The 71,534-nt window shown below is 36.5% G+C and overlaps 5 protein-coding genes and 2 long non-coding RNA genes across 7 annotated transcripts; 6 read left to right on the top strand and 1 right to left on the bottom strand.

Annotated features, from left to right (window-relative positions):
• Positions 1 to 12,708: 12,708 nt before the first annotated feature.
• On the top strand, positions 12,709 to 16,266 carry LOC130718937 (alpha-(1,4)-fucosyltransferase). Its single transcript, XM_057569589.1, has 3 exons — positions 12,709 to 13,336; positions 15,114 to 15,287; positions 15,368 to 16,266. The coding sequence occupies exons 1-3, from the start codon at positions 12,845 to 12,847 to the stop codon at positions 15,932 to 15,934; spliced, it is 1,233 nt and encodes a 410-aa protein (XP_057425572.1). The 5' UTR covers positions 12,709 to 12,844; the 3' UTR covers positions 15,935 to 16,266.
• Positions 16,267 to 19,776: 3,510 nt separating this feature from the next.
• Positions 19,777 to 29,642, top strand: LOC130720259 (tRNA nucleotidyltransferase cca2-like). The gene is made up of 15 exons (XM_057570887.1): positions 19,777 to 20,109; positions 20,186 to 20,322; positions 21,030 to 21,147; positions 21,448 to 21,503; positions 22,071 to 22,120; positions 22,202 to 22,300; positions 22,414 to 22,523; positions 22,671 to 22,798; positions 24,957 to 25,035; positions 26,286 to 26,369; positions 27,087 to 27,149; positions 27,269 to 27,413; positions 28,078 to 28,236; positions 28,941 to 29,035; positions 29,136 to 29,642. Exons 1-15 carry the CDS (start codon positions 19,807 to 19,809, stop codon positions 29,238 to 29,240), a joined length of 1,731 nt encoding a protein of 576 aa, XP_057426870.1. The 5' UTR covers positions 19,777 to 19,806; the 3' UTR covers positions 29,241 to 29,642.
• Positions 29,643 to 31,058: 1,416 nt separating this feature from the next.
• On the top strand, positions 31,059 to 36,260 carry LOC130718416 (protein disulfide-isomerase 5-2). The gene is made up of 5 exons (XM_057569000.1): positions 31,059 to 31,376; positions 32,058 to 32,161; positions 32,259 to 32,629; positions 33,673 to 33,974; positions 35,671 to 36,260. Exons 1-5 carry the CDS (start codon positions 31,074 to 31,076, stop codon positions 35,995 to 35,997), a joined length of 1,407 nt encoding a protein of 468 aa, XP_057424983.1. The 5' UTR covers positions 31,059 to 31,073; the 3' UTR covers positions 35,998 to 36,260.
• Positions 36,261 to 40,456: 4,196 nt separating this feature from the next.
• Positions 40,457 to 45,198, top strand: LOC130717423 (receptor homology region, transmembrane domain- and RING domain-containing protein 2-like). The gene is made up of 4 exons (XM_057567641.1): positions 40,457 to 40,777; positions 41,633 to 41,863; positions 42,977 to 43,381; positions 44,075 to 45,198. The coding sequence occupies exons 1-4, from the start codon at positions 40,651 to 40,653 to the stop codon at positions 44,686 to 44,688; spliced, it is 1,377 nt and encodes a 458-aa protein (XP_057423624.1). The 5' UTR covers positions 40,457 to 40,650; the 3' UTR covers positions 44,689 to 45,198.
• An 8,905-nt stretch (positions 45,199 to 54,103) lies between these two features.
• LOC130720243 (uncharacterized) lies at positions 54,104 to 55,772 on the bottom strand. The gene has a single exon (XM_057570869.1). The coding sequence runs from the start codon at positions 55,699 to 55,701 to the stop codon at positions 55,072 to 55,074; it is 630 nt and encodes a 209-aa protein (XP_057426852.1). The 5' UTR covers positions 55,702 to 55,772; the 3' UTR covers positions 54,104 to 55,071.
• A 2,823-nt stretch (positions 55,773 to 58,595) lies between these two features.
• Positions 58,596 to 60,351, top strand: LOC130719201 (uncharacterized). The gene is made up of 2 exons (XR_009012902.1): positions 58,596 to 59,081; positions 60,079 to 60,351. It is a non-coding gene; the product is annotated as an uncharacterized LOC130719201 (long non-coding RNA).
• A 5,255-nt stretch (positions 60,352 to 65,606) lies between these two features.
• On the top strand, positions 65,607 to 67,512 carry LOC130720059 (uncharacterized). Its single transcript, XR_009012915.1, has 2 exons — positions 65,607 to 66,242; positions 67,240 to 67,512. It is a non-coding gene; the product is annotated as an uncharacterized LOC130720059 (long non-coding RNA).
• Positions 67,513 to 71,534: the final 4,022 nt, after the last annotated feature.

Here is a 71,534-nt window from a genome sequence, read left to right as displayed (position 1 = left end):
TAATAATTTATATTAAAAGGATTCCAATTATTTTTCGGTATCATATTTTCGAATTTGGGATATTTTATAAAAATTAGTTCAAGTGAAGTTTATATTTTAACATCTTCTAATTAAAAAATAATATTTTTTTAAAAAACTATTGTTGTGAAATAAAATGAAATATTATTTTCTTGAAAAAACTAATAATTTCGTAACCACTCCATGGTTTTAGATAAAAAAATATTATTTACTTGAAATTATTTTTAAAAATATTTCCAAAAATAGAAGAAGAAAAATCAGTAAATGAAAACATTTAATATTTATTTTGACTACAATTAATATCGAACGTTAACTGAAATCGGTGAATATTTCCTATTTTAGACCCAATGACCAAATAATCAAATATACTTATATACATTCTCTTTTCAAGCTACAAAATCAAACTAAAATTTTAAATTTTGTATAAGTTGGTCTCATTGTTGGTTGACCTTCATATTGTAGCTTTCTTCCCCACCAAGTGTGTCTCTTTTCTTCATCCATTTCTCTATTCCTCATTTTTATATGGTCCTAATTAACCTATTTTCCCAACTATTATTGCCTCTAGCACTGTCTTTGGCTTCCATGAAGGTACTCTTCTTATAGGGAGCAACTATTTTATTGCTTTGTGAGAAGCAATAAAATATACGAAGCAACTATTTACGTGTGGGTTCCTTCGTGAGAAGTTGTTGTGTGGTGTGGTGGATCCCACATGGAGAAAGGCCTTACACTTGGTATAGAATCGTGAGTGTTGGTTCGATTTTGATTTCATCTCTCTTTTTTTTTATAATTTCATTTGTACATAATAAAGTAGAGGAGTTATGCAGGTGTCCTCCACTGATTTTCGTGTGATTGCTTTCAAATTGGTTGCCTCTCAAATTTAACAAAAGAAAATCGTTCAAAAACAAATTTAACAAAAAATTCAAAATCGAATTCAAAATTATATATAATTTGTAATTTCTAGAGAAATCTCAACAATCATGAATCTTCAATTCTACATGTCTTTTGAAATATAAATTCATTCATTTGCAACACAGATTCATTTCCCCAGGTCTACTTCTCTAGAGAAAGCAAAAATTTGTGCAAGTGCATTTTTCTTCTCTTCTCTCTTCCGTAATATAATTAATTGTGCTCTCTTTGCTCCATGATTTCATCTGATCTTCCCCCGTTATGATTTTTTTTCATCCAGGTTTTCTACTTCTCCCGAGAACGTACTCATCATTTGCGCATGCATGTGTGTGTGTTTCTTCTTTTTCACTTTTTCGTGATATATATAGATCGGGTGCTATATTTTTCTTCATGATTCATTTTCCCATTTTCTTATTTATTAACACGCCATGCACAATATACAGGGGCGCGCACTCAGTCAAATGTTGCGAGATATTGATGATGAGCATGTAGTGAGACAAGTTCATAGCATGAGGATGTTTTATTTTAACAAAGGTGTGATGAGTTAGGCCAATGACAAACATATTAAGGGATAATGTTCGAGAGCTCCAAGATAGAAAGACATACACAAAATGAATATGAAATGTGATCCAAATTTGTGTGATTTTTTTTTTTTGGTTGAAAAAAATGGTAGAACAGAGAGAAAGCACCTCCAGACTACTGGGCAGGGCGCCAGTGGCATGTTAGAGAGTGTGTGATTTTTTTTTTTTGGTTGTATTGGAAATTAAAATTTGTGTGAATTAAACACAAGAAGCATCTCCTTCAATCAAGAATCATAACATGTTGCCAACAAATGTACCAAACATGAACCATGAACACTCATATTTACAATTTTTTGTTAATTATGTTTGTTTTTTATGAATCTTACTTGTGAATTATTGTTCAAACACACATGACAAGATTCATGGTGTCCTACGCCGGTTACAGTTGATGATGGTGAATTCTACTCTGTGATCTTCGACGAGGGCTCAAAGCAAGCTTTTTTAAAATGGCGATGCTCGTGGTGGAGGTTCAATTGGACTTTAAAACCACATACCCTCAACCATGGGGTCTTGAACATCAGATTGCTTGATGTTGGGCCGCAAGATGCTTAAAACTTGGGGGATCATCACATTGGGCTAACATGAGCAAATCACAAGTAGATTGGACACGATATATTTAACTCAAAACCTGAAGGCATTAGGTGTATGGATTCTCTAACTTATAAAGTGCTCATTCTCCCCTAATCTTCCAATGTGAGACTTCTTACTCACACTTGACATGCCAACAATCTCCCCCTTAATTGTGAGTCTATCTCAAGCGGAAATCTCCAAATACTTGCACCGTCGTTGGATCTCCATCAACGGGACACACCGCCTAGCCACCATTACTAGGAAGACTTTCGATACAAGAAGTCGTCACCATGGTCGCACTAACCATCGACTTGATACCACTGTTGGGCCGCAAGATGATAAACTGGGGGATCATCTCATTAGGCTTATGAGCACACAACAAGTGGAATGAACACCACATCTATCACAAAAAACCTTAAGACAATGGGTGTATTGGCCCTCTCACTTATAAAGTGGTCATCACTTCTTTAATCATCCAATGTGGGCTTTCTTTACTCACACTTGACATCACAACACTTCAAAGGATGAACCATGGAGAAATTAAGAAGAAAAAAAATGAAGGGTTGGAGGAATATAGAGGGAGATGAAAAAACAAATTGATGTAAGAACTGAATGATTCAGGTTTTTATATTGAAGGACACGAGATTGGAAGATGAAAAGTAAAGTTTTTGGAGATTTTCAATGCGAGAGAGTAAAAAAAACATTACAAATTGAATGTAGGTGGCTTTTAAATTTACTAAATCTTAATATTTTATCTATTTAAATAAGTAAAAATTTATGGTGAATTAATACACAAGGTGAACATATTAAAGAAATGACATAATCTGGACAAACTCGATAAAAATATCAATTATGCATATATATTTCAAACAATTATTTTGATACACTAGCTAGCAAATTACAAAAATAAAATACTACACAAAATTGAGATTGCATATAACAAAAGTCACCCGTGCAAATGCACGTATATTCCAAAAATGACGTGGATAATGACATGTCAGCTTTGACCTGCCACTCAACAACCTCATCGGAGCTACGCTCTCCGACGAGGACTAAAATCAAAACTTCTACAATCGTGAGGATGGAAACCAAATTATTTTTCGGCGACACACTAAACTCAAATTAGCTTACAAACACAAAGACTAATTTGATGATTAACCCAATAAATAATATATATACAAACTATTTATATATTTGTGCAATTAAAAATTGTACAAAGTTGCATAGATATAATATTACACGAATGGTAAATATTATATAGTAAAAGTAACCCGTGCATTGCACGGGTGATTTCGCTAGTAATAATATGAAAGCATTTTTCTAGCCCTCACCCAATAGCTTAAGTTTTGGGTACAATTAGTTGTTTGACAGATATAATCATAAAAACATATTAATTTTTTCTCTCATTTAATATTTTTTGGTTAGTTTCGTGATATATCTTTACATAAACCATTAAATTTTATAGGCAATTTGAAGCTCAACAAAAGTGATGAATATATGTTTCTCAAGCATAATAACAAATTTTTATATTTTTTTCGCGCTGATTAAGATATAATTAGTGCATTTGTTCACCACCTAATTTGTTGGTGGATGTAAAATTACAATATATTATAACAAAACTAAAATTTGTCAATTTAAGTTTATGTGTATATTTTATATATTTTAGCTCATAGATACTTAAGATCTCTATACTTGTTCTTAGAGAGAGAAATTTTATTGAAATTCACTAAACATTGAGGGCACCATCTTCAAGTAGGTTACATAAATAAGATCTCATTACTTAACACAACAACAATGCACATCCTTCCATCCGATCTGACCATAGCCTCGAACGTAGCCTTTGGAGCGGCAGAAATCGTTGCATGATCCAGGCCAGTCCTTAAAGCAGTCATCATTAGACGCAGAATTCTCATAACTCATTGCTAGTCCTGAACCAAGGACAAAGATAATTAAAAAATTTGACAACAAGAGATTCCTCGTGTGTGTTTCTCTCGAGTATGAACTCATTAAATTATAAATTTTCATTTATCTCATGAATTGTAACGTGACTTCCGCAACTAAAATTTATAAACATAAAAAATTCTTCAAAGTAATTTTTATTGAATCCTTGTTATCTAACAACACAACTTTGTATTATTTAATCAATAGACAATTTTGTTAAAAGAGTATATCATATTCAACTTTTACTTCGAAATTTTTTTATAACAATGAAACAGTAAATCAAATAAATATTTTACCTGAAACCAGAATTAAAGAAAGGCATAAAACCAAGAGATGAGGTGAATAAATGTGTGTAGCCATTTTAAAAGATTTCAACTTCTATTGTTTTTTTCGCAAGATGGGGAGGCTGATATGTATAGCTCATGATATATGATGGATCATATATAAGATGACTTTTTTATAGAGAATGTAAAAGTTAGATTTTTAAATAAATAAAATATTTTCATATATTTATTAATATACTAAAAATATATTATATTATAATATGTTAAAAATAATATATTATATTATACTTTAATATATTATAATATAATAGAATATCATAAAATTTAATATATTATATTATAATATAATATATTTTATTTTATTTTTTTGAAAATGAAAGTATTATTATTAATAAAAATCCAGCCCGAGGAAAAGCTTCTCAAAGCAAATACAAATTACAAAGACCCAAAAACTGAAGTTCCCACACAATAAGCAACCCCTCAAAAAAATTCCCCTCTAAATGGCTTCAAACGTCATCTTAAGTTTGAGCCTCATTAAAACCTTGCTAGGAAAAACTCATTGGGATAAAAACCTAGCAAGGAAAAAGAGTACCGCATCCTTAAGATAACCAATTTTGCATCCCTAATTCAATATCATAGCCATAATCCCAAATCACATAAAGCTCATTCCCTCCGTAAAGCAACAGCCCCAATTTGTAACTAACAACAGCAAACAGCAGACATGAAATAACTACAGCAACAGCAAGTTCACCACAACAGCAGCATCAATCACAACAGCAAACATCAGCAACATCAATAACAGCAGCAGCAGCAAGAGATAATATCAGTAACAGCAGCAAACAACAAATGTAGCTAACAGCACCAGAAGCAACAGATGACAACAGGGAAAAAAACAGCAGCGACAAACGACAACAAATGAGAACAGCGACAGCAGCCAAGGATAACAGCACCAGCAGCATCAGAAAAAGACAACAGCAAATGCAATACTGCAACAACAGCAAGTTCCAACGACAACAGCAGCATAACAGCAGTAAATTGCTTTACAGCAACATTTCCAACATAATCTATCAATAGCAACAACAATAATCCCCAATCACCCCCCCCCCCATCACTCAAAACATTATCATCTAAAGCTCCAAAATAAAAACGTCATTCTATCACCTTATGTGGCCCATGAATATAACCTCATCATAATGCAATTGAAAGCTAGGGATCCGGAATGTCAAATAAGATGGGGATGATTTTGACGGATTTGAGCCTCTAGTCCTCTTATCATCAAAGTTTCTGACCCCCGTGCCTTCAAACCTAACTATTTCCCAAGCAACCATGTTCTTTGTGCACGTGTCGTCACTCCATCTTCGCCTTGAACTGGCTCCAAGAAATCCACAGGTAGAGGTATAGGTTTGTTTTTACTTCCCTTGGGGCGTCCCCTTTGCGAACTCTTCCTGGAAGAGTCTGTTTTTGGTGAGGTTACCTCAACTGGCGTCAGCGGGGCAAGAGACTCATCACAAGTAGGAAGCAAGGTCTGTTGTTGTCGCTCCACCTCTGAGATAACTTGATCGCACGCATGAGAGGGTTGCAAGTCTAATGTGAACTGTTGTCGCACAATTTGATGAGGAGAAGTACGGACAAACACCGGATTGCTTTCACGTAAATGTGCATCACCCTGAAATCCGTTTTGTCCAAGCAACGAATTTGCCAAACACGTCTTCTCCTGAGAGCTGAAAAACGTGTTTTGTTGACTGTCTAGGATTGTAAAACACGTCCCTGCCTTTGTTGCCTGATTAAAATACTGTGGGCCCCAGTAATAAGAATTTGAAGGCCAATAATAATTTGTTGATAAAAACAAATCTTGGGAGTTAAGTGAGAATTCTGGAACTGCCAAATGTTTAACGTAATCTTGAGGAGAATTTGTAGCCTTTTTATTCAAAATTTGAATATCATCATCAGAGATTCCCTTTGCTTTTATTATTTTCCTTTTCCATCCCTCAATCTCCTCCACAGAGTAACCAGAGTCAAGCAGGTCCTGTAACTGCTGCACATCTGCCGTTCCTGATTTTATGACACCCTCATTCAAATTCGAAATTTCCGCTCCACATGGCTTTAACACCGGTGCCAGATCCTGTAACGATTGCACAACTTTCGTTCCTGAATTTAACGCTCCCTCCTTCAAATTCAAAATATTCGCTCCACATGGCTTAAGCACCGGCGACATCACCGGTGATGCCGCCACCACCGACGATGATAACTTGTCCTTTGGCGAAGCAGCAACAAGAACGTCAAACACGTTCAATCTGCCATCAACCTAAGCGTCATCATCTTCATCAGAAGCGACATCTACTGCAGACTCGTAATCCTTTTCCGGAAAACCGTCTTGATTTGTGACAAAAAATTTGTTCGTATCTTCATCCTCAGAACCATCCTCATCCTCTGAAACATAAATCTTCACTGGTGTTGAAGGCATCCTCTGAAATATAATAATATATTTTAAATTATTATATTATAATATATTAAAAAATAATATAATATATTTTAATCTAATATAATACTTTAAAAAATAATATAATTATAATATAATCAATATCAATCAATATATATTAGAAAAGAAGAACTTCCATAGTGACGTGTCAGCACCAGATTAATTCTTAGTGACGTGTCATCACCAGATTAATTCTCATAAAAATTATTCCACGTCTCAATTTGTTAGAGGATATAATTTTCAATTGATATATGTTTTAATTTTATATATTCTAACCTAATTAATTGATATTATTTTAGAAGATATAATTTTCAATTGATATATGTTTTGATTTTATATATTCTAAAATAATTGATTGATATTATTTTGGCCTCTGATGTTTCAAGTTTGTGCAAATTCTGCCCCTACTCTATTTTTGTCGATGTTTCTACCCCTCATGTTTTCAAACAATGCACCGACTACCCTCCGTCAGTCAGACGTTAAAAAACTAACGGAATAAGAGATTTTTTGGACTTGCCACGTGGAAATTACAAGTGAAATTGAAAAAAGGGGCATGAGAGATTCAAACTCAAGACCTGTAAGTAGCAAAACATGCATTTAACTAGTCCAGTTACATACATAACTGATATATACATCAAGAAAATTTAATTTATATCATTTCCTTGATCATCATCAACTTCATATACTCCTCTTCATCTCTCCAATCCACTCAGGAACCTCTCCTGAGAAAGCCTGATTGACGGAGAGGTAGACGGTGCACTGTTTGAAAACATGAGGGGTAGAAACGTCGACAAAAATAGAGTAGGGGCAGAATTTGCACAAACTTGAAACATCAGGGGCCAAAAATGCTTTTTAGCCTATTATTTTAAAAGATAAGATTTGGTCTTTTAATTTATTTTAAATTTATTTTTAGAATATATTGATTAATTTTTATTGAATTTTCGAATTTTTTATTAATTCGGGATTTTATGAGTTTTTATTGTGATTTGCTAGATTTTGTTAGTTTTTATCTATCTTTATTTAATACCATTTTTAATATTAGATTTGATTGGGATTTAGGTTGTTTATTTCTTAATTTTATTTTAATTTATCTTATTATTTATTTTAAATCTAGAAAATACTTTATTTTATTTTAGATTTACTTTTAGAGTATATTAATTAAATTTTCTTAAATTTTCGGATTTTTAATTAATTCAGGATTTTATGAGTTTTTATTGTGATTTGCTAGACTTGGTAGTTTTTATCTATCTTTATTTAGTACCTTTTTAAATTTTAGATTTGATTAGAATTTAGGTTGTTTATTTCTTAATTTTATCTTATTATTTATTTAATTTTACTTCCAGGAAATATTTTATTTTATTTTACATTTATTTATAGAGTATAATAATTAATTTTTATTGAATTTTCGGATTTTTAATTGATGCAGGATTTTATGAGTTTTTATTGTGATTTGCTAGATTTTGATAGTTTTTATCTATCCTTATTTATTATTTATTTAATTTTAATTTCATGAAATATTTTATTTTATTTTTGAGTTACATTTAGAGTATAAATGGATTTTTATGGTATTTTTATTGAATTTTCATATTTTTATTTAATTCAGGATTTTATGAGTTTTTTATTGTGATTTGCTAGATTTTGGTAGTTTTTATCTATTTTTATTTAGTACCTTTTTAAAGTTTAGATTTGATTAGGATTTAGGTTGTTTATTTCTTGACTTTATCTTAATTTATCTTATTATTTATTTAATGCTAATTCTAAGAAAAGGGAGTTGATTTGGTGCCGAGGGTCCACAAAGCTACCATGGACACGCCGAGATTTGATAACTGTTATTTCTACCTCTGCCACATGTCGCGATCAGGACAGAGGTATGCCGTAAGATGATGTTACGTGAAGAAGAGTTTATCATGTTGTGATTGATGGTTTGTGCCATTTCAGTTTATCCTTTGTTCGTAATTAAATCCTGGATTCTTAAATTTCACATATTTTGTGTGTTTTGATCCAAAAGTTTACAAATTTTTGCATAGACCCTTTAACAAATCATTGTTGAAGACGTAATGTTTTGATTCTGATGTAATGTTTTTTCTATTGTTCTTCTTCCGCTTTTGTATTTTTTAAAACCAGATTTTAGTATAGTTTGTAGAAATTCATGCGTGTGAAGCCATTCTAAACCAGATTTTGGTATAATTTATAGAAATTTACGAAACTTAGGATAGCCTGAATTTATATTCATTTCTCAAATTTTGCACGTTTTTATTCATCATGTTTGAGTTGTGTGTATAAGCATACTATTTGCACTGTATGTGAATGATGCACAACTTACAAATTTTTTTTTAATGATGCACAGGTCAGTCAAATTGATGAAAGCATATGAAGGGCTCACATTTAATCTTCATAAGTATGTTTAGCCCATTCTTAAGGTTGGTTCATGTTTTCCTCAAACTCATTAGTTTTGCATATACTCATGTTTTAGTATGTCAATTGAGCACTTGGTCTGATTTGGAGGGGAACCTTCGGTGGAGAATTGGTGATGGCTCATCTGTTAGATTTTGGTATGATAAATGGATGTTCTCTGGTACTGTTTTAATTAACTCTGCTACTGTAGAAGTTCCAGCAACTGAGGCCGTTAAAACTGTTGCTGATTATTACGACCATGAGCATGGAAGATGGAACACTACTCCCCTCCTCCACTGTCTTCCTGCTGCAGTGATTGCCGAGATTTTATCTATGCCTCCTCCTGCTCCTTCCATTGGTCCCGATCAGGTTTATTGGGGGCTCACGAGTGATGGTCGCTTTACCTCAAAGTCAGCGTATGAGGCCTTTGACCCTGTTGGAGTGCATAACCAGAACCTGGATTGGAGAAAATTATGGAGATGGAAAGGTCCCTTTAAGGTGACTCACTTTCTCTGGCGTCTTGCGAATGATGGCTTATGGGTTAACCATAAGCGCTGGCAGTCGAGGATGACAAGGAGTGCGATTTGCCCCCTATGCGGAGAAGGGGATGAAACAGGGGTTCACCTTTTCAGGGATTGTTCCCAAGTTAAACCTCTTTGGTTGCAAGTTGCTGATGTTAATTACTTCCCGCGTTTTTTCCAGTTGAGCTTGCAAGAATGGGTTCATGGCTTCCTTGATGCTTCGTTCACAACGTCGGGTTCTTCAGTGGTTTTGGATTTCGGGTTCTTACTCTGGGCTATCTGGAAGGCTCGGGTCGATGTGGTGTTCAACGGCGCAACCTTCAACCTTCGCCGAATTGTTGAAGCAGCGGTGCGATTTCAATTGGAGCTTAGTGCCAGCGAAAATGACATCACTCACCTGGTGCGACAACCCTCGGTGAGACAGCAGCAGCAGGGAACTACTGTTAGTTGGACCCCTCCTCCTCAGCTTTGGGTTAAATGTAATGTGGACGGCTCCGTTCGGCAGGATTCCGGGGCTGCTGGTTGTGGGGGTGCTTGCAGAGACTCGAATGGAAGGTGGCTTTTTGGATTTAGCAGGAATTTGGGTCGCTCAAATGTGTTTTGGAGTGAACTTTGGGGTATTTTTACCATCCTCCAGTTGGCTTTGGCTCGTGGAATTGGGAAAGTAATTGTGGAGAGTGATTCTCTTGCTGCTGTCACTCTAGTTAATGAGGGCTGTGAGAGGACTCACCCTTATGCTGCTCTGGTTTTGCAAATCAGGGAGATGATGTTGAAGGACTGGGAGGTTATTTGTCGCCATACACTGCGAGAGGCTAATCAAGTCGCTGCCTGTTTAGCTAATTTGGCCCACTCTTTGGACTTGGGTACTCATGTTCTTGATGTTCCTCCGCCTAGTTGTAGGAACTTGTTGTTCTTTGATGTTACGGGTGTTTCTTACCCGAGACAGTTTCGTTTGTAGTTTCTGGGCTTAGTCCCTCCCAATAACCAAAAAAAAAAAAGTATGTCAATTGAGTGACTTATCTTACTTTGCTCTATATATTTCCTTAAGTTCAATTTAAATTGATTGTTAGTATAAGTTTATTGGTGAAGTAACCACAATTATTTTTGATGGGAGAATTATTTTGTTTTTTTCTCACATATATAGATAATTTGCTGGGGTGCGCACATATGAGGCAATACACCATTTTTTGTTTCTCTTGACTGAAATGTTCCTTTGTTTTTTTGTTTCACAAGAGTTCCACCCCAAGATTCATAAATACATTAAATACAATTCTTTCACCACAGTCCTTTCAAATTGGTGAAGGAGGGTATTTTGTTCTTCAAGACTTCATTTTGGGTTTATGTTCCAATCTTCTTCATGAATTGATTTTGTTCTTCAACTAATTGTAAGATGTCATATGCTTCAAAGATTCCTGCTTTTCTCTTCTTAATCAAAAGCAAAAGGATTGAGGAAAAGAAAATCTTCTAGGGTGCAAAATATTCACTAATTGGAAAAAAAAAATAACACGTGTCATTCTCAGATTAATTCTCATAAAAAAAGACATTTTAAAATTTTAGATTTGATTAGGATTTATGTTGTTTATTTCTTGATTTTATCTTAATTTATTTTTGATTTATTTTTAGAGTATTAATTAATATATCCCAAACTTTTTTTTTAAAAAGAGTGAGTTTGAAAGCTATAGCTTAAGTTAATTTGTTAATATATTCCCAAATAATAATAATAATAATAATAATAATAATAATAATAATAACATGTGTGTGCGGATATGGGCCGGTTGGGTACTATAGTGCTCATACCCGCACCCATACCCTCTATTTTTTACGGGTAATTATCCGTACTCAACCTCATACCCATTTAGCGGTTTTTTACCCTACCCATAGTGGGTATTTTTTGCGGGTACCCTATGATTTTGAGACCCATTGTCATCTATAGATTTAGATTTTGGCAAAGATGGATAACTTCCTGTAATGACATTGAATTGTCTAAAGGTAGAGAGCTTCGAGTTGCTACTCACGTGAGTATGGAGACGGGTACATGTAATTTTTAAAAACGCGGGTATAGAGATGGTACTATAGTACCTACCCATTGTCATCCCTACTTAGTTGGAATAAACACAATAATGTTATACTTTATGATATATCTTACACAATTCTGATTTGTGCTACTATCACATTAATTTTTTTAAAGATTAATATGTTGATAATTCCTTATATCTATGATTTGTGTTATCGTCTTCATATTTACGAAGAATGTGAAATGAGTTCCTCTTGGTCTCAATCGGGCTTAGAAGAGAAGTCTTTATATCCACTTTACTCATCAATTCTGACTTTTCTATTTCATTCGTTGTTGAATATATTTTTAATAATCAAAGTATTAATTAATGTATCAAATACAATAGACATATTTCCTGTGCAACGCGCGTGTAAAAAACACTAGAATATTATATTTATATAATATATTAATATATTATAATATCTAAAACCATCTAAAAGTGGTTATAGCAGATTAAAAAAAGTGACACTCTAAAAGTGATGCATAACTTTTAGAGTGGTGAAATTTTACACTACTTACTTTTACCTGTTATAGCAAACCAACACATTATTTTTTTAAAAAAAAGTATCATAAAAAATTGGGTTAAGGGTCATATTAGTCTCTGTGTTTGTAAAAACGTTTGATTTTGGTCCCTCAGTCAAAAAACCGCCAGTAACTATATTATAAATCGCCACTAACTGTAAAAAAACTGTCACTAATCGTCATTTTTTAGCTAAGGGACCAAAATTAAACACTTTTACAAATACAGTGACTAATATGACCCTTAACCCTAAAAAATTTGTTATATATTAAATTTGTTTATAAGAAGATGGATTAACCTATTATAGCAGATTAAAAAGAGTGATGCATATTAGAGGTCACATATTCTAAATGTAATCTTAGCTGCTCCAAAGGATTAATCCCAATAAGAGTTAACTTAGAAACAAAGGATTAAGGACAAAAGCCCCTTTGAAAAGTATTATCATACTCTACCAAACTGTTTCAAACTGAAGACGAAGACAACCAACTGGTTCGGTTTCGTCTCTCACTCCACCCTCCATGTTTTCTCTCTCTACTTTCTCTCTCTAGAAGAGAGAAACCCGTTTCCTCCCTCCACCATGCTACTACCTCCTCCCAAACCCATCAACACCATCACCATCACCATCATGCTCGCCTTCACCTTCTTCCTCCTCTTCTTCTCCGGCTTCCTCCACTTCCCTTCCGTCTCCTCCCCTCTCCCACCCATCAACCACTCCCTCACGCCGCCGGAAACCGGAGCAGCCGCCGCAGTACCGTTTACCGATCTGGTGGCTGCGTTTAGGAAGTGGGACTCGAAAGTGGGTTGCGCTCGGTTCAGGGAGAAGCCAAATGGGGTTTCCCTGAATGGGTCGAAGGTTGTGTCGTTGCAAGAGATTGGCGGTGATTCGGCTTGTGGGGGGTTGACGATGAAGCATGTTAGCGTTTTGGTCAAAGGGTGGACTTGGATTCCGGATAATTTGGATAACTTGTACTCTTGCCGTTGTGGGTTGAGCTGTTTGTGGACCAAGTCGCCGGTTCTTGCAGATAAGCCTGATGCTTTGATGTTTGAGTCGACAACGCCTCCGATTCAGGTAGATTTCTGGTTGAATTGTTTCATTAGTTTGATTAGATTAGGTGGAAATGTTGTTGTTTCATTAGTTTGATTAGATTAGATGGAAATGTTAAATGGTATGCTAGTTTTTTTCATGAACTGCATTTGGATATGCTTTGATTTTTCAATGATGGTTGGTCTTCTGGAGTTGAAACTTGAAAGTACCATGTTTTGGAAGGACATGGATGGTGTGTTTCTCTCAGCTGTGGCAGAATCATCAAGTTGATCTTATTCTGCCACGACCGAGAGATTGATTTATGATCCCTGCTTTGTGATTGGCTTAAGTTGTCATGGCTGAATCAGTAGACAATGAGGATTTTGGACGATTATCTATTTGGATTTTGTTACTAGGCATCAATGATCTTAAGTTCCTGCTGAAGGCTTGTTCTTGGATTAGATCTAGGACATCTAGCATGCCATCATGCTAGCTGAGAAGGATATGTTCATAAATACTGACTGAACTTAACTTGTTGACTTTGCATAACTTGCATTGGGTGTCAATTCTTGTAACAAAAACTAACTCTGGTTTTTAAATATTTATGAGAAGACTTGATGAACAAAGGTTCATCCTTATCAATAGGTTATTTTATCATAACTTAACCTAGTTGTCATATATGAAATATGATGCATTGAGAGAACTTTTGGTGTACAAGGAGTGTTAGTCATTGGAAGCTGCTGACAGTACACCAACAGTTACCGAAACCCCAAGTCTAGATTTTTTTTTTCTCTTCCATTGTTTTAATTCTTGGTCAATAGCCAGGAGGTAATGTTGCTATTTGGAAGGTTGCTCCCTTGGTCATGATAGCTTGTGGGGCAGATTGTTTTTCCAACCATTCTGTTGTCAGCTTTTGCGAGGAGATATTATTTGGAACCGCACAATGATCTGTGTGTGAAGATTATGTTAATGGATCATGTATTTGATTGGACTTCCAATAACTGTGCTGGTTTATTGGACTTCCAATAAGCTAGCATTAGCATATCATGTGATACAGATATCTCAGAGCCAGGACTATTTGCTGATCCTAGGGTAGGATCCATAGATAACATTTCTTCATCATGTTTTATGGTAGTAATTATAGAAAGTTCGGCTGGCTGTGTGTGGCAGAGTGCATTTTATTTCAAATGCTTGATATAGGTAAAAACAGTAACGGATAGCAGAAGAGTCCGTTCTTTAAGAGATTTCTTCAGCCAAAGGGCCACATTTTTCATATTTGTTCCATCATGTTTATACCTCTACCACAGTACAATTCAGGGCTTCATGGCAAGATAAAGCTCTTATTTTTTACAGCTTAACCAATCACAGATGGCAAAAGGATCAGTTGGTGATGATGTCCCTTTGTTTTCTTAAAGTGTTACTGTTATTAGCTTCATTCTGATTTGGGCTTGTGGTAGGGTCCATTTTTCTTCAAACAAAACAAAGTTTGTTTGGCAATGTGAATGTTGCATATATCTGCACTACCTCATATAGCTCAAGACATGTATAAGTTTGAGACAACATCCACCGGCAATACTGAGTTTATTAGCTTGACACAATTATTTGTTCCTTCTGACATGTCTTCCTTATTTTAGAACTGTTCAAAATCTCACTATCTGCTTAATTTTGTACTCAAGGGTGCATTTATTGTCTAGTGTCTACCCTTATAAAATGCTTCTCATGCATGGTTCTTGCCAAATGCATGTTAGGCTTTCAAGACTTGGCTCGTAATTTACATTGCACTTGGGGCACTTTTTAATGGCTTTTTGTTCTTGAATTTCAGAGACGTGTGGGAGAACCGCTTCGTGCTTACATGGATCTTGAAGCGGGCCGAAAGAGATCCGGTCTAGAGGATATATATATTAGTTATCATGCTGAAGATGATGTACAGTCAACCTATGCTGGTTCTCTGTTTCACAACGGTCGAAACTATCACATCTCCAATACCAAAGACAGCGTAAGTAATTTAAGAAAATATTCAATGACTGTTTACAAAAGAGGGACTCACAGTAACCTAACCCAGTTCATCATTTATAGGATATACTTGTTTATTGGTCTTCATCACGGTGTCTTCCTCAAAGGAATGAACTTGCCAAGAAACTCCTTCGCTTGCTGCCACATCATTCATTTGGCAAGTGCCTAAATAATGTTGGTGGTCTAGACATGGCTCTTTCTCTTTATCCTGAGTGTGCAACAGATGCCAATGCTAAACCAAAGTGGTGGGATCATTTGCATTGTGCCATGTCTCACTACAAGTTCGTTCTTGCGATAGAGAACACTTTTACTGAGAGTTACGTGACGGAGAAGTTATATTATGCCTTGGATTCGGGTGCAATTCCTATCTATTTTGGTGCACCAAACGTCATGGATTTTGTTCCTCCGCATTCAATCATAGATGGTACGAAATTCAGGTCTTTGGAAGAACTGGCTTCACACGTGAAGGCCGTGGCTAATGACCCAGTGGCATATGCAGAATATCATGCTTGGAGAAGGTGTGGTGTACTTGGTAACTACGGAAAAACCAGAGCAATGAGCCTTGACACATTGCCATGCCGGTTATGTGAGGCTGTTAGCAGAAAAGGTGGAAGAAATGCTAGGAGCTAGGTTGAGTTTTTCGTTGAATTTATAGCCCTGCTTGCTTTGCAGAGAGATAAACAGATTGCATATAGGGTGCAACTTGTATAGAGGCACACTGATTGTTCCACTGAGCTAATTTGCTTTCGGTCAAGAAAGGAAACAAAATCAGAGCTTAGCTCATATGATTGAAAAGGTTAGGATCATTCCATTTTTCTTTTTCTAATTTTTTACCCTTTTTTTCTGATATAAAGTTTTTGATTGTATCTTCACTTACACTGTAGTTAATTGTTGATGATGTATAATTTTTTATAAAACACAGTGAATATGTCAACTTGCGATGACTATCCTCTCCCGCATAATGCTTAATGTTTAGTATGTGTTTGAATTTTCGTTGAATTCTAAATTGGTTTACATTTAAGTCAACTTGGTTAAATCAACTGTGTTTCCGTTTGCATCTAGACAAACGAAAGATAAACACACTTAACGTGACTAAAGATGCTCTAATTGTGATGAGGTGCTCTCCCTGTGCTTGGTAAGATGAATTATTCCTAACCAAGCGAGCAATTCATAAATTAAGAAAAATAAAGAATAAAAGAAATTTGGGATATCAAAGCTCAATTTTCTGAGTATTTTTTTTATAAGAGTCATTAAAAAAAATTATTTTAACAATCTGATCCCCAAAGCCAAGGATAGTCATTTACGTGGAAAAAAAACGTGGATTCATCTTATGAAAAGGAACGAGTTCAAAAAAAAATCTTATGAAAAGGTACATTCTATAGTATCAAGAGCTTGAACAGCTATTGGGGGTAAAGGCGGTGGAAAGCTGTGACAGATATTTGGGTTTGTCGACTATTATTGGTAAGTCAAAAACCCACATTTTCAATTTTGTCAAAGATAGAGTCTGGAAAAAATTTAAAGGCTGGAAAGAAAAAATCCTTTCGAGAGTTGGGCGTGAGGTTCTGATTAAGTCAGTAGCCCAGGCTATTCCCTGCTATGTTATGTCGTGTTTTATTTTACCTGATGCTATTTGTGCAGATATTGACAGTATGATAGCTCGATTCTATTGGGGTGGGGATCCTACTAAACGTGGCCTTCATTGGACAAAGTGGGAGAACTTGAGCAAAAGTAAAGCAGAGGGAGGCCTAGGCTTCCGAGATTTCAAATCTTTTAATATGGCCTTGGTGGCAAAAAATTGGTGGCGTATCTATACTCGCCCAGAGAGCTTGGTTGCTAGAGTATATAAAGGAGTTTATTTTAATACCTGCTCCATGCGTGAGGCTAAAAAAGGTTATCGTCCAAGCTATACATGGACGAGTATCCTGAAAACGGCTTGGATGTATGAGCGAGGAGGGATTTGGAGGATAGGTGATGGGTCCACGGTTAACATATGGACGGACAATTGGGTACCGGGAGAAGCTACCCTTGTTTGCCGCCAAGATTTGGTTGACGAGTATAATTTAATTTATGTGTCATCTCTTATTGACCCTGCCAACAATTGTTGGAAGCAAGACTTGATTGAAATGGTCTTTAACCCAAGTTCCGCGGATAGAATCTTATCAATTCCTCTAGGGATGCATGGGGGCATGGATGCCTTATGTTGGCCTGACTCCACTGATGGACAGTACACGTCCAAGGGAGGCTATAATTTCATGCGGAAGTTGATTGCTAGAGACCAAGCGACGTCCTCGTCTTCGTACAAAATGGAGCCAAGGTTTTGGAAGGATTTCTGGGCAACTAGAGCCTTGCCCCGGTGCAAAGAGACTTGTTGGCGTGCGATTTCTGGGTACTTGCCGCTGAACGAGCGTTTGTTTCATCGCCGTGTTGACGTTGATCCCAGGTGCAACTTCTGTGCTTCAGCGATGGAACATGAGGATCATCTCTTTTTGCTTTGCCCAACAGCGAAGAGAGTGTGGTTCGCGTCTCAAATTGGTGTGAGGGGGGACTCTTTTTCGTCGTTCCGAGAGTTTTGGAGGGCCGTGATTCAGCTTGGTGACGACGAGGTTGCTGCCATGGCTCAGTCGATTGTCTATGCTCTTTGGGAAGCACGGAATCAGAAATGCTTTCAGCAGCGAGAGGTGATCACGGAAGCTGTCCTTGGACGTGCGCGTGATCTCATGGAGGAGGTCCAGGTTCGCGACCAAGCTAGTGCACCAGCAGTGGCTTTCCCTGCGCGTTGGAGGAGACCTGGTCCAAGTATTATAAAATGCAATTTTGATGCATCTTTCCTTGTTGATGGTCTAGTTGGGATGGGCATGGTGGCGAGGAATAGCGAGGGAGAAGTTATGGCAGCAGCTTGCTCCTATCCTCTCTCTATTATTTCTCCCTTGCTGGCGGAGGCCGTGAGCATGAGGTGGACTATGCAATTGGCTATTGGTTTAGGATTTCGCCGGATCTTACTGGAAACTGATTGTCTACAACTTTTCAAGGCTTGGAAAGCGAGGGAGGCCGGCAGATCATATCTTAGTTCTATTATTTCAGATTGCCGTTTATTAGTTTCTGCGTTTGATTATGTTAATCTTAGTTTTGTTAGACGCACGGGTAACACTGTTGCGGACTTTTTGGCTAGGAACGCTGCAACCTATGCTGGTTTTGTATGGGTTGAAGAGGTTCCTGATGCCGCTTCCTTTCATTATTTCTGATGTAACTCTTCTGGAGCCAATTGGCATTTAATAGAATTGCAGTTTACTTTCAAAAAAAACATAACTAACTATATTTAAAATGTATTATATTATAAAAAATATTATATTATAATACATTAAAAAGTAATATAATATATTATACATAATATAATATAATATAATATAATATAATATAATATAATAGCATATATATAATATATTAAAAAATATACGAAAATATTTAATTTATTTAAAAATCTAATTTTTACCTTCTCCGTAAAAAGTCATCTTATATATGATTCCTTATATATCATGAGCAAGACATATTAGTCTCCCCATCCTATGATAAAAAACAATAGAAGTTGAAATCCTTCAAAATGGCTACGCACATTTATTCACCTCATCTCTTGGTTTTATGCCTTTCTTTGATTCTGATATCAGGTAAAATATTTATTTGATTTCATGTTTCATTGTTATAAAAAAAAAATAACGAAGTAAAAGTTGAATATGATATACTCTTTTAACGAAATTGTATATTGGTTAAATAATAAAAAGTTTAGATAACAAGGATTCAATAAAATTTTATTTTGAAGAATTTTTTATGTTTCTAAATTTTAGTTGCGGAAGTTGCCTTACAATTCACGAGATAAGTGGAAATTTATAATTTAATGAATTCATACTCACGAGAAACACACCATAAATCTCTTGTTGTCAATTTTTTTTTATTAACTTTATTCTTGGTTCAGGACTAGCGATGAGTTATGAGAAGTCACAGAATGCTGAAGTTTGCATAAAAGATAACTGGCCTGGAAAATGCAATGACTACTGCATCTCCAAAGGCTACAAGAAAGGCTATGAAAAGATCTCATTTAGTGGTGTGTATTGTTGCTGTCTTTAGTACTGAGATCTTATTTATGTAACCTACTTGAGGAGGGTGTCCTTAATATTTAGTGAATTTCAATAAAATTTCTCTCTCTAAGAAAAAAGTAAAGAGATCTTAAATATATACCGTTAATAATAATCGACTAATGCATTTTCGAAAACCTACTTAGTTAAAAGTCAAACTCAACACACTAAACCAAATCAAGTAAATATATAAACAAGACTAATGCTACTTAAATATATACAATTAATAATAATCGACTTAGAATTGAAATTATGATAATCATAAGAACCCTAAAAAAAGCTATTTAAATAACTTTTTTTAAAATAACTTTTGAGGTTTTCCCTATTGAAGATGATGTTAAGAGGTTTGAGTGTGAGTCTGGCACTTATACTATTATGAGACTTGCTTTCAAAACTCTTCTTCTAGTGCCTCCTAAACCCAAACCCAATTCCTTCGCACATACACCACGAACCCTTCTTCTTCAACCTCCCGCCAAAACCCTTGTTCTCCTACGAGCAGCCCCTACGCCGTCGTTTCGGTGCTCCGCTTGCGCACCAATGTCTACCCACCTGCACGTTCGCGACGGTATCGAACCCTCCCTCAAGGAGGAGGAAATCTTCGATCGCCTCCGCAAAACCCTCAGCCACTTCCACCTCGACACTCAGCTCCGAGTCGCCGGCGGCTGGGTTCGCGACAAGGTTTGCACTGCAGCACGAAAACCTCTGTCAGTTTAACTGCCTAGCCCTAATTCATTGTTTTTTTCATGTTTTGCAGCTTCTGGGGAAAGAATGCAAGGACATTGATATCGCTATTGACAATATGATGGGTACTGAGTTCGCGGATAAGGTTAGGGAGTACTCCTTGTCCTTCGGCAAAGAAGAAGATGTAAAGGGAGTCCATGTTATTGAGAGGTATCTTTCACCCAGCGCTTGTGCAAGTGTTTGAGAGAGCTTATTGAAAACAGCTTATGACCTACCATAAGCTGTTTTGAGCTTATTTTCATAAGCTACCCAGAATAGCTTGATAGCTTATGAAAAAGAGCTCATGCTTATATATAACTTATTTTCAATTTATTTTAATAAAAATTTTAAAATAGCTTATGAATAAGCACTTATGGTCGCTTATGGTCATAAGCGCTTAATTAAGCTGTTTTCCCAAACGGGCCCCTAGTATATAGTTGAGCTCCTTAAGCATCTAGTCCAGGTTCGATCCCAAGGCGGGGTGAATGGAGGAACATTTGTGGGGCGAACCTACCCACTTAACATGATCTCAGAGTGGCTTCCGGCTGTGGGAATACCTTGGGAAACAAAAAAAAATGTCATTTAGTGAAGAGTTTGGAACAACGAAGTAAATAAATGAAATAAAGCGATTCTTTTGATGATATTAGGATTTTATTTTTTTGGTGGTTGCTCTTGCAGCTATTAGGTTGGGTGATTTGGGGTCTCACTGTTAACTTCTACTCTCAAAGTTGTCTCCTTGTTTAGTGCGTTGAGGGCATACATACATTCCTTTTCTCATAACATTGCAACTGGAAATACATGCATTCAATTTTATGTTTTGGTTGCATTTTTTATCTTTTTCATAGAACATTATTTATATTTAATTATTATTTTTTCAGCAACCCTGACCAGTCCAAACATTTGGAAACAGCAAGGATGTCTCTGTTTGGTCAAGAGATTGATTTCGTTAACCTAAGGAGTGAAGAATACACTGAGAATAGCCGCATTCCTTCTAAGGTATATAATTGTTCAGTCTTCTGGTTTAGTACTGGTGTACTCGTTATGCTGGACTAGCAAATTTGCTACTGGCTAAGAATTTATTTTATTAGGTTTCCTTTTTCCTTTTTGGTCATATGAGATGCTTTGCTATTTTCCTTTAAGTAAGAACAACATGCATGTGTTCTCATTATTAATTTACATGCATAAAAAAGCAAAGTGATGAATATGTATTCTATCTTCCATTTGGAATAGCCCCCTTCCTACATCTCAGTATCTTACTCAAATTCTACATAATTAAGTTCACTTCATATCTAACAGCAATCATTTGGCACACCGGAAGAGGATGCATATAGGAGGGATTTGACAATTAACAGGTATTTTTCTGTACTTCTTTTATTTGTGTGTATGTGTGTGTGCATTATTAGTTAAAACAAAAAAAAAATGTTTTTCTGTACTTATTGAGTGTGCTTAGCATTTCAAGTGTTTATGTGCATGGAATGATACAATTAAGAAATACTCTGGTCAATTTCTCTTTATCTATATGTTAGTTTTAGGAAGATAAAGTTGAGACTTGAGATGTACCTGTTGTGAAAAATATGGTAGAATCTCATCTTTGGTGATTTCAACACGTGTGGAGAAGACCCCTCGAAGTTCAAGTAACAAATGAAGGGTAGTCCAATAGTTAGAGGTAAAGGGAAATCTGGTATAACTATAGGTCAAACCATTAAGAAGAATTTTTATTTAAATAGTTTGTCTTTAGACATTATTTTTTATAGGACTTCATGACGTTATTTGATGCATATACCTGACCCTACCTACTAGGAAAATGCTTTTGTTATTCTTGATGCTAACTTGCTGGTTTGAGTATTCTCTACTATTCACCTGCTTTTGCACACATTTGTGGTGATAGTTTCACGAAACAATTTATTTGTGCTTGACAGCTTATTCTACAATATCAACACTAAATTAGTTGAAGATTTCACTAAGAGAGGTAAGAAAGGATCTTATTTCCCAAACAACGATTATTTGAAAGCTACTTGTTTCTCAGTCCAATCTCTTTGGCAATTTGCAGGGATTTCAGACCTTAAGTCTGGAAAGATAGTTACTCCTTTACCTCCAAAGTCCACATTTCTTGATGACCCGTTACGAGTTCTTCGAGCCATTCGGTTTTGTATGTTTTAGTTTTTCATGATTCGTGTATCCTTTGAACCTTTTGTTCTATTCCTTTTTTTGATGATTTGAACTTATTTTCCTGCTATATTGAAGATATAATTTTTTATTTAGGTGCTAGATTTGACTTTACTCTTGATGAAGATCTGAAAGTAGCTGCTGCATGTGATGATGTGAAAGATGCTCTAGCTGCTAAAATTAGCAGAGAGCGCATTGGAACAGAGGTATGCTCTAACTCTTCCATTCCTTCTGTAGACATAGAGCTTAGAATGATAAAATGCTATTGGGGCTTGGGGAAATTGCTCATACTATTTTTGTCTATACTGAAAATGTAGCCGTTTATGCTCTTACATTTATGTCATTGTTTGCAGATTGATCTTATGATATCTGGAAATCAACCTGTTAAAGCAATGACTTATATTTCTGAGCTGACAATATTTTGGATAGTATTCAGTCTTCCTCCTGAGTCTGTACCTGCCATTCCAGATGGATGTGAAAGGTATTACGCTATCACTCACCCATAGATAAATTCATAAACTGTTTCTTGGTGGGTTAAAATGAGCCGCATGATTGCAAATCCATTTATAAATAATACTCACATTCACATCTTCTGCAGTATAAGAGTTAGCTGGATAAGGTTGCTTCTTTGTTAGAAAACAAAAAGTAATTTGTGAACTGATAGCAATCATAGATATTTGTGATGAATTTCACATTTGAAACAGTATACCTTTTGATGTGTACAAATGCAATCACACAGACTGAAGGTTTATCTTATTTTCTCTCCTTTTTTTGTCTGACAAGTTAAAATTATTGAAGCCTTCAATCATAGTTATCCATAGCGCGCAGTAGTGGTGCCATTGCACTGTTGTGCCGCGGCCCTGTGCTACTACGGAGGCTTCCATTGTGTTGCAGTTCACTATATCTGCGGAAAGTGCAGGCTTTCATGTGCTGTTGTACCGCAACTGCAGATGAAACCTGAAAACCCGAAAATTCAGAGTAAAAAAGGCGGTCAAAAGTTTTAAAAGCCTTCGAAGAGCTAGTCTGGCATGCACTCACTAATTGTCTCATGGTCCGAAGGTATCAAAAGTCTTTTGAGAAAACTATGGTTACCTTGCGACCCATTGTTCCTTCCGGCCAAGCCCTATGTATTCTGGCCAAACCCTTCTTTTTTCAGTCTGGCTCTATTCTTTTCTTCTTTGTGCTCTGTTCCTCTTTCTGAGTTTACAGTCACATGATTTGTTCTTTATGCCCCAGTCTCTGTTTTTCATCTTTCATATTCTGGTGCAATTTTTCTTTGTTATCTCAACTGTTCTACAAGTTTTAGGTCATGTCCTCTCACCTCTCCTTCATCCTTATCTTCTTCTGTCTCTTATTTTCTTAAGCTATTTTGCCTTTATTTTAAGGCTTAAACTTACTAAAATCCTCACTTAGGTATTTGCCTTTGCAACATTTATATTTATGTAGTATAAATTATATAATATATATAAGAACTTTCGATATAGTGGCCAGCCCACTATGCGCTATCCCGCTATAGTAGTTTTGGGGGTGGCCGCTATCCGGGATTGATAACTATGCCTTCCATACAATATGGATATTTTTATTAAGCCAATATATAGTAACTTGATCAAGACCAAACCTTCTGAAGAGGAAAAAGATGAAAACCATAAATTTGGATGAGATGCATTCACGTGATTATACTTCAGAAGCATTGACCTGATTTGATACCCAGCACTTGATCATTAGCTAAAGTTTCTAAAGGTCATGTTTTAACGCTAATATACAATAGTGTATAATGTAGCTAGATCAGAAAATCGGATATAATTTAAAAATCTTGATTTCCATGTAGTCTGCGTCTTAGAGTGAAATTAACTTTAGTGAAGTTAAAACATGGCTTAGAGAGTAAAATGAAGTGCTGAAGACCAAAGAAACCTGTGGAATGTGGATATAAGACATTGTTTGGGCTGGCTTATATAAGATTGTACAGATCCTTATTTGATGATGACGGCTGAAGTTTCGAAGAAAATAGATATCTTATCTTGATTATGGAAGGCATCAAAGATGTTTGGAGTTTAGGATGGTAGTTTCATGGCCTGATATCATTACTCTGTGAAGATAAATATTAGGGTGGATGAAATCAGTTCACAGACTTCAATTTCCTTGTCATTCTCTGACTAACCATGTTAAAGTTTAATTACGGTATATTAAACATTTCATTGGTGTCTTTGTGCATTTTTATAAATGAGAGTTTGATAATAGTTTTTGAAAAACCATTCTGAAATGTCTCTCTCTCTCCAAATTCAAATAGCTATGATTTTTCTGTACTAATAGTGTGAATGTCCAACCCCAATCATGCAAAATCATTCACCTATGTAGTTAGAATCATTGTCATCAAAATAGGGTGGACCGGCTGGAAGATGGGGAACCTTTTTAACCCTAGAAACCAATTTATCTCTGAACTGATGATAGAGAACATGTTGAATCAGCCGAGAATCTGGTGTTATTGACTATCGAGAGCCTCCTTTCTCATTTTTCTTCTGTCTTTACCTAACCCCTGTTATCATGCTTAGTATTTTATTTTGCTTATGACTATTCTCTTCTATGGAGATGTAGATATTCTGTCGGTGATGCTTATCAGTTAATTCTTTCCATCTATCCAGTCTTTGCATTTCTTACTTGGATACTGCATGGAACCTTATCCGTTTACTTGGAGAGTCATTCTTTACAGTAAAAAAAGAGGTAAGCTTTTTGCATTTAAATAAATGTATTTCTTTGTTTCATTTATTCTTATTACAGTTGCGTGGTTATATTTATCTGGGTAAAGGGTTAAATATGTTTTGGGTCCTTGACTTATACACTGGAATCTAAAATAGTCCCTGAAAAATAAAATCCTCCTTGTTAATCCCTGACAAATTTTGTTTGATAGAAAAAAGTCCCTAATATTGCTTATTTGGCATTATAATTAATCAGAAAGTATTTCCATATGTATCTTCATTAAACCCAGTCATCATACACCCTTTTAAAATCAGTTTTGGTCCTTGGGAAATCAATTTAATCCCTAATTTGAGAAACATGAACCCTAATATGCTCAATTGCAGATTCGTGAGAAGCGTAGAAGAGAAGGAAAAGGTATGTGGTGTCTAGTATCACGAGCATAGCTTTATATTCACAACAGAATCATATATATTTTTAAGTGTAGCAAAGGGGTTTACAATATTCAATAATAATTTACCCAGCTGCACCAGAACTGCTTCTCATCTCTTCTCACAAACCAGAACTCTTCTTCTTCTTCACCTCTCATGAACTGAACCAAGTTTTTTTTGTAAGCCAAAATTTTATTAAATTGAAAGTACTACTTCAACCCTATACCTAGAAAAAGACATTATTAAGAGAAAAAAGAAATAGGATTGCACAGTTGCTAGCATGACAGTTACTTATCTAGGAGGCTATGACATTCATTCTACACATCCCAACACAGTGTCCCTCATCCCCTACAACAGCCTATGTTAATGAATGATGAACAGCCTATAGCATTTATATCCCACCCATGATTCCTTTGTCACGAATGAAATCCTTAGAAGTCAGTATTCATATCAGTAGGTGAACAGAACCAAAGCTTGAACGCAGCTTTTGCAATTGAGCATTAGGGTTCAAGTTTCTCAAATTGGGGATTAAATTGATTTTCCAAGGACCAAAACTGATTTTAAAAGGTGTAAGATGACTAGGGTTAATGAAGATACATGTGGAAATATTTTTTTGATTAGTTAAAATGCCAAATAAGCAATATTACATCACAGGGACTTTTTTCTATCAAACAAAATATGTCAGGGATTAAAAAAGAGAATTTTATTTTTCAGGGACTATTTTAGATTTTGGTGTAAAGTCAAAGACCCAAAACATATTTAACCCTATTTATTTATTTATTCCAATTTAGGTTTTTTTGGCCTCTTATGTCCGGACTAATACACGATTTTCTCTGTATATTTTAGGCTGAACAGAAACGATTAGCACTATATGCTGCTTTGTTTCTCCCACTTAGAAATACGACTTACAGAGAAAAGAAAAATAAGAAGGTAAGATACTTATTCCTTTTAATTTTGCATTATTGAGCTGCAAGTGCATTGAGTTTGAGACACGTATGTATGCTTTGAATTGACACATCTAGCACAATATTTATATTAGATTTTCAACTTGAGTTGTTGGTGGCTACAGCAACAACTAGGGATGGCAATCAAAACTAGCTACTAGATAATAGAGGCAGCAATAGCTCGATTCAATTCAAAGCTTAACTATATTGAGCTCGAGTTTGATATGATAATTACATAATCAAGCTGAGATTGAATGCCAAATATTGTTCCGTAGAAAACCTCCAAGCGAGCTCAAGATAAATGTTGATCCAAAAAAAAGCGAGCTCAACATATCAAAAAACATAATGAATACAATTGAAATTTTATATCATGATTTAGTATTCTAATTTGTAAAGCTATTTAGATCTGTAGTCTTGCAAAAAGGCCCTTGGTATCCTAAATTTAAGTTTTTTAAAATGCTAAATGTTTTGCTGCATGTTATCATTTAGTATTCTAATTTTTAAAGCTAATTAGATCTGTTGTCTTACAAAAAGGCCCTTAGCTCAATTCTACCCCTAGAGAATAGACAATAGAGACAACTATATGTGCTGCATGTCTCTAATGGGGTGTATGATGTATCATCATTATGCTTTGCGTCTAATCTTGTGGTTATTATTTTAAATGACATGGCTAAATAGCCTAATATGTGTTTCTGAATTGTAGATTCCAGTTGTCAATCACATTATCCGCGAGTCTCTCAAACGAAAAGCTAAAGATGCAGAAACGGTCAGTTTCCTTTTAGCCTGAGTAAAATCCAAATGAATACATTATAACATATAATGTGAGTGGTTGATATGTGTTCCTTATGTTGGTTAATTTGTTTGTAATTTTTCATCAAAATCCAGGTTCTTGATTTATACCGAGCATCATATAAACTCTCGTTGCTGATTCCTTATCTAGTATCTGGTGAAGATATCCAAGTTATTGATCATGATTGGATGCGACACGTGACCGATGTCCCTGTCTCTTCTAGAGTCCGGGTACTAACAGGTACAGCTTTTCTGCTGTGCTACCTTGGTAGCATTGGTCGTGTCACGTGTGCTGTTTCTCGTAGCTTAAATATAATTTTGACTTTATTCTAAAATTATAGCCTTTTCAACTTGACATTATGCTGTAGACTGAAGTTTATCGTGATTCCATATATCGTAGTTTTGATTAAATTATTGTCTTTCTAGTGGAAAGTGGGATGAGTTGCTGTTGCACTCCCCTTAATTCATTTTGCAGTCAGATTTTTCCTGTGTTGATTTTTTGCTTTGGTAAAGGCACGAGCAAAACTTGGCCTGTTACATAATCAAATGTTTTTTAAGCCACTTGACTACGTAACATTGCATCAATAAAACAAAACAAAAAAAAGATTTGGGATTTCCTTATATTATGAGGTCTAAGAATCTGCTTGTTTGATCTATTTTAACTTTTATTTTAAAAATATCACTAATAAAGTCTGTTTATTTGTGCCTTTGAAAAAATTAAGAATATGAAAAAAGGTTGTATCTATAACTTCCTTATAAAGTAAGTTTTTTTTAATAATTGTAATCAAACGCGAAAAATAGCTTCTGCTTATATAAAATGTTTCAAAAATAATGTGTTTTTGTACAATTTTGCTAATAACTTCTATCTGATATGGCTGAGCTCTTCTTATATATTATTTATTTAGGGTTTCTCTTAAGAGAGATCAAACATTATTGGCGAGTTGCACTGTTAATGTCGACAATAGTACATCCCATTGACATAAATGACACTGAGGACGAGTACTCACAGTTGTGCAAACGAAGAGATCTGTTTAGTACTGTGGAGAATTCTATAATCAAACTAGGTGAGCTTATATGCTTTCTGTCCCTTGTATGAGAATATATTTTAATTTGTAGTTCTACTACTTGCTTTTGTGGTGCCTTATATTGTTTGAGTAAGTCAAGTGTCTGTAGCATTTTTGTCTACTGCACCTTCTAGTTGTTCTGTCAGCCTTATTCATGCCAATGATCCTATGTTGCTGAAAATTTGAAGTTTACATTTGTTTTTTCTATTATATCTAAACTTGTCATTGTGTTTCTTTGATCTAAATAATTGAATGCTCAGTTTGGCTTGTGATCATTCATTCCTTCCTTTTGGGATGCTTTACTGATGTAGGAAAGCTTTGTTTGCACTAGCAGTGCAGTCCCATTAAGAACTCAAAACTGAAATAAGAGAGCCTAAATGAGTTGGTTAAGGTGAAAGTGATTGGGAGTTCACATTCTGTGATCATGTGACAATGCTCTCAGATGCTGCTAGCACGCAACTGTTTGAATTAGTGGCAATTTCATTTCTCTGTGAATATCAATGAACCATGTTTTGGTAAAAAGTGTAGTTTTGGATTAGAAACTTAGAAACGTGAAGAAAAATCAAAAGTAAAAGAAAAGGACAAAATTGATTGCTATATAGGACACAAATGCGTTTTCTTTGACAAGAACTGAGTGCTGGTGGTATGCATGTAGTTTACTAGGCCTAAAGCTACTTTTTTATTAACACATTTTGGTTGAGCAGGCCTTGATGAAGTATGGGATGCAAAACAATTGATCAATGGGAAAGATGTTATGAATACTCTACAGGTTAAAGGAGGACCACTTGTTAAGGAGTGGGTAAGTCATTCTGCTTCCCTCATTTTCACTCACAGGCGTGCACACCAACACCTTGAAATTTGAGATTTTTATTCATGTCTTTTGTGATTTTCACTTGCAGCTGGATAAAGCAATGGCTTGGCAACTTGCCTATCCATCTGGAACTGCAGAGGAATGCATTGAATGGTTGACAGAAGCCAATTCTAAACGTGTAAAGTTGGAGTGAGGTTGATTGTGTTGTTGAATTGTCTATTCCTTACCTTGTTAAGGATTGAGAGAGCACCTATGCCTTGGATGGAGGAGACTTAGCCTGTTGGCTGTGATTATATTGGGAATACATCACACACCGTTGGCTTATCATTACATCACTAACAACACTATGAAGGCTAGGGCAGTTCCTTCTCACGTTTGGGATGTAAATTTGCATCTGGGGAAGTATTATTTATTTTATTTATTCTTCTTAATAAAAGGATGTGAATATATATCATGGCCTATTTTAATATAATTAAGTAATTATATTCCTTCCTGTCAAAAAACAAAAGTAATTATATTCTTATACTGTCAAGTACTACCTTTTTTAAAAGATAAGATTAAATACAACATTACTCTTTTTCTGGGTCGTTAAGCACTCATTGCCTCACTTGGAACTTGTAGATGTTTTACAATCAGGAATCAAGTAACCATTTCTACTTTTCGTCCTTAAAAAATGGAAAGCAACCATTTGTATTGTGATAATATCAAAATGATGTATCAATTCCATTCTCCATAATACTTCATTTAGTCTTGAAGAGGATATTTCTAGACTTGAGAGCATGATGGAGAACTCTAGAGGAGGTGATGCCATAGAAGGAGGGGATCAACATGGTTACCAATTATGGAGATCTCCTAAGCAATGGAGCGAAGTGATCGGAAGTATGCATATCAAAGGAAGACCTTTTGGTGATGGAGTCAAGGCTCCCTTTAAGAGACATGACATGACATGAATTACTCAGTTGATTAAGAAAGATTATCTAGAAATTTAGGTGTGCTATGACTAATAAATGTAACTCTATTCCTAGTCATATTAATTCTAGTTCGGACTTTAAACATTATAGTTTTCGCTCTCAAGTTAAATCTAACAAATGCTTAAGGTGCGAAATTAAAACATGACATAAAGAATAAGAGGAAATCATTAAATCATGTGATTGAACACTTTTTTTTATAAAGAAATCAAAAGTAACACATGCTACATTCAACTTCAATAAAAACGAGTTTACTTATGCGCTTATTTAATACAATATAGAAGTTTGAGTTTATCTAATGTCAAAATTTAAGTGTTACAAGAATGTTGCTGTTTATATATACAATAATAATCAAAATTTAAAAATCAAAAATCTTATACTCAACAAACCTATTAACAAAATAATCCGATTTAATTCATGTTATAAATATGATCTTTTGTTTTTTTTTTTACATCAGAAAGATAAATTACACATGCCAGGAATCGATCATTGAATCTCCGCATACCCAATCCATATGTCCCTCAGCTCCTACCACCACTTGAAAGATATTTTGTTAAACAAACCTAGCAACAAAATATCATATATCTATAAGATAAATTAAAATTGAAAATTCAAACTACTCCTAGAAATATAGATCTATGTTAGCCTAGTTTTGTTTCAAAATATTAGCAGGTCCATGTGTCATTCAAATACAGTTTAACCTTTTTCTGGGGTGATCCATAGTCTACTCCTACTTCTGTAGGATCACGCGCTTACCACTACGCCAAAACCAATTGGTGTTAGTGAGGGCGCAACGTTATTTCTTATAGCGTAGCAGACAGCGCCCCGTTTCGAATGCTACCTGCAGGCAGGATGCTGGCCCACCTGGACCCAACAATCCCCCCCAGCACCTGCCAGCCAAACTAGCTGCACAGCATGCCTTCCGTGGGATTCGAACACGGGACCTGGCTCTGATACCACTTGTAGGATCACGCGCTTACCACTACGCCAAAACCAATTGGTGTTAGTGAGGGCGCAACGTTATTTCTTATAGCGTAGCAGACAGCGCCCCGTTTCGAATGCTACCTGCAGGCAGGATGCTGGCCCACCTGGACCCAACAACTTCCACCGAAAAACTAAACAAAGAACAACAACAACAGCAACAAGTTTGTGTTTCTGGATCGAAGAAGATGAGGGTTTTGTTGGCTTCTTGTGTTGCGTTGTTGATCCACTTTTGCAGTGCTTCTGAACCACTCTCGGTGGATGGCACGGTGTTGGTACTCGACGAATCCAACTTCGATTCCGCTATCTCCTCCTTCGATCACATCTTGGTTGACTTTTACGCTCCCTGGTGTGGCCACTGCAAGCGTCTCTCTCCCGAGGTACCACCATCTTCTCTTCCATTCCTCTCGTCTAATGATTGTGCTGTTTTTCAACTTTCCATTTTTGTCCCAAACCCACTTGCAAAATTCCCCCTTTATTGTTCATATTTGCTTTTGGTTGGTTCCTGAATGTGAGGTCCAATTTTTAGAAACTGGGTATTCATGGTTTGTTTTTGGGTATGTAAGCATGTCTTGATAATAGTGGATATGATTGGTGCCCTTTTGGAATTGTTATGTGCATGATCATCAAGGATAATGCATATTTTCAATGGCTTGGATTATGGTTTATGAGTATTAGTTGTTAATGTTACATCACTGATTGTTCTTATTAATTTTTAACTTCATAAAATGTTTCTGAGATATAAATAGACTTGTTAGTTACCCAAGACGGGTAGCTTAGTTGGCAACGCAGGCTGAGTGTGTGGGAAGAGCTCTCGGGTCCGATCCCCACACAATACACTCTAGGAGAGGGATGAGGAGCCTTAATTGTGACTAAATCCTGAATCTGGCGGCATCCAAAGGGTGACCGGGTACCGGATGTTAATACTAAAAACAAAATAGGCTTGTTAGTTTTAATGGTACATTGCCATTGGTATTTAGTTTTTTTTTATTTGATATTCTTGAGTGTCATTTATGTTTCATTTAATGTGAGGATAAAAAATGTGATTTTCTACCTCTCAGTTAGATGCAGCTGCCCCTGTACTTGCAGCCTTGAAGGATCCCATAGTCATAGCAAAAGTAGATGCAGACAAGCATACCCGCCTTGCTAAAAAACATGATGTCGAGTATGTTTCTTTGGCTCTGTTTAGTCATATCGTACCCAAACATTATGCACCTATAACTGGAAATGAACTTATGCTAAACTTCTATTTTGTGATGCAGTGCGTATCCAACCATTCTTCTGTTTAATCACGGTGTACCCACAGAATACCGTGGACCAAGGAAAGCAGATGTACTTGTTCGTTATCTAAAGAAATTTGCTGCTTCTGATGTTTCCGTTCTTGATTCAGATTCTGCTGTGAACAATTTTGTTGAAGAAGCTGGCACTTTTTTCCCATTATATATAGGTTTTGGGCTGAATGAGTCGGTAATAGAAAAGTTAGCCATAAAGTATAAGAAAAATGCATGGTTTTCTGTGGCTAAGGATTTCTCAGAGGATCTTATGGTATTGTATGACTTTGATAAGATTCCTGCATTGGTTTCTCTTAATCCACAGTTCAATGAGCGGAGCACATTCTATGGCCCCTATGAAGGTTAGTTATATCGTACATAATCAAAGACACTTAGTATTTCATTTACTTACAAGTTATTCCTTCTCATTTAAACTAGAAGTCTTGAAGACATTGTTAATTGTATTTTAAGATAGTGTTTAAGCTTTGGAGAAGTCCTTTTTCTACTTTTTGGTTTGTCTGGATATTTTTGTAGCATCAGTACTCACTATCCTGGTTTTACGAGTAATATAAAATTGAAAGGCTCTATGGAACTAAACTCTGTTTTTAAATGTTTGATGCCTTTATGTTGACTGAATTGTAGTAGAACTCGTAGCCACAACTTGTGTCTTTGCAACTTTTATGGGATAGTGTAACTTTTATAGCTTCTCTATGTATTTATGCTATTGGTTTCTTTGGCCTAGATCAAATTATCTTATAAATTAAACAGGATTTGACAAAATTAACTATGGAACTTAACTGAAGCTGCAATCTAACCTTAAACATATAATATAATAGGTTCATCCGGAAGGCCTTTCTTGTTTCAGGGTAGGAGCTAACGTAGGTTTTAGAACTTGAATACTATGATGATGGTTTTCTTACTTCTAAAAAAGACCGGAGCTTGAATGTCTATTATTAGGGCTTGTTTGGGTAAACAACAAACTTTAGCACGCATCACATGACTTTCATTAGCTTCTGCAACTTCCACATAAGCTATACGTTTTTTCAACTTCCCCACAAGTTGATTTTCATAAGCTTATTTGAGAAGTTTATTGAAATAACCTCAAAAGAACTTATTGGTAGGTCTTAAGTTATTTTTATAAACATAAACAAACACTTGCTTAAATAATTATGTCATGAGATTCGCCCAAATAAGCTCTAGAAAAGCTCGTTTTCTTTCTTCATCAGAAGTTATTATTATGTTGTGATCTTATCAGTGCTTCTTGAATTATGTATATATATTTTGCCCTTTACATTTTGTTATTTTGGAATATATTCACTTTTCTTCATATGCTACTTCATTGTTTTAACTTTAACACATCATTACAGGAACCTTTTGATGAGTTATTTTTGTTTTCATAAAGCAGAGAACTTTTTGGAAGATTTTGTAAAACAAAACCTGATTCCTTTGGTCGTGCCAGTTTCCTATGACACACTTAAGTTGATGAAAGCTGATGGTAGGAAAATAGTTTTGACAATTGTGGAGGATGAAAATGAAGAAAATTCAAAGGAACTGATTAAGTTATTGAAGGGTGCTGCATCTGCAAATCGTGACTTAATATTTGGTTATGTTGGAGTTAAACAGATGGACGAATTCGCTGACAAATTTGATACCAGTACTAAACTACCAAAGATGGTCATTTGGGATAAAAGTGATGACTACCTTTCTGTAAGTTAATGGTCTACTAGAGTTTTTTATTTTTATTTTAGTTTGTCCCAATCGTACTTCTCTAAGTGATATGTGGTCTCTATTTGTCTTGCATACATGCCTAGGTTCAAAGTTCTTCTTCCCCCTTATTCTAGTACTCCATTTTGCATGTCTTATTCTTGTCAATTTTGATCTATATGTATATTCTTGTGTATTTTTTAGATGAGTTATGGAGAAGAAGAAAAATCTTATATTCATTCATGTCATGTAAATAGTTTTCTTTGATTATATATACAGTGTTAGAAATACAATATAAAACAATTCATGTGTTTTCGCTAAAAGCTCAAGTTTTTGGTATAGTTAGTTCATGACATAATATCAGAGCCTTTATGGTCAAATGGTCTTGGTTTAATCCTTGTTTAGCCTATTGTTCGGATAAAAATTTGAATTTCATCTCAATTTTGGTGGATCTGTGTATTGTCCACACTTCAAGCCCAATTGTTTCTTGTATGAAGGGGCATGTTAGTTGATTCATGACACACAAGTACCCCAACATTCTAGAGTGATGTAGAGAATTGAGATAATCATATTAAATATGTGGAATTTAAGATCCCTATGATTGTGTGGAAATTAAAATGCTGTTCAGTTCATAACTAGGAATCTCAAGAATGTGATTTTGGGTCTCCAGATATCACACACTCCCATAACACAAGCCCAGTGGGTTCCAAAATTTGGCATTAAAAATGCAGGGTATCTTATTGGTGAGGATATGTGAGCTTACTAAATGCTTCAAATCTTCAATAATGTTTACTGCTATAAATTTGTGATAGGTACTCACATATTTATAGGTACTTTTGGTTAGTATTGTCTTAGTTAGTTGGGAGGGTTAGTTAGTTAGAGGATTGAAGAGCTTGGTTTCCTATAAATAAGAGGAAGTTAGAGTCAGTTGGGTATCTTTGTATTCAGTTTGGTTTTGGGTTCTAGAGAGAGTGGTCTCTTTCTGGGTGTGAAGGGTATTTGGTATCCCTTCTCTATTGTATCTTTCGGTCTTTCCTTAGTTTTCAATTTGGGGATTAGGAATTTCTATCAATAAAATCAGGTTCTACCAATCTGCATATCCTTTGATTCACAATTCATCATCAGTTACATTATTGCTTCGTGAGACTTGACGTGGAAGCCATGTCACTAGTCTATTTAGGCTCTAAATTTGAGGTCTATATAATGTTTACTCCTATCAATCTTGTTATTATATACATAATCGTCATAGTACCATATCCTATTTGGTACAAGTGATTGCTAGAAAATTTGTTCAAACGATCTGAACCTTCACTCCTCTTGATATCCCTTCTTGTCAAGGCCTTTGTCTATATCTTAAGGAAACGTGTATACTCTATTTTATTTCATTTAGGGCTTTTATCGAATTTTAATGTACAAGCCTTCATTGTTATATCCAAGTCACTTCCGACTCTGATGCAATGTGCTTTTCTGTTGTGAAGGATTAAAATTAAAATGAATTTATCCACAATTGTCAATGTCATAGTTTCTTTGGAACTTTCAGATTTATCCTTTTAACCTGTTAGTTAATGCAATTGAGTAGTTTATTTCTACAGTGTTGAGTTTGCTATCTTAGTAAGTTCTTTACAAGGAGTCATATTAACTTAAATCTGCTGATACCATATTGGGAAGCTAATCCCAACTTTTTTGAAATAATTTTCAGGTTGTTGGTTCAGAAAGCATTGAAGGAGAGGATCAGGGAACTCAAATCACTAAATTTCTAGAAGGATATAGAGAAGGAAGAACTGTACAGAAAAGACTTAGTGGGCCTTCACTGATGCAATTTATCCATCGATCTTTTGACATTAGAATGGTGTACATGATTGTATTTATGGTCGCAGTATTCATACTTATTCAGACCCTTGGCGGTAAAGGAGGTGATGAACACCATAGAGTACCAAATCAAGAACAGGTAGATCATGCAAGCAGCTCTGTTTCAGAAGTTGAAAGCAAAGAAGAGTATAAACCAGGAGACAAAAAGGAAGATTAAATTTAACACATGCAATCATCATCACTGAACGTGATCAGGGATACTCTAAAGAGCACCTTACCTATTGGTATGTGTAAATATTTAGAGTTTGCGTATTTCCTTAATTTTGACTTTTGAGTACTGTCTAAACTCTACGTTTTTCTACATTTTCATTTCTTAACATGAAAAGGCTTATTTATTGTTTCCAACAGGGAGATGATAAAATTGTTGACTTTATTATGATTTACTTACATCCTTCCTATATATATTTTAACTTATTAGTATGGATAGGTCGTGCCCCTTGCTGCTGAACAAGAGCAATATAAATTGTCAGAGAATTTCCAAATTATAAGTAATTTTTTTTTCATCTTTTACACATTGGGATGTTTGGTTCAGATAGTCGTCACTAGCACATTTTGAGGTAATTGTTTCAAAAGTTAGTAATAGATCTGTTATTAGGACCAAGTGGCTCAAGGGTGATATCACAGTACAAATTAATCAGAACCTGACATGTTGGACAAGGCTTAAAAGCTTGAGAGGATGAGCAAAATCAGACTTGCATGGTTAATGGTAAAACAATGAGTCCCGATGATATGCCTATTGAAGTTTGGAAATGTGTAGAAGATCAAGGTGTTGATTGGCTCACTAAGTTGTTCAGTAAAATTTTGAGATCTAAACAAATGCCAAATGTGTGGAGAGCTGATGTAGGAAATAATCTGTAAGTAGAAATTGGTTTCGATATCATACCTCAAGACTCAAGTTTCACAGGTTAGGTACCTTGATCGATTATACAAAACATTGGGAAATTGACAAAGATATTACACATGGAATTCACACTGAGTGGTTACAGTGTAGAAAAGCTTTAGGAGTTATCTGTGACTACAAAGTACTTATCTAAGGTCAAACGAAAGTTTTACCGAATGTTATAAGGTCTGCTATTCTCTATGATATCCAATGTTGAGCTTTAACGAGACATGAGAAAACTATTGTATTACTGAAGGTTATTTGATCAGCTAATCTATATGATAGCGAATATTGGACTTTAACGGACATGAGAAAATTGTTGGAGTAGCAGAGGTGAGAATGTTGGATGAATTAGTAGTCATACTAGAAATGATAAGATTCACAGTGAAACATAAACATGTACAAAGAAGAGGGAGGTAAAAAAGAATGAGAGATTATTGTTAATAGTGATGTTATTATCATTAATGTCTCTAAAAATCTAGTTTTTGATTGAGCTTAATGTCGTAATTGATTTATATAGTCGATTTTACTTTGTGGGATAAGAGTATAAGACTTTTGTTTTTGTTGAGAATCCTTAAGTGCCTTTAAATATCTAAGAACTTTGATTGCATTTGACTAGAGAATAATATCTTTCTTCCCCTTTTCTCAAGTTTATTGACATTTAAATATAATATATGACATGGTTATCCATATGTTCTGAAAAACGTGGGCTTTCTTTTATGTAAGGTTATAATCGTTCAACACACATCATTTCTAATAGTCTTTGATTCAACCATATCTAAGTAGATCTACTAGGTGACTTCAAGATTATCATTATTATTCAGCTAGTGATTCATAACTCATGATAAATTGTTAACAGAGTTGAGCTCACCTTGATTTGGATAAGGCTTTGCAATCTTCATTCTTTATCATTTTTTTGAATTCCTTTGACTTTTAGAATCTGTCCTGGTCATCATCCTTCCATAAAATAAATTTGCACGAGCTTGACGAGTTGCTTTGTTAAAATGAAAAAAAAAACTCTCATATAAGCCTCATACTCTTTTTTGTAATATCCTAGTAATTCCTAAACGTCTTGACACTTGGTGAGCTAAGGGAATGAAGAGATTTGCAGGATGAAGGGTCAGGATTCGAATCCTGACGAAAGAACTAATTTACTAACAATTAACAACTAACATTTGCCTATAAAAAAAAAACTTACTAATAAACATTGAACCAAGTTATTCGTACTGCTACTTTTACAAATAATAAAAATTCAAAGCCAAGGGAAAACCTTGCTCGCCCACAGAATTTTCCTCAAAATAAAAAAAAAACGACAATATTGGGGGACACAGGTATTTAATTTAGAGATGTGATGGGTGTACCGGTTCCGACAAAGCAACAACTAGTGCTATAGAAATACTAGTAAGCTTTTTTAAGGAAAAACTATATAAATCATCAATCTGCTACAATTTTGTTTTATTACTATATCAGATAAATTACTTTTGTGTTTTAGGATTATGTTTTTCTGCTAGTTTTTAAATCCAGTAAAAACTGAGAATCAATCAAAGTTATACATAATGTGAAAGTGATATATATACAATAATAAGGTTGTGATTTTCGTGAAAGCACATTTATCTCTCAAAATAATAAATTTATTAACATTTATTTTTAATTATTTTAAAAGAAAAACATCATTCAAAATATTGGGTTAGGAGTAAAAGAAAAAAAACCTTCTTCAAACTTGGGATATTTCAAAAGTATTTGTATTGGGTTAAAATTTTCAAAATAAATAAAATCTGAATAATTCAACTAAACCGAACCTAGAAACAATGGCTAGGTCAGGTCGACTAGTACTCATCTACACCCCTACAATTTCAAGTTACTCATTCAAGCGATACAAGGAATAATGACTCTTCTATCACTCACAAGACAATCTCTCAGACTCTCACCATCCTTTTTTTTTTTATAATTCAAATTAGGACACATATATATTTCACACAATCTCATTTAGCATTGAGGTGATACACCATTTCTTCGTATAACCCCTTCAACTTTGTAATATGGTCTCACTTCACATGTCCTCTTTACTTTATAATTTAATTTAACTCATATGTTGATGTAGTCTCGTGTTGCTTACAACCCAATTCTACTTAAACTAATATATCATTGAGTTTATTCACATCTATACTTCAATTCGAGATTAATATTAACTCATTAAAATAAATTAGCAACTTGCATAAGAAATCAGCAAAACACATCACAACCTATAATTTTGTTGTTTTGTTGTTGGTATATCGGAAAGTAATCACAGCTTACATTAGAAATAACTAAGTTGGTACAAATCCACACAAATGTCCAAAATTCCTACTCCTAAATACTCTAGTGGCCTGCTTGTATTTATATTAATCTAGTTTCTAATATAATCGATCTCTTGAGAAGTAGTTTAAGACTTTCAAAGGTTGATCTAACTTGGATGACAAAAAAAGGTTGATCTAATTTTATTAGAGATCTCCGGTTCAAACTATAAGTATGGACAATTGAGTTAAATTTTGAGAGAAAAAACTCTATCACGGACATGAACAAGAGAAATAGAGTGAAAACTCAAAGCCAACTCAATTGCTCATGAATTATCTAAGTTTTCTTTGTCTAATATGTAGATGATGATGTTTGGCTTGGACATCCTCCAGCTTGTATTCAACGTTTTTTTGTCTGTACATTGCTGATTAATGAAAAGCTTAAATTTAACGTAAAAATACTCTTATCATGCACCTATAATAAATTAATAACCCTACTTGATCTGGACAAAATTACATTTTATTTAGTCTAAAATAAAAATTGGTGCTACTTTATTATAATATGGACTGATGGAGACAAATTAATTAAGGTGAAAATACAATATTATCATGCAAGATTAGTGGACATCTTAAACATCACATAAATATAAATTATAACGATAATATTTAGTATCTAGAAAATTAATTCATAACGGTCCTTTGGTTTTACGACTAGATAATATTACGTTGGAAAAATGAAAGTCTTAAAAAACTGAATATTGTTTAGATAAAATGACAAAATTTACTATAATAAATATAATATAAATGTTAGTTTCAAAATCAATCCACACCTAAGTTCAAAAGAAAAAAAAATCACACACCAAGCCAAATATACTTCTGGTGGAGCTAATTTTCTTAGCAAGTTTTTTTTTTCATACACAAGACTCAAATATAAGATTTTGCTAATTAAATATAAACCATTTGAACCAACAATTCATTGGTAATGCTTAATTTTTTTTTGCATCAGTAACCCAAGTCGAATATAATTGCATAATAAGTAGAGGATACTTGTAGAGAAAAGAAAATCTGAGTCACAAATTAATTTCATTCTCTTTTTCTATTAATATAAGGTAATTTAAATATAATTACATAAATTAAAAATATTAAATCAATTGAGATTTTTTTTTTCTACTTATCAATTGAAATATTACTTTGTATAAAACTATTACCACAAAGGGTGAGACTATTAGTTAAAATATGGGAATTGGAATTTTTGAACAAGACAATTTATTTTTCTAGTGATTACCATCAAAATTATTTTGAACAACAAGATATTGTATTTGAGTTTTACCAAAATTCCAGGTCAAGTTACTTATCTACAACATGAATTAGAAAATATGATTAGCATTTTGGAGTTACAATATTGAATGATTGATCATAATTTATGAAGTGATATTATATTTCTCATTGTGTTGTCATTATGTTATTCGCAATCAATTTTATTTTGAAACAAAGCATCAAACAATACAAGATTCATTTGTTCCTTTTTCAGATGGAAGCTGATGTCTCTCTTCTCTCTGCAAAACCCTAAATTGCTACAAAATTCCCAATTTCCTCTTCTCTCCTTCAATTTCAACCCAAAATCTTTGCTTTTCTGCTTTTTGAATCTTCTCCTCTAATGGGTACCTCGAATCTTGTCTTGCTTTTCTTCTCTCTGCTGTGTTTTTCTGCTTTGGCGGCTGCTAAGGTTGTACTGATTGGGAACAACATCACTCTCTCATTCGATGATATTGAAGCTAATTTCGGTGAGTTTTCTGGGTTTTAGAGTTAGTGCTTTGAAATTTCCAACTTGGGTAAGCTGATTTGATGTGATTGTGGTTCTTGGGCACATGAAAATTCTTACTTGGGAAGTGATTTTGTCATATTAGAATCTAGATAGAGAGAGATTGTTAGTAGATGAGAGGAGAAAAAAGTGGAAAAAGGATTTGAAATTGTACCTACTGAGCTATAAGTCTCGATAGCCCGGCCGAAAGAAGAGTTTGGACCACTGAAACCTACTTAAGGGCTTGCGGCTGTGTACCTACCGAGCTATAATTGTCGATAGCTCGGCTTTAAGACGATCAAATATGAGGCAGCTTCACTCTAATAATACTAATAGTGAGGGCTAGGTTGTTGTGTGCTTGTCACTGAGTCTGATCCTCGGAGTTTGAAGATAACAGAACTGATACTGAAAGATATCAAACAATAGACCCTAATCTTTGGTATGCGACTGTTGACTTGGTCGTTGTGCTTAAAGCGGATACGTGCCGGCTGCCATTCTTAAGTGAAATTCTTGATTTCTGTATGAAAAATAGTAAAGAGTGAAAGCTTAATGTTATAATTGTTGTTCTGATCTTATTGTGTTGCCTGTGATGGTGGTGGTGATTTTAATATGGTCTCAATCTTTTTGTTTACATGCATGGTTTCGAACAGATGTCTGCCACTCTAAAGTGAAATTCTAGATTTTGTATTACTAAATTTGCGCTTCTTATGGGGAAAAGAAAATGAAGATGAATGCAAGTTTGATTTCATGTTGTTTTTCTAATGTGATTGTGCTGGTTGTGCTAATGTTAATTTTATCTCAATTTCTTTTTGCTGACATGAGTGGCTTTTGATTTCAGCTCCGGCAGTCAAAGGGTCTGGAGAAGCTGGTGTCTTATATTTAGCAGAGCCCCTTGATGCATGTACAGAACTGACAAATAAAGTTGAACAACTTCCAAATGTGTCCTCACCTTATGTTTTGTTGATTAGAGGGGGATGTAGCTTCGAGGAAAAGGTGAGAAGGGCACAAAGTGCTGGCTTCAAAGCTGCAATTGTCTATGACAATGAAGATGGTGGTGTCTTGGTTGCAAGTAATGACCAATTCTTACATGTAGCGACATTTTGTTGTTTATCATTCTCTTCCAACATGCAATTGTCGTTAAAGCTTATTTTTCAGAAATCACAAATGATAATGTGAGTTTCAAGTATGCACTTAGTGTTTGTGGCAAAATGGTTTATGAATTAGAGAATCCATTATATTTAATTTGTGGTTGGTGTAGATTTTATGCTAATTATGGTTTATTATAACCCTGAAATGAAACCATGAAGTTTTCTTTAGAAGTTGGTATAAAAGAAGTTCATTAATATGATGTCACTTGGAAGGCATATATTAGGGTTGAAGTTCTGTATGCAAGGCATATCAATCTACTATTTTGAGATTCTTATAGCTGAAACATTTGTATCTTGCAATCATATATCAAGAAAAAATAACCTTTTGAATTTAAAGTGGAGTTTCACGGTCATCTTCTAAACCTACTGAAAATACTATTTTATAGATTTTGATCATGTAATTTTATGAAGTTATCTTGCATTGCTGCTGTCTGAGGGTTGTAGTTGCTCTCTGTCCACATCAGATTCTAAGCTGTCACAATTTATCAAGGATAGGACTTGAGATAAATATGTTTTTCTCTGAGTGTCTGGGTATCCTCCAATATTAGATGGGAAGGGCAGTCTTCAAATTGGAGTCAGATGTTACATACTTAAATTTTTATGTACCTTTTGAGACTACTGAACTGAAGGGAAATTCTTCTAATGATAATATCTACGTTTGCTGGTTGGTAACATATGTTAAACTGAGTGCTGGACAAAGAGTTATGTCCATTGTTCTCCGTAGAAGTGATATTCTTTGTATTTGTTGAAATGGGGATGTCCGTAATAATTGAACATTTGTCTGGACAAACTTTGAATGATAGGGGTTTAGGTATAGTAAGTTACTAAAATAGGAAAGGATGTCAGTCCATGTACAATTCAAGGGTGAAATTTGACACTTGTCAAGCATGTAAGTTCCTTAGTGAAAGAAAGGCTATTGAAGATCATTTCTTGTTGGATTGATTTCTTCTTTTCTTTTAATGTCTATGTTTATGTATGCACAAATGTACGACACATTTTGAGAATTTCTTAGTCACAATTATTTTTTATTTCAGTGGCAGGAAATTCAGCTGGTATAAGAATACATGCTGTGTTTGTATCAAAAGCTTCGGGTGAAATACTAAAGAAATACACTGGGTTTACTAATGTGGAAACATGGCTCATTCCGACTTTTGAAAACTCAGCTTGGTCTATCATGGCCATCTCGTTCATTTCCCTACTAGCTATGTCTGCAGTGCTGGCCACTTGCTTCTTCGTCCGCAGACATCGCATAAGAAGAGAAAGGCCTCGAGCTTCTCGTGTTCGTGAATTTCATGGTATGAGTAGTCGCCTAGTGAAAGCAATGCCAAGTTTGATATTTACTGCTGTTTTGGAAGATAACTCTACATCAGGAACTTGTGCTGTCTGCCTTGAAGACTATTGCGTTGGAGAGAAGCTCAGAATTCTTCCCTGCTGTCACAGTAAGTCTTTCAATATCAAATTTGATTTCTTTTCTAAATTCCGTATATTATTTCATTTTGTAGTTTGCTCTATCTTTGGTAAACACTAGTGTACTTTATCCAGTCGATCATTGAATCTAATGGACATTGTGATCCTATTTGAGTCATGCCATAATCTGCGGCATGGTGTAAACTTGTGATGCAATATCAGTTACCATTACCTAGCAAATAAGGATGTCATGGTCACGAGGCAGGTTATGATTATTTCCCAGCCAAATCTCTTAGGTTTCATTGAAGATGAGTATACAATGGATGTATTAATTTTGAGGTGGCAGCAGGTCATCAAATAATTTGTATTACTTGGAGGCCATAAATGGGTTTGCTTGGGTTCCACTTACACTCATTTTTCAGCTTCTCCCACCCACATGCTCCTCTACAAACTTTGGTTGAGGATCTAACTCTTTGAATTGTGGTGTTTGTCATATCTGTCATTTAATATTATTAGAGTTCAAACCCTGGTAGCATCACTATTGATTTGACTGTGTTCATTCATGTATTGCACTGACACTGGATGCTTGCTGAAATGGGAAACATAATCGTATATTTGCTGCAACATATTAAGATTATCACTTAATTCTTGCTAGCACGGATAGCAGTGAGACAATTTCTGAAAAGTCATAACAATTCTATTTTTTCTGATCTGCTTATTGACAGAGTTTCATGCTGCCTGTGTGGATTCTTGGCTTACTTCATGGAGAACCTTCTGTCCAGTTTGCAAGCGCGATGCTAGAACTGGCCTTAGTGAACCACCACCTTCAGAATCCACACCTCTGCTCTCATCGACACCAGCATCCGTGGCATCCTCTGTCTTATCTTCTGTGAGGTCATCATTTGCTTCATCTTCAGCAATACAAATTTCTCGGGCAGCTTCACAATCCAACCACTCTTTAGCTAGTACCCCTTGTCTTCCACCATCCATGAGGTCCTTCCGTCAGTCCCCTTCCCTAAGCATCAGCCGCAGCTCTGTAGATCTTAGGAACGCTTCCCAAAGATCTCTAGCTTCTCACTTGAATTCAGCATATTCCATCGGATACCCATCCATGTCACCTCTTAACTCAAGGTACATGTCTCCACACATTCCGAGTCCAAGCAATGCTTCAGTGAGTTATATTGGTTCTTCCAGTCACCAACAACGTACACTCCGGTATAGTGAGTCAACAGCAAGTTTTATTGGTTCTTCCAGTCATCAACAGCATCCACTCCGGTACAGCGAATCGGCGGCGAGCTTCTCACCGTTTGCATCTGCAAACTCCCTCCCAGAATGTTAAATTGCTTACTTTGATTTATCATATGATTGAGATGTTTGTGCAGTTGAACCAGTAATTGCCAAGTCACTCACGGTAGATGTTCGGTTTCACGATTTGCACCAAATCCCAGGCACCTTTACTCAGAAGCTTAGACTTGTAGCTTCTAACCAGAAATGATTCTAGAGCATTTCAGCGTGGAACCGAGCATGCAACACTTTGGCATTTCCTATGTGTCTACTCCGGCACTTGACTTCCTTCTTGGCACCTGGTTTTTCATTGTAGCATTTTTGTGATTTTAGTTGTATTTACATGTGCTGGTTAAAGTTCTTACATTTTCAGGTTCATGAGCTTCCTTACGGTCATGAGTGTTTTGTTTGTGCTTTGAATAATGATGTTTTCATAGCCTTAATTTTCAAGTACATATAACTGCTAACAAGAGGAATGTTGTGCTGTATAGACAGATTGAAGTCCGAAGAGTTCTTTATGTTCTCGTGGGTTTGTCCAACTGAATGATTGAGAGTTTGTGTGATATATTTACTATTTAGAGCTACCTATACTTTAGCATCTAATTAAACTTTTATTATCAATAGTACATGTAAAAATTTCTGTGGGATGTAGCTTTTCCATTTATTGCTAATAGATTTATGGCCCTTATCGACTGTACTCCACCCTAGCTACTAATAATTTTATTTTAGTAATTTTTCTCTCTGATATCGTTTACATTTTGAGTTTTATGTATTCATTTTGTTAAACTTATTTGTTTCTTATCACCCAAAACTCAATTTATTATTTTAAATTCAATTCTATCAAACTGGGCCAAAATGGGATATAGATTTAGTTGTTTAGTGATTTACTTGCATACTTTACACATACATTTATTTAATTTTTAAAAGTCGAATCCAGAAGACTGAAAGGAAGCAAAGGAAGGTTGAATTTGACTATATGCTTATTCTAGAAGGAAAAATGAAGTATCTTTTTTGGTCAATAAAAATGAAGTATCTCGAATTCTCAATTGATGATAAGAGTAAGACAATGACTATTTAATGTCGGCTTAGTTACTCTTTTTGTCCCTCACTTGTCAGTACTTGCAAATGTATTTCTCTCGAATTTAGTCCAGGTTCGGCCCAAAGTTGATATCTCATTTTGGGCCTTTAATCTTGGACTAGTTGATATTGGCTTGAACAAGTATGTAATAATAATATCTCAGGTCAGTCATAAGTAACAAAAAAATAGAATGTAAATGTGTGATAGACTGTAATGTTTTTTTTACATCGGCAAGATAAATTTTACCCGTCAGAGATTGATCTTGGACCTCCTCCACCCAATTTGCATGTCATCTATCTCTTACCACTTGAGTTATCATTCGGGGACGATAGACTGTAATGTTGATCGTTTAATTTTATTTTTTATTTACCAAAAATAAGTAAAATTTTAGCAATTTATATATGATTGAATATAGTAAAAAACCATTTCTATCATTTTTTATTCTAATCTTACATGCTATGTCCCTTATGAATGTGTGTGCTTATACTTTTAAGATGTATGAAAATGAGTCAGAACTGTTATCTTTTCTTTAATTTTATTCTTCAACTGAATAAAAAAGACTGAGCAAAATTTGAAGACAATTCTTAATTATGTGATGTACCATGTTAAAAACTAGTTTGTCCATGCCATATATTATTACCACTATATTTAGTACATGTTATTTTCAATAAACTTCTTATTGCTAAAATTAATTTAAAGAAAAAGTATTTAAATTAACTTGTGAATTAGATTTTTCTTGATCTACAGTAAACAAAATCAACCTTTACTATATTTGGTAGAGAAGAGAGAGATAGAGAAGAGATAGTAGAGAAGAGAGAAGTTGAGTAGAGAGAAATAGGTGAGAAATAGAGTAGATTTTGAAATTGTTTGGTATGAGAGAAATAGAAGAGAGATAGAAGAGAAAGATAGTGGTGAATTGTAGTAAAAATACGCTTTTATCCAAATAAAGACAAGAAACCATTTAAAATAATAATTCAATTTTGTAAAAACACACACTTAAAAGCATGGCCGTACCATTTCTTCTCAAAATGAGATGATGTTAAAAAGTGCAATATTTCCACCTCCATTCCTCTCTCTCCCCTCTCTCTCCCCTATACCAAACACATATACTTGTCTCCATCCCCTCTAACTCTCTCTTCTTTATCTCTCTCTATTCAAATCACCCTTCATCAAACAAAGCGTTAAAGCAATTCTACCTCTTTTCATTGTTGATTTTTATGAAGTTCTCATTATTTATCAAGAACTTGAGATACTTGTAAGGCCAAACGGGGAAGAAATCTCATTTGCACAATTGTAGAAACATTCCTTGACAAAAAAGTAAGTGGTTCTGCATCGTGCTTAATGTCGTATGACACAAGAACATGTCCCTCTACTGCAGAAGGTATCAGAGCAACCCTAGTAAGCAACTAACTAAAATGTTGTTAATTAATACTGTATGAGTATATACTATATACTAACATATTTTTAGAGAGTCAATTTTCGATAGTTAATTAATTTGAGACAGCTTGGGATTGATGGGGTGACTTTCAACATTAACTTGTGTGTGTTAGACTTTGGTTATCTCTTGCAAAAAACTTCAACTCATAATTAAAATTGTGATGTAAGTCTTCCACAATATTGCATAACTTTTGTCTTTTATTGTGGTCGAATCCAATTAGGCCAGCATTCATATATATTATCTGTTTGGTTATCTTTATTTGCTATTTGTTTTCTTGGCGGGTCACTTCACACTTGGGTGTTAGAATATAGGGGTGAGCAAAAATATCCAATCCGACCCATACCCGATAAAACCGAATCAATTTTATCATTGCGGGTGGGTCGGGTCGAATTTCGGTTTGTTTCGGAGTGAAAAAACAGGTAGAAACGGTTGTTAACGGTCGGTTTCGGGTGGGCAATATTAAAACCAACGGAACTCGAACCGACCCGAGGTGTTAATTTATTTGTTTTCACGTGATGAGCCGGCCTTACAACTGTCACACTAGGACTAGGCTGTGATTGATCAGTGTGAAGTGATACACTTGAGAGTCTTTCACGTGACTGCAACAAGCTATACAATATACAATACTATTTTTCAATGCTTTATGTGCATAGTACACATAGCTTTTTTTTCTTCAGCAAGCTATTCACACAACATAGCTTCTTCTTTCTGTCATACTAGGCTCACTACTCACAACATAGGTTCTACTTTCTGTCATACTAGGCTCACGTGACATAAAAAAAAAATTAAAAGGTATGAGAAATAAATCAAATACCCTCACCAGTCATCAATTAATCACTTCATCTTCTTAATACCAATTTTTGATTGTCCTTCTCTTGCTCTCCTCTTCCGGCCACAGTGCCACTGCCACTACCACTTCGGTCCACCGCCATTCTTTTCCCTCTCCCCTTCCCCTTCCTGGCCGCACCCATTCTGCTCTCCACAACTCTATTTTCTCCCTTGCCTCATCTAGGGAACACCATTGTTAATCATCATTGAACAAAAAACCATGCAAGATGAGAGCTGTACCATCTCTAATGGTGGAGACACTGCAACGGCCGCCGCTAACTTGTCTTAGTCATGGAACACAACCTCTCCACCAAGCTCTACAATACCCGTTCTAACCGACCCGCACAACCCGCTCATCAACTCAACCCGCACCCGAGATACCCGAGGCTTCCAACGGTCGGAAATGGGTTGATATATGCTTGATTCAAACCCGTCAAAACCCAATATGATACACCCGAGCCCGCCCGAACCCGCTCATCAACTCAACCCGCACCCGAGATACCCGAGGCTTCCAACGGTCGGAAATGGGTTGATATATGCTTGATTCAAACCCGTCAAAACCCAATATTGTACTCTTTTTTTTTTTGATTATATTTTTTCAAAGAGTTTTTCCTAGTAAGACTTTAATGAGGCAATATTTTAATTAACCACCACCAAGAAAGCCAGAAATGTTCTTTTGATGATGTACTCTTTTTACTCATCTAGCTTTTAATTCTTATATCTTTACTTGTATTGGGTTGAAGTACCCTTGTACTTCTTTTCAATATATTATTCTTGCCAATTAAAAAAATTTATTGGTACTTGTAAATCATATTTGTAGTGAGAGTAACACTGACACGTACATAACGAGAAGGAGAGACTTAACCTTGATCATGCAATTATACATACAGATTATTAAAAAAATAAATATTTAAAAATATTTTATTTAAATGTAATTCAGAGTTCAGACCATTTTATTTATGTTAATATGTGTCTGCACATCACAAAACAATATTAAATTATTTGCAATAGGTCAGAATTGGTTGTTGAACTACCATGTAGTGTGGGGGAGGAGCAGGATAGCAAGATCGAAATTCCAAAACGTAACTAATTATATTTTTCCCTTCTAGCTAGTTCAAATTGTTAGTGAAATTTCCCATTAATGGTTTTGTTCTGCCAAAATTAGAAATTTAAGCCCAAACAATAAAAGAGGTGGTGTTGATGTCAACTTTGTTGTAGAGTTGGGTGCAACAAAGTTGGGTGCTCCGTTAATTGTCTTTCGTCGTTAGGTCGGTGGAATGTTTGTCGTCCTCCATTGTTGAGCTTATAGAACGTTTGTTGTTCTCCGTCATCAAGCTGATGTCTCTTATGTCGTCGAGTTGGTGGTCCTCTGTCATTATTTGTAGCCAAGCAAGCTAGGGTGTCTGAGGGTGTGCCAAGGCACTCCAATGTCAAGTTAGGGTAAGTTGTGCATACTTGATAAAAAGTATCATGAACTATTTATAAAGTTATGTGATTGTCAATCGTCGTGTAGTGGAACATACCTCGACATGCTCATCATATGTGTAGTGGGTTATTGGATCGTAACATAGAACATCGTCCTTGATTCTACCATGCTAGACTGCTCAAGTGGACTCCCTGGTTGGTGTTTATTAATTTATTTCCTCAGCCATGTATTTTAGATCCTTATGTGGAGATATTTTTCAATAGCCATCTGTTGCGGAGTGTGATTTGGATTATATATGTGACTCAAGTCAAGTCGTCCATGATTGTTAAACTGGATAGACTTTGTCAGCTTAGGTCAGCGGAAGATAATTATGGACTATATCTTATGGTGGTTATCTGACGATGGGCCGAACCATGAATGCTCAACTCAGAACAAAACCCTTCAAATTTTATCAATTTTTCTAAATTTCTTGACTTAAAAATTTTAGTTTAAAATAGTCTAAAGAGATTAAAATCACAGGATAAAAAGTGAAATTAAAATATTGATTATTTAACAGAAGCACACTATGATCTTCCTCTCAACACGCATGCTTGCATTAGATCCACATTTTGGGATCACTCTCTGACAAAATGAGGACTCATTTCCTAAGGAGTCTTTAACACCAAGCAAAAGGAGCCTAAGGCTAAAATATATTTATCTCTGAAAGAGGAAAAAAAAAATCTGTCGGCGTGGGAGGCTATTTTGCAACTTCAGTGCGTGCTATGAATATGATGATATGATGGAAAAAAAACATGTAGTTATTATTGGAATACAAAATTATATCTTTTCCAAATTAAAATAAAAAATATTTCACATTGATTATTATGTTACAACCTCCCTTTTGTGTGCATTTATTGGCAAACGCACGAACTAGGGTAGCTTCATGTTCATGATCCGTGTGTCCCACCTTGACCTTCAGCATAATAATCCCAATTAAAAAAATGTAGGAATAATAATTAGTTGTGGCATGGAAATTAGAAAAGAAAAACATTATCATGATGAAACTAGCTAATAAGTGATGGCTTCATAATATTATTTATTCAAGAATATTGACTAGGAAAGAAAAAGGAAAAACCTATTGATCTTTTTCGAATAAGGTAATTGTGATATTCTGTCTCTCATTTTCTTCTCACGTTCCCGACCAGTATGAATGATGAGATTACAAACACACAAATGCAATCTCAATATTAATGTTAGTGGAAGCTTCTTGTGGTTTTCATCTTTATTACGTGCAGGCAATTAAATTTGCTTTTAAATAAAAACCACAAATGTATCAAGGAATTAAGAGTGTCCTTGGCGGTGCTGGGGGTGTGTAACAATAGTGGTGATGGTCGATAGTGCTCGATAATAATGGTGATGAGAGGCGCCGACGAGTGGCAAATGAAATGTTGTACGATAATAGTATATATTATATGGTAAGTACAAGAAAACGTGTCATTAGCGATCACAAACCATCGTCATAGGCCAAATATCTTACTGAGGGCCTAAAAAACTCCTCAATAGAATGTTATATATGGTTCCCTTGAGGAGAAACAATCATCACATTGAACACAAGAGTTTAGCCCATTTGAGATAAGTGTCAAGGGGAATAGAAGCAAAGCTTGACACAAGCTAATAACAAAATTCATTACAACGCTTATTCAGATCAACAAGATTGAAAAGTATATTTTTTAAGCTGAAAGATGTGCCGTTGATCTACTTGCTCAACAACTAATTCGTTTTTTTTTTGTCAAAACAACTAATTCGTTTAAGCGAGATCAAAATCTCATCTCAGGCTGCTACTGACCAAATTAAACTAGTGGAACGCGCTCCATCATGCTTCACAAATTAACTTTTAAAGTATTCAATTAAGCATATGTTATTAGTCATGATGAGTTTGTTGTCATATGAATAAGTAAGCATTGGATAAATCGATGCTAAAAAAGATATATCTCATATTAGCTCTGGTTAAGTTAACACTAACATGTTTAAATTAGAGTCAGCGAGACATATTATCTGATCAAATATTGTCATGATGACTTTCGATACAAGGAGCCGATCACCATAGTCAACTAACAATTGACTTTTATACCATTGTTGAACTAAAGAGATGTATAAAATTACGGAGGATAGTCACATTAAGTTAAAGAACAAACCACAAGTAGATTAGACATCAAATTTTTCACCAAAGATCTTAAGATATTTAATGTATGAGTCCTCTCATTTATAACCTACATAACATATTCTAATTCTTTCAATGTGAGATTTACTCATACTTTAATATCACAACATGTTACATACATAAATTAGCGTCGGTGGTTAAACAAAGTTTAACTTGACGTTAGTTGAAGAACTGATGTTAATTCTTTACGTGAGTCACGACGCTGACGCTAAATTAGTTTTAACATCAAATTTTGCTTGCCAATACAAATTAACGCTTTTGTTTCGTAAAGTCTATGTAGTAGCTAGCAAGTTAAAGTTGAATAGGATTAATACTAGTAAATTTATTCTAATTTTAAGGTGACTTGAACTTGAAACCTTCAATTAAAATACATCCAAGCAAACCTAATGCGTCAGGGATGAATCATCTCTGTATTTGCCTCAATAATATGTTCAGTAGAAATATTCTTGAAAATTTCTTTACTTTTTTTAAGAAATGAAATATTTTCATAGTTTGGAATAAAAACGTAAGGTGAGTTTATAATGTGAGAATATTATTAGTCTCCTTCCCTTATTTTCACCTTATTTTCACCATTGTGATCCTGCCGCATAATTATCAACAACAACAAAAAACTACCGTCACCGACTCACCGTCACTAGCTACTACTGCCACTATCACCATGACACCATCACATTCCTGTTACCTTTGCCATAACTGCAGTACCACCAACAGTTCCACACACCAAATGATTTTTCCTCTTATGTATTATACGAAAAAGTTCTGAAACTACTAAAATGTTTCATTTTCAATCTAATCAGTCATAAACCAACAATTTCAAAAATTTAAGCTGTTTTTAGAGTGGTTTGATTCATGTAACAGAAACTTAAGGTTGGGGAGGCATAAAATAAGAGAACTTGCACATTACTAGATTTGGACATCATATTTTTACGCAAGTCTCTTGGTGTTCAAATTTCTTAATAATCTTTAGTATTATCGTAATGATGTAGGTTCACTTGCTTTGTGCTCTCACCGTCTCCCCAAAATACATGTGAAAAAAACAAGAAGCTCTTATTTTAATTATGTACTTCAATATGGAGATTTTTTGGTATTCTTTTAACAGTTTTCAATAGAAAAAAATAATCAACCAAAAAGTATCATTGACTTGATGACTTTGGTCTTATTTTAATGCTCCTTTCACCATAAGTTATGATGACCAAGAGATACCACTACATAGAGTAATGCAATATGACACTGCAGCTGGGCCTCTTGATCATGATATGGTTTCTACTTTGAGCACTCCACTACCCTAAAATACGACACCCCCACAAATATATAAGCTTAAGTAGCTTTCATCACATGCTGCATAGCCAAAGTGAACAAAGAGATAAAGGGGTTTTAGGCTTTGACCCTCACACTAACATAGAGGCTTCAAACATTAATTAACATAATGGTTCTTAAGTTAACTTTCAATGTCCTTAGATTTTAGTAGTAGTAGCTAGTAGATCTACCATAACAACTGCATTGGATTAATGAATGGAAACCATGTGGGGAAGAAAACCAGAAGGACCCATTTACATAACGTGACTTCTAAGATTGTCTAAATCAATAATGGCGATTGTAGATGGGTGCTTCCTCTCTTGTCTGTTTATGGTACTTTTTTATTTTTCAATTTCTACCTATAATTAAATCCACTTAATGAATAATAATGACTCTAACTTTACTTGGTGTACATGGATGTGTATTTAAACAAAAAAAATACATTTTACTCCAGATACATACAAGTCATCTGCACGTGTACAAGTACAGCCATATAATCATCCAAATAGAAAAAGAAAAAAACTATTTTCTATTTTTGCAGGTTTAGAATGTACACTGAAACATCACAAATGAAAAACCAAATGGAGCATGTGGATCTTAAAATAAAATGATTGTTCTGTAAATAGTACAGAACAGTACAGAACAAATTGGTGGAGTAAATTTTGATGTTTCAGCAGAATAGAGTAAAAAGACCATAATTCAGCATCCATATCTAAGAATTTCAAAGCCAAATCTTCTAAGGTGATGCTAACTAAGTTTAAAAGTACTGAGATCAGATCTCATCTTTTATTAAAAATGATTAAAGAAAAAGAAAGTTAATTCCCTGTTTATAGCCAATAGTGTACGTAGGACCAAAAGAAAAGGAAAAGTCCCAATAGAGAAGAAGTGAAACCCAAATTTTTTAGATTCTGGAAACCTGGGAAAGCAGAAAAGAGGGAGAGGTGGTGATTTGGTCCACCGCTAATCTTTAAAAATATGTGCAAATATTTACTAATATGGATGAACTTGTTTTCTTTTTAATAATCAATTTTGACATTCAGAAATTACTAATATGAAATTCTTCGTAAAATTATTTTTGACTTTAGAATCAATGTAAACGCTAATTTGTACAGAGTCTAAGCATTGTTTGGGGTATACTAAATTTCTAATTTGTACAGAGTTTGTGCAGTTTAGTTGACTGGAAGCTTTTGACAGATAGATGACGAATCTCAACAACTTGTTGTTATCAACATCATCATCATGCATAGAAACAAAGCCATCACTATAGGGAATCACAATTATTTGCAAATACAAATGAGCATAGATAATAGGAAAGTCAAATCAGAATTTGGCAGTATCCTTCCACAGTGGTCTGTGCAATGTTCCCACATGGGATCATGTAAATTTCACTAATAAATTTGATAGTATCCCATGAAATACAGCAAAGAGAGTGTGCTGTATTTGGAGAAGTAGCTGGTTAATAACAAAACAAACCAAAAACATAAAAAAAATTGGAAACAGTACATGTAAATTGTAATCAGTGATTTCTGAACAAAAGGAGACAAACACTGCTTCCTATACTTGTATTAACAAATTACAATATATAACTTATGTTTCCAACAACATACTTGCCTTCACATGCCATATTTTAGAAACTAATAACAACAAGGATCAAGGTTTATAACATGTTCTGATTAGCTTATTTTTTCTCAGAATCGATTCTGAGTATACCTCGAAGCTAATCATAAAATCTTCTTTTCAGAATTGATTTGAACTCTAGATCAATTGTAGAAAAAATTCCAAATATGCACTTCAAATTGAATGGAATACTTCTTTTTGATTTTCCTTATAACAACATTAACACAACTAGTGTATGGAAAATCTTCCACAATTGATTTTGAAGTCAGAATCAATTCTTGGTAGAAGCTTCCTTTAAATAGCTTCTGAGTTTCAGAATTGATTCTTATAAATAAGAAGATGGTCCAAACATGTACTTGAAAAGGGATTGAAATACCTCTTTCTGGTTATAACAACATGAACACGAGTAGATTCCCACCGCATATTTGGATTCACATTCATATCTTCTAGAATCAATTCTGCTACCACAAAAGCTACTAGCTTCTCCCATAATCACTTAATGTGAAAATCTACTGTGCATCCAAACATGTACTGACACTAGGAGCAGAAAAATGCTCAGAGGGGCCTGCGAGTAACATGTTGATAGGTGCTTCTTCTTGAGCTTGGAAGAAAAACTAGAGATTCAGAAACAGCACAAGTTCTCTTGCAAGAACCATAAAGGCTAAAAAATCCAAAACGATCACTAACACTCCTTGAAACCTTAGCTCCATTCCACAAATTACCGCTTGTAATTTCTTCTTGGTCATCATCATCCTTTGAGCATTCAACCATTGCAGCAAAGAAAGGATCCCTTTGAAAGACACTTTTTGTTGAATTCTTCTTCCAAGTTTCTTCATGAGTGGTCCTCTTAGAAGAGTGCTGTGAGGTGGTGGTTGGAGGGGGCAATGGCAACAGTTTCATGGATGAGTCCTGCTTTTTCTTGGAGTTTTGTTTCTTGGGAATTCCTGGTAAATGTTCCCAAGAAAATGGAACACCAGAGAGCCTTATTAGTGGGGATGCAGGACTGAGCAGAGGATCCTCATTGAAATATATTGATTCAAAGGAGGAGGTGGAAGGTGAAAGTGATGAACAAGAGGAGGAGAACGACTGAGTCCGGCGAGAAGATAGGTACTTTCCGGCAGGGAAGATGTCACATTGTTTTGTGACAACCTTGGCATGTTGACTGAGAGTTTCTGAAGAGTCCATTGTTGTTTGAGAGAGGAAGAGAGAAAAAGATGTGTGTTTATGGTGTGGTAGTTCACTAGTTTTTATTCTCTTTGCACATTTTATTATATAGCCACATAGAGAAAGACAAGAGTACACGTATTTACTTGTATGGGGTGGTCTTTTTTTTATTATTAAATTTTAGTTTTGGGTGGATAAGAAGGTAAATAAATAAAAGATATTGATCTAGTAACAAATATGACCCCATAGCATTCATGATGGGAGGGGTACAAAATAGGGAAATCAATAGTAAAGGGGGTGATAAAGGTATGCTTTAAATGGATCAAGATTTTTTTTTTTACAAGAGGAAAAATTGATCAAGATCTTTTGTCATCAAATAATGTTTTCCAATTTTTTTTCTCACTAACGAAATATTCACATGTTTAATTAAAAAAACCATTTGTACCCTCTACAAAGTCGGCACATAGTAGATATATGAACTAAGACTTTTTGAGCATACCCTGCCATGGTTGAAGGCCGAAAGTGTATATACCACGTCAGGACACCACACTTTATTTGAGGAAAAATGTATTTTTTTATTTAGGTTATCGTTGATAGCCGACCAACATATATTGCATCCAAAACTATATCTCACATATTAATTAAAAAAAGCATTTGTACCCTCACAAAGTCGGCCTACATAGTAGATTTAAGGACTAAGACATCCTGAGTTCAAGCTAGCATGGTTGAAGGCCGAAAGTGAATACTAGGTCAAGACATCACACTCAGTTTGAGGAAAATATACTTTTTTATAAGATCGTCGTTCGTAAATGACCAACCTATATCTCAAACAAAACTACATCTCATGATATTTTCAAACAACTAACATTTACGGGCCCACAAGAGACACTATAGAAGAATCAAATACAAGAGTAATAGATCCCTGAGGCATAAAAAATAACAAGCAACTTGCAGTAGAGGTTCTCATGGGTGAGGGAACAATAATACATACAGAAAAATGATATATGAGAAAGGACACGCCCAAAAATGAATGAAGAAAATGACAATAGGACTGAAACACACAAAATAAAAAGGATTATTTGGGCCCAACGTCTAGAGGTCCAATAGCAGAAATTAAAAAAGGATAACAGGAAGAAGGAGACATATTCACTAATTAACCACAGAGTCATAGCATTAGCGAATTAGGCTTCTCTCTTAATGATAACAACATTTACATTTGTAAGAACAGCATTAGTGGGAAAGTTATGAACTTAATGATAATTTTTAATTTGCATGTCAATATTTTATTGGTAATATAAAGAATGTGACCCAATTTAGGTAGAGAAGATTTTAATCTGCTTTAAATAGAGGTGCTATCAAAACGAGTGGTTAAGAAGCAATGACATGGAGATGGCTGGCCAAACATGAGGAAATGCAGCTACAAATACTGCAGGTAAATGGTCAAATCAAATCGATTTTTGGGCATAGAGATCTGTCTCTATGTGCGCTTGAAGCATAGGCAATTAATTTTCATCCAAAAATACACATCAAACCATAAATGCAGAGCATGTGTTTCAATATATCAAGGGTCAAGTTATATTCTTTAATTTCAAAAAAAAAAAAAGTTATATTCTTTTGTAAAAACTCTGCTTGTCCCGTAGGTAAAGTCAAAAGTTTGGGATAAATATTGAAACATTGCTTTCAAATGAGTACTCTCTCTCCGTTTCAATATAAGTGTCTACTTAGAGAACATGTACACATATTAAGAAATACAATCAATTTTGTTAACTTTTTAAAACATACTCCCTCCGTTCCTATTTAACTGTCCACTTTGAAAAAAAATTATCCTTATTTAACTGTTCACTTAGCATTTCAAGAGAGCATTAAATGATGTTTTTACAACAAATGGCTTTGTCAGTACAATAAATGAGGAGAGATAACACATACTTTAAAGGGTAAAATAGAAAAATAAACCTCACTTTTTCTAAAAATCAACAAAATTAATCACACCCTTAATATGTGTGTCTCCATTCAAAGTTGACAGTTAAATAGGAACGAAGGAAGTACTCCCTCCGTTCCTAAATATAAGACATATTCCAAAAAATTGCGCTTATTAAGAAAGCACTTAATGTGACTAATTAGTGTATTGATTTTTTAAAAATGCATACATTCTTCCCTATTTACCCTTTGTCATTTTTTCTCACTAATAATCATTGCATTTATATCAAAAGTCATAGTTAGTTGGATTAGTAGTAATTAATGGTAGGAGGTAACTTTGGAATTGAAAACATACAATTAATGTGAGGGGGTAAATACGGAAGAATACAAAACCTTTTGCTAGATTATTGTAAGAGGTCTTATAATTAGGAACATGAAAATTTTGAAACTAGGTCTTATAATTAGGAACGGAGGGAGTATCATTTTTCCATATTTTACCCTTTATAGTGTACTTTTATCTCTCCTCATTTATTATTCACATAGGGACATTAAATGTAAAAACATCAATTAGTGCTTGTAAGACCCAAAATTTTAGAATTAAATAGATAAATGATTTCCAGCTCACGCATAGGATTCTGTGTAAGCGTGAGAGGAACTTGACTCGTGTTTAATGTTTGGATTAATATTAAGAAGAGGAAAGTTCAGGAAATGACTAAGAATAGTAACATAGTCGTTATAGGCTACGGCACGAGTTTCATTCATTTCTGCCTTAGGGCAAAACCGTTAGTAAACGACTAATTTGCACTTAAAGACACGATGGGAAACTAATTCCAAAAATCTTCAGAGAAATGTTAGAACTTCTCTTAATCCTTCCATAATAAGCGTTTCGATACGAAACCCTGGAATTTACGAACACTCATTTCCGATACCGGGAGGTTTGCCGAAACTGAATCCCTGGTTTTTCTAGAGCTATTAAATTAACCTACGATGAAGACTTTTTCTATTCGGAGCTTCAAACGAAGATTCCACACGCGTACGCCCACTCTAATCGACGTTCCAAATCTTTCTTCAGAAGGAAGTTTCTGCATCCGAGGTCAAAATCAAAAAGTGCATAAAGTGCATTTTAAGCCGGTAAACATTAAAAAACAAGCCTCGAAAACCAAAAATCATACTGATATTTCTTTGAAGAATTAGAAGATTCAGCGGGAAGAATATCGTGTCTAAAATACGTTGGAATCAGTAGGAAAAATCGGAATCGCGAAATAATCATTTTCTCACGTTTTCAATTTCCTATAAATAGGACTTCAAAAAATGAAAAAAATCAAAAAAAAAAAAATCACACAACACACACACACGGCCGTGAACTTCTTGGAGGAAAGGAAGAGATTTGATTTTTTCCGGTTCTTGCCTGATCGTCGCTCTGTTCGTTGCTACGCGTAGGCCTCAAGGTTCACAACTTCCATGCCCAACTTCTACTCACGAAGGTAAGGGTAACTCAGTTTTAGAGTGTCTTTGAGTCTTGCATGCTTTTATCGCACTGCATGCGTTTGAGATGAAGATGTTTATATTGATTGACATTTAATTATGATTATTATGTTTGCTTATGTTGACTGTTTCTGAGGCTTGTGCCAAATGTTTTCTGAAGGCTTCGGCCGAGTAAACTTATTGAGACGTGTGTCTCCGTCTTCTGAGAGGCTTCGGCCGTTTACTGGTTTCTGTCATTGAACTGAGTTGGTATGCAATTAAATTGAGTTATGTTCGTTGATAATAGGAATAACATGTGGTTACTCCGAATTAATCATTGGTTTAGGGATTGTTGTTGTTAACTAACTTGGCATATAGGCTTTGGTCCTTAAGTGGCGATGAGGTGGGTGTGGTCCCACGTGATTGTCCCGTCTTTCGAGGCGCTATAAAGTGGCAATGAGGTGGGTGTGGTCCCGCGGGATTGTCCCATCTTTCGAGATGTTCTAAAGTGGCGATGAGGTGGGTGTGGTTCCACGGGATTGTCCCATCTTTCGAGATGTTCTAAAGTGGCGATGAGGTGGGTGTGGTCTCACGCGATTGTCCCGTCCGGAGTGGCGTAAAGTGGCAGTGAGGTGGGTGTGGTCCCGCGTGATTGTCCCGTCTTGAGAGACGTTGCTGATCGATCCATTTTGGTAGAAGCATATAGTTGCATTATAGGGAACTAACACCTGACCCTATGTTGTTGGATTTTAGTTATTGGTTTATTGATATCTGAATTGATATTATACTGTTGAAGTTTTTGATATTTGAATTGATGTTATATGTTAGGTTGTCGATATCCGAATTGATGTTATATGATTAGGTTGTTGATATATGAGTTTAGTTATGTTGCTGGTTTATTTACCATGATAGGTAGTTAAATTTGAATAGCATGATTTTCTCTTTCATACATGATAATTGTATGGAGTTAACCCTTTTCTATTTGCTATTTGTTGTTTGGGCGCTTAACGCTATTAGGCGATGGTGAGCCTTCCGCTGAAGCTTAGCTGTTCGAGTCGGAGACCGTGATCGTGGGCGGTCGAGTAGAGGTGGATGAAGCAGTTGCTTCTCCCTTTTTGGTGGACTATGTTTGAGTTTCTTTTTCCTTATGAAAACTCTGTTGTTTAAACCTTATTTCGCCACTGTTAAAGTGTGCGTACTTATTTTGGAAACTTGTTCATGATGATGTAAGACACTATTATTATTATGTCGGGAACGGGTTGTTGAATAAAGTCTATGTTATATATTCAATTATGTTCAGTTGTTTCGAAAAGGGAAAAAATATATTGTGTTTTCTTAGGATTACGAAATAGTCCTTAGATTTTGTTAGGTAACTAATGTGACTCCTCAGTTGAGAAACCGGGGTGTTACAATTGTGGTATCAGAGCTTTGGTTGAGAAAACCAGAGCTTTTGGGTAGAGTGTCTTCTTAAGATGTTTGAACTCTGAGACCGATTGATGGGGTGTCAATCGGAGGAAGAGTGTGCTTGATTACTGTTCATATAAATTATTCTTGAAGGTTGTTTATGGTGAATAACCTTATGCTAGTTATCGTTAATTATACATTTGATATAAGTATATACATAGTTAGTTATTATAGAACTTTGTGTTGTTCTGACCTGAGTTTCTGTTGTGGTCTTTGACTGTTCATGAAAACAGGAACAGGAGGTTTCCACAGCTGGACGAGACTCAAGGTTCAGACAACATGAATCCGATGGAGCAAGCTATTGCTAACCTGACTGCCCTTATGGCACAACAAGTTACCAACTCCGCTGCAAGGGAGGAAGCTGAAGCTCAACGTGCTGCTACTGCTGCTTTGGTGGCTGCACAAAACCATGCTGAAGAAAATGCTCGCCGTGTTCAGCGTGAGGAGCGTGAACAAGCTGCTGCTCAGACCAGAGGTCTGAACGATTTCAAGCGTCAGGATCCGCCGAAGTTCTCTGGGGGCTTCGATCCGGAGGAAGCTGACTTATGGCTCCAGGAGTTGGAGAAGATCTTCACCTTTCTGCGTACCACTGCAGAGATGAAAGTGGATTATGCGACTTACCTGCTGACTGGTGAAGCTGAGTATTGGTGGCGCGGGGCTAGAGCTATGATGGAAGCCGACCATCAAGCTATCACTTGGGAGTGCTTCCGGGGAGCTTTCCTGGACAAGTACTTTCCTAAGAGTGCTAGAGCCGCCAAGGAAGCATAATTTCTGAGACTCCGTCAAGGAGGCATGACCGTAGCTGAGTATGCTTCTAAGTTGGAGTCGTTGGCGAAACATTTCCGCTACTTTCGAGGACAGATAGATGAAGGCTATATGTGCGAGCGCTTCATTGATGGGCTGAGTTATGAGCTACAGAGGGCGGTGCAACCCCTAGGATTGAATCGCTACCAAGTGCTGGTGGAAAAGACCAAGGGAATTGAGGCCATTGATAATGCAAGGGGCAAATTCCAAGGTCAGAACAAGCTTAACCAAGGAAGTGGAGGTCCGGCTAGGACTAACCAAGGAAGAGGTGACAAGGGTAGGTATTTCCAGAAGAAGCCGTATGTTCGTCCCCAGGGTAGGGGGACAACTTCTGGTTCTTTTTATCCCACGGGTGGGAATGCTATTGCACCGAGACCTCTAGGAGTGAGTTTGGACGGTGTGACTTGCTTCAAGTGTAACCAAAAGGGACATTACGCCAGCCACTGTCCCGAGGGTCCTCTGATGTGTTGGAACTGCAACAAGCCAGGCCATCTCGCTAGGGATTTCAGGATTCCTAAGGTTGAGGATGCTACAAATGTTGTTGGGGCTAGGAGGCCTACTGCTGGTGGAAGGGTCTACTCAATCAGTGGAACTGAAGCTGAGGAAGACGATGGTCTAATCCGCAGTACCTGCGAGATTGCGGGTAATTCCCTTATCGCGCTATTTGATTCTGGTGCTACGCATTCATTTATAGATATAGCTTGTGCGACAAGGTTAAAGCTAGAAGTGTCGAAGTTACCGTTTGACTTAACAGTGTCTACCCCTGCATCTAAGAGCTTAGTAACTAACACTGCATGTTTGGAATGTCCTTGGATGTACCTGGATAAGAAGTTTATAGCAAACTTAATCTGTTTACCTCTCAAGGGATTGGATGTGATCATAGGCATGGATTGGTTGTCCCACCATCATGTTCTTCTTGATTGCGCCAATAAGGTAGTTATCTTTCCCGATGCTGGACTCGCCGAGTTTCTGAACTCGTACTTTTCGAAGCTCTCTTTGAGGAAAGGAGCTTTGAGTTCTCTCATGTCTACAACCGTAATGGAAGCTAAGGAGAATGGAATACAAGGAATAGCTGTTGTGCAAGAGTTCGAGGATGTGTTCCCCGAAGACGTACCCGGAATACCTCCAGTTAGAGATATGGAGTTCACCATTGATATAGTCCCAGGCACTGGACCTATATCGATCGCACCTTATCGTATGGCACCGGCAGAACTGACGGAGCTGAAGAGTCAACTTGAGGATTTAACCAAGAAGGGGTTTATCCGACCTAGCGTTTCTCCATGGGGAGCGCCAGTGCTACTTGTGAAGAAGAAAGACGGAAGATCACGACTTTGCGTGGACTATCGACAGTTGAACAAAGTCACGATAAAGAACTGTTATCCGTTGCCGAGGATTGACGACTTGATGGATCAATTGAAGGGTGCTGCTATTTTCTCGAAGATTGACCTGAGATCGGGATATCACCAGATTAGAGTCAAAGACGAGGATATCCAAAAGACGGCGTTTAGGACACGCTATGGGCACTACGAGTACTTAGTGATGCCGTTTGGAGTTACGAATGCACCAGCTGTATTCATGGATTACATGAATAGGATCTTTCATCCATTCTTGGATCGCTTCGTTGTGGTGTTCATCGACGACATCTTGATCTACTCGAGAAATCTTGAAGAACACGAGGAACATCTGCGTCAAGTATTGCAAGTTCTTCGGGAGAAGGTACTGTATGCTAACGCGGCAAAGTGTGAATTTTGGTTGGAAGAAGTAAAGTTTCTAGGACATGTCATCTCAAAGGAGGGCATTGCTGTGGATCCTAGTAAAGTAGAAGCGGTACTTGCATGGGACCGTCCTAAGACTGTGACGGATATTAGGAGTTTCATCGGTTTAGCTGGATATTACCGACGATTCATCGAAGGTTTCGCTAAGATTGCAGGACCATTAACGAAGCTTACTCGGAAGAACCAACCTTTCGCTTGGACAGAGGATTGTGAACAGAGTTTCCAGGATATGAAGGAGCGCTTGACGACCGCGCCAGTTCTGACTTTACCACAAGAGGAGGAACCCTACGAGGTTTACTGCGATGCTTCGTACCAAGGTTTGGGTTGTGTGTTGATGCAACACCGAAAGGCTGTGGCTTATTCTTCAAGGCAGTTGAAGATACATGAGCGGAACTATCCTACGCATGATTTGGAGTTAGCGGCTGTGGTATTTGCACTCAAGATTTGGAGGCACTATCTTTATGGGAGCACTTTCACTGTTTTTAGTGATCACAAGAGCCTGAAGTACCTGTTCGATCAGAAGGATCTGAATATGAGACAAAGGCGTTGGATGGAATTTATCAAGGACTATGATTTCACTTTGTTGTACCACCCAGGAAAAGCAAATGTTGTAGCAGACGCACTGAGTCGCCAGACAATTCATGTTTCATCGCTGATGATTAAGGAATTGGAACTTATCGAGACTTTTCGCGACCTCAGTTTGGGTATGCAAGTGACACCTGGAAAATTGAGCTTTGGGATGGTGACGATCACTAGTGATTTTCTGAACGAGATCAAGGTGAAGCAACTGTTAGATGAGGAGCTGATCGAGAAACGGAACTTGATCATATTGGGAAAAGCGCCGGATTTCGAGGTAGGAACCGACAACATTCTGCGTTGCAAAGGACGTGTCTGCGTGCCATTGGACATGGAGTTGAGAAGGATGATCCTTGACGAAGGTCACAAGAGTAGATTGAGTATTCATCCGGGATCGACAAAGATGTACCAAGATCTAAAGTTGAATTTCTGGTGGCCAGGAATGAAGAAGAATGTAGCAGAGTATGTGGCGGCATGTCTGACATGTCAGAAGGCGAAGATAGAACATCAAAAGCCTGCGGGTATGTTACAGTCACTTGATGTGCCGGAGTGGAAGTGGGACAGTATCTCTATGGATTTCGTGGTAGCTTTGCCAGCTACGAGGAAGAGATTTGATTCCATTTGGGTCATTGTGGACCGTCTGACGAAGTCAGCACATTTCATACCGGTGAAGACCACGTTCAATGTGGAGGCACTTGCAAAAGTGTATGTCGCTGAGATTGTACGACTTCATGGAGTACCCTCGAGTATTGTTTCTGACAGAGATCCGAAGTTTACTTCGCATTTCTGGAAGGCCTTGCACGAGGCGCTTGGCACGAAGTTGAGGTTGAGCTCTGCCTATCACCCTCAGACGGATGGGCAGACAGAGAGGACGATACAGTCATTGGAAGACTTGCTGCGAGCCTGTGTACTGGATAGTCAAGAAAGATGGGATGAGCTGTTGCCGTTGATCGAATTTACTTATAACAACAGTTTTCATGCTAGTATTGGAATGGCACCTTATGAGGCTTTGTATGGGAGGAGATGTAGAACTCCTTTATGTTGGTTTCAAGATGGCGAACATCTTCTCGTTGGACCTGAATTAGTACAACAGACTACTGAGAAAGTAAAACAAATACAAGAGAAGATGAGGACGTCACAGAGTCGACAAAAGAGTTATGCTGACACACGTCGGAGAGAACTGGAGTTCGAGGCGGGAGACCATGTGTTTCTTCGCGTGACACCAACTACCGGAGTGGGAAGGGCGATAAAGTCGAGGAAGCTGACACCGAAGTTCATTGGACCATATCAGATTATCGAGCGAGTCGGTAAAGTAGCGTATCGGATTGCGTTGCCACCATTTCTGTCCAAGATTCATGATGTGCTACACGTGTCACAATTAAGGAAATATATTCCTGATCCCTCTCACATCATCAAGGAAGATGACATCCAACTTAGAGACAACTTGTCTTTTGAAGTGGCACCAATGAGGATTGAGGAACGTAGGATCAAGCAGTTGAGGAACAAGCAGGTTCCTCTGGTAAAAGTGATTTGGAACCAAGTCACGGGCGATGCTACTTGGGAACTAGAAGAGAAGATGAAGGAACAGTATCCGGAACTCTTCACTGAGCCTTAAATTTCGAGGACGAAACTTTCTTTTTGGGGGGTAGTATTGTAAGACCCAAAATTTTAGAATTAAATAGATAAATGATTTCCAGCTCACGCATAGGATTCTGTGTAAGCGTGAGAGGAACTTGACTCGTGTTTAATGTTTGGATTAATATTAAGAAGAGGAAAGTTCAGGAAATGACTAAGAATAGTAACATAGTCGTTATAGGCTACGGCACGAGTTTCATTCATTTCTGCCTTAGGGCAAAACCGTTAGTAAACGACTAATTTGCACTTAAAGACACGATGGGAAACTAATTCCAAAAAATCTTCAGAGAAATGTTAGAACTTCTCTTAATCCTTCCATAATAAGCGTTTCGATACGAAACCCTGGAATTTACGAACACTCATTTCCGATACCGGGAGGTTTGCCGAAACTGAATCCCTGGTTTTTCTAGAGCTATTAAATTAACCTACGATGAAGACTTTTTCTATTCGGAGCTTCAAACGAAGATTCCACACGCGTACGCCCACTCTAATCGACGTTCCAAATCTTTCTTCAGAAGGAAGTTTCTGCATCCGAGGTCAAAATCAAAAAGTGCATAAAGTGCATTTTAAGCCGGTAAACATTAAAAAACAAGCCTCGAAAACCAAAAATCATACTGATATTTCTTTGAAGAATTAGAAGATTCAGCGGGAAGAATATCGTGTCTAAAATACGTTGGAATCAGTAGGAAAAATCGGAATCGCGAAATAATCATTTTCTCACGTTTTCAATTTCCTATAAATAGGACTTCAAAAAATGAAAAAAATCAAAAAAAAAAAAATCACACAACACACACACACGGCCGTGAACTTCTTGGAGGAAAGGAAGAGATTTGATTTTTTCCGGTTCTTGCCTGATCGTCGCTCTGTTCGTTGCTACGCGTAGGCCTCAAGGTTCACAACTTCCATGCCCAACTTCTACTCACGAAGGTAAGGGTAACTCAGTTTTAGAGTGTCTTTGAGTCTTGCATGCTTTTATCGCACTGCATGCGTTTGAGATGAAGATGTTTATATTGATTGACATTTAATTATGATTATTATGTTTGCTTATGTTGACTGTTTCTGAGGCTTGTGCCAAATGTTTTCTGAAGGCTTCGGCCGAGTAAACTTATTGAGACGTGTGTCTCCGTCTTCTGAGAGGCTTCGGCCGTTTACTGGTTTCTGTCATTGAACTGAGTTGGTATGCAATTAAATTGAGTTATGTTCGTTGATAATAGGAATAACATGTGGTTACTCCGAATTAATCATTGGTTTAGGGATTGTTGTTGTTAACTAACTTGGCATATAGGCTTTGGTCCTTAAGTGGCGATGAGGTGGGTGTGGTCCCACGTGATTGTCCCGTCTTTCGAGGCGCTATAAAGTGGCAATGAGGTGGGTGTGGTCCCGCGGGATTGTCCCATCTTTCGAGATGTTCTAAAGTGGCGATGAGGTGGGTGTGGTTCCACGGGATTGTCCCATCTTTCGAGATGTTCTAAAGTGGCGATGAGGTGGGTGTGGTCTCACGCGATTGTCCCGTCCGGAGTGGCGTAAAGTGGCAGTGAGGTGGGTGTGGTCCCGCGTGATTGTCCCGTCTTGAGAGACGTTGCTGATCGATCCATTTTGGTAGAAGCATATAGTTGCATTATAGGGAACTAACACCTGACCCTATGTTGTTGGATTTTAGTTATTGGTTTATTGATATCTGAATTGATATTATACTGTTGAAGTTTTTGATATTTGAATTGATGTTATATGTTAGGTTGTCGATATCCGAATTGATGTTATATGATTAGGTTGTTGATATATGAGTTTAGTTATGTTGCTGGTTTATTTACCATGATAGGTAGTTAAATTTGAATAGCATGATTTTCTCTTTCATACATGATAATTGTATGGAGTTAACCCTTTTCTATTTGCTATTTGTTGTTTGGGCGCTTAACGCTATTAGGCGATGGTGAGCCTTCCGCTGAAGCTTAGCTGTTCGAGTCGGAGACCGTGATCGTGGGCGGTCGAGTAGAGGTGGATGAAGCAGTTGCTTCTCCCTTTTTGGTGGACTATGTTTGAGTTTCTTTTTCCTTATGAAAACTCTGTTGTTTAAACCTTATTTCGCCACTGTTAAAGTGTGCGTACTTATTTTGGAAACTTGTTCATGATGATGTAAGACACTATTATTATTATGTCGGGAACGGGTTGTTGAATAAAGTCTATGTTATATATTCAATTATGTTCAGTTGTTTCGAAAAGGGAAAAAATATATTGTGTTTTCTTAGGATTACGAAATAGTCCTTAGATTTTGTTAGGTAACTAATGTGACTCCTCAGTTGAGAAACCGGGGTGTTACAATTGTGGTATCAGAGCTTTGGTTGAGAAAACCAGAGCTTTTGGGTAGAGTGTCTTCTTAAGATGTTTGAACTCTGAGACCGATTGATGGGGTGTCAATCGGAGGAAGAGTGTGCTTGATTACTGTTCATATAAATTATTCTTGAAGGTTGTTTATGGTGAATAACCTTATGCTAGTTATCGTTAATTATACATTTGATATAAGTATATACATAGTTAGTTATTATAGAACTTTGTGTTGTTCTGACCTGAGTTTCTGTTGTGGTCTTTGACTGTTCATGAAAACAGGAACAGGAGGTTTCCACAGCTGGACGAGACTCAAGGTTCAGACAACATGAATCCGATGGAGCAAGCTATTGCTAACCTGACTGCCCTTATGGCACAACAAGTTACCAACTCCGCTGCAAGGGAGGAAGCTGAAGCTCAACGTGCTGCTACTGCTGCTTTGGTGGCTGCACAAAACCATGCTGAAGAAAATGCTCGCCGTGTTCAGCGTGAGGAGCGTGAACAAGCTGCTGCTCAGACCAGAGGTCTGAACGATTTCAAGCGTCAGGATCCGCCGAAGTTCTCTGGGGGCTTCGATCCGGAGGAAGCTGACTTATGGCTCCAGGAGTTGGAGAAGATCTTCACCTTTCTGCGTACCACTGCAGAGATGAAAGTGGATTATGCGACTTACCTGCTGACTGGTGAAGCTGAGTATTGGTGGCGCGGGGCTAGAGCTATGATGGAAGCCGACCATCAAGCTATCACTTGGGAGTGCTTCCGGGGAGCTTTCCTGGACAAGTACTTTCCTAAGAGTGCTAGAGCCGCCAAGGAAGCATAATTTCTGAGACTCCGTCAAGGAGGCATGACCGTAGCTGAGTATGCTTCTAAGTTGGAGTCGTTGGCGAAACATTTCCGCTACTTTCGAGGACAGATAGATGAAGGCTATATGTGCGAGCGCTTCATTGATGGGCTGAGTTATGAGCTACAGAGGGCGGTGCAACCCCTAGGATTGAATCGCTACCAAGTGCTGGTGGAAAAGACCAAGGGAATTGAGGCCATTGATAATGCAAGGGGCAAATTCCAAGGTCAGAACAAGCTTAACCAAGGAAGTGGAGGTCCGGCTAGGACTAACCAAGGAAGAGGTGACAAGGGTAGGTATTTCCAGAAGAAGCCGTATGTTCGTCCCCAGGGTAGGGGGACAACTTCTGGTTCTTTTTATCCCACGGGTGGGAATGCTATTGCACCGAGACCTCTAGGAGTGAGTTTGGACGGTGTGACTTGCTTCAAGTGTAACCAAAAGGGACATTACGCCAGCCACTGTCCCGAGGGTCCTCTGATGTGTTGGAACTGCAACAAGCCAGGCCATCTCGCTAGGGATTTCAGGATTCCTAAGGTTGAGGATGCTACAAATGTTGTTGGGGCTAGGAGGCCTACTGCTGGTGGAAGGGTCTACTCAATCAGTGGAACTGAAGCTGAGGAAGACGATGGTCTAATCCGCAGTACCTGCGAGATTGCGGGTAATTCCCTTATCGCGCTATTTGATTCTGGTGCTACGCATTCATTTATAGATATAGCTTGTGCGACAAGGTTAAAGCTAGAAGTGTCGAAGTTACCGTTTGACTTAACAGTGTCTACCCCTGCATCTAAGAGCTTAGTAACTAACACTGCATGTTTGGAATGTCCTTGGATGTACCTGGATAAGAAGTTTATAGCAAACTTAATCTGTTTACCTCTCAAGGGATTGGATGTGATCATAGGCATGGATTGGTTGTCCCACCATCATGTTCTTCTTGATTGCGCCAATAAGGTAGTTATCTTTCCCGATGCTGGACTCGCCGAGTTTCTGAACTCGTACTTTTCGAAGCTCTCTTTGAGGAAATGAGCTTTGAGTTCTCTCATGTCTACAACCGTAATGGAAGCTAAGGAGAATGGAATACAAGGAATAGCTGTTGTGCAAGAGTTCGAGGATGTGTTCCCCGAAGACGTACCCGGAATACCTCCAGTTAGAGATATGGAGTTCACCATTGATATAGTCCCAGGCACTGGACCTATATCGATCGCACCTTATCGTATGGCACCGGCAGAACTGACGGAGCTGAAGAGTCAACTTGAGGATTTAACCAAGAAGGGGTTTATCCGACCTAGCGTTTCTCCATGGGGAGCGCCAGTGCTACTTGTGAAGAAGAAAGACGGAAGATCACGACTTTGCGTGGACTATCGACAGTTGAACAAAGTCACGATAAAGAACTGTTATCCGTTGCCGAGGATTGACGACTTGATGGATCAATTGAAGGGTGCTGCTATTTTCTCGAAGATTGACCTGAGATCGGGATATCACCAGATTAGAGTCAAAGACGAGGATATCCAAAAGACGGCGTTTAGGACACGCTATGGGCACTACGAGTACTTAGTGATGCCGTTTGGAGTTACGAATGCACCAGCTGTATTCATGGATTACATGAATAGGATCTTTCATCCATTCTTGGATCGCTTCGTTGTGGTGTTCATCGACGACATCTTGATCTACTCGAGAAATCTTGAAGAACACGAGGAACATCTGCGTCAAGTATTGCAAGTTCTTCGGGAGAAGGTACTGTATGCTAACGCGGCAAAGTGTGAATTTTGGTTGGAAGAAGTAAAGTTTCTAGGACATGTCATCTCAAAGGAGGGCATTGCTGTGGATCCTAGTAAAGTAGAAGCGGTACTTGCATGGGACCGTCCTAAGACTGTGACGGATATTAGGAGTTTCATCGGTTTAGCTGGATATTACCGACGATTCATCGAAGGTTTCGCTAAGATTGCAGGACCATTAACGAAGCTTACTCGGAAGAACCAACCTTTCGCTTGGACAGAGGATTGTGAACAGAGTTTCCAGGATATGAAGGAGCGCTTGACGACCGCGCCAGTTCTGACTTTACCACAAGAGGAGGAACCCTACGAGGTTTACTGCGATGCTTCGTACCAAGGTTTGGGTTGTGTGTTGATGCAACACCGAAAGGCTGTGGCTTATTCTTCAAGGCAGTTGAAGATACATGAGCGGAACTATCCTACGCATGATTTGGAGTTAGCGGCTGTGGTATTTGCACTCAAGATTTGGAGGCACTATCTTTATGGGAGCACTTTCACTGTTTTTAGTGATCACAAGAGCCTGAAGTACCTGTTCGATCAGAAGGATCTGAATATGAGACAAAGGCGTTGGATGGAATTTATCAAGGACTATGATTTCACTTTGTTGTACCACCCAGGAAAAGCAAATGTTGTAGCAGACGCACTGAGTCGCCAGACAATTCATGTTTCATCGCTGATGATTAAGGAATTGGAACTTATCGAGACTTTTCGCGACCTCAGTTTGGGTATGCAAGTGACACCTGGAAAATTGAGCTTTGGGATGGTGACGATCACTAGTGATTTTCTGAACGAGATCAAGGTGAAGCAACTGTTAGATGAGGAGCTGATCGAGAAACGGAACTTGATCATATTGGGAAAAGCGCCGGATTTCGAGGTAGGAACCGACAACATTCTGCGTTGCAAAGGACGTGTCTGCGTGCCATTGGACATGGAGTTGAGAAGGATGATCCTTGACGAAGGTCACAAGAGTAGATTGAGTATTCATCCGGGATCGACAAAGATGTACCAAGATCTAAAGTTGAATTTCTGGTGGCCAGGAATGAAGAAGAATGTAGCAGAGTATGTGGCGGCATGTCTGACATGTCAGAAGGCGAAGATAGAACATCAAAAGCCTGCGGGTATGTTACAGTCACTTGATGTGTCGGAGTGGAAGTGGGACAGTATCTCTATGGATTTCGTGGTAGCTTTGCCAGCTACGAGGAAGAGATTTGATTCCATTTGGGTCATTGTGGACCGTCTGACGAAGTCAGCACATTTCATACCGGTGAAGACCACGTTCAATGTGGAGGC

The sequence above is a fragment of the Lotus japonicus genome, chromosome 5, assembly GCF_012489685.1.
Source record: "Lotus japonicus ecotype B-129 chromosome 5, LjGifu_v1.2".
In the NCBI taxonomy this organism is placed as follows: Eukaryota; Viridiplantae; Streptophyta; class Magnoliopsida; order Fabales; family Fabaceae; genus Lotus; species Lotus japonicus.
Note: the sequence above shows the minus strand (reverse complement) of the source record. Positions and strands in the feature narration are given on the sequence as shown.

What these genes read in the sequence shown, in the direction of transcription:
- LOC130718937 (XM_057569589.1), top strand. Translation starts at nt 12,845, where the DNA reads ATGCTACTACCTCCTCCCAAACCCATCAACACCATCACCATCACCATC. An exon ending in CGACAACGCCTCCGATTCAG is followed by an intron (nt 13,337 to 15,113) that starts GTAGATTTCTGG and finishes CTTGAATTTCAG; the next exon opens with AGACGTGTGGGAGAACCGCT. An exon ending in TCTCCAATACCAAAGACAGC is followed by an intron (nt 15,288 to 15,367) that starts GTAAGTAATTTA and finishes CATCATTTATAG; the next exon opens with GATATACTTGTTTATTGGTC.
- LOC130720259 (XM_057570887.1), top strand. Translation starts at nt 19,807, where the DNA reads ATGAGACTTGCTTTCAAAACTCTTCTTCTAGTGCCTCCTAAACCCAAA. An exon ending in GAGAAAAGAAAAATAAGAAG is followed by an intron (nt 26,370 to 27,086) that starts GTAAGATACTTA and finishes TCTGAATTGTAG; the next exon opens with ATTCCAGTTGTCAATCACAT. An exon ending in TAGAGTCCGGGTACTAACAG is followed by an intron (nt 27,414 to 28,077) that starts GTACAGCTTTTC and finishes TTATTTATTTAG; the next exon opens with GGTTTCTCTTAAGAGAGATC.
- LOC130718416 (XM_057569000.1), top strand. Translation starts at nt 31,074, where the DNA reads ATGCTACCTGCAGGCAGGATGCTGGCCCACCTGGACCCAACAACTTCC. An exon ending in ATTCTATGGCCCCTATGAAG is followed by an intron (nt 32,630 to 33,672) that starts GTTAGTTATATC and finishes TTCATAAAGCAG; the next exon opens with AGAACTTTTTGGAAGATTTT. An exon ending in AAAGTGATGACTACCTTTCT is followed by an intron (nt 33,975 to 35,670) that starts GTAAGTTAATGG and finishes AATAATTTTCAG; the next exon opens with GTTGTTGGTTCAGAAAGCAT.
- LOC130717423 (XM_057567641.1), top strand. Translation starts at nt 40,651, where the DNA reads ATGGGTACCTCGAATCTTGTCTTGCTTTTCTTCTCTCTGCTGTGTTTT. An exon ending in TGATATTGAAGCTAATTTCG is followed by an intron (nt 40,778 to 41,632) that starts GTGAGTTTTCTG and finishes TTTTGATTTCAG; the next exon opens with CTCCGGCAGTCAAAGGGTCT. An exon ending in TGGTGGTGTCTTGGTTGCAA is followed by an intron (nt 41,864 to 42,976) that starts GTAATGACCAAT and finishes TTTTTATTTCAG; the next exon opens with TGGCAGGAAATTCAGCTGGT.
- LOC130720243 (XM_057570869.1), bottom strand. Translation starts at nt 55,701, where the DNA reads ATGGACTCTTCAGAAACTCTCAGTCAACATGCCAAGGTTGTCACAAAA.